General features: G+C 46.9%; 1 protein-coding gene across 2 annotated transcripts; it reads right to left on the bottom strand.

Moving 5' to 3' along the window:
- Positions 1-33,419: 33,419 nt before the first annotated feature.
- SEMA6D (semaphorin 6D) lies at positions 33,420-63,757 on the bottom strand. 2 transcript variants are annotated; one of them, XM_044439019.1, is made up of 18 exons: positions 63,647-63,757; positions 63,161-63,272; positions 62,682-62,742; positions 62,517-62,579; positions 61,414-61,515; positions 60,483-60,573; positions 59,117-59,236; positions 55,492-55,580; positions 53,216-53,433; positions 52,977-53,108; positions 50,163-50,318; positions 47,485-47,658; positions 45,780-45,920; positions 45,607-45,684; positions 43,451-43,542; positions 43,025-43,081; positions 38,873-39,040; positions 33,420-35,317 (listed from the first exon to the last, which is right to left on the bottom strand). In XM_044439019.1, exons 1-18 carry the CDS (start codon positions 63,753-63,755, stop codon positions 34,011-34,013), a joined length of 3,270 nt encoding a protein of 1,089 aa, XP_044294954.1. In that variant the 5' UTR covers positions 63,756-63,757; the 3' UTR covers positions 33,420-34,010. The 2 variants fall into 2 exon arrangements, with proteins under 2 accessions (XP_044294954.1, XP_044294955.1); XM_044439020.1 differs by having other exon boundaries at positions 43,451-43,512.
- Positions 63,758-71,591: the final 7,834 nt, after the last annotated feature.

Here is a 71,591-nt window from a genome sequence, read left to right as displayed (position 1 = left end):
AATGATGGTGGTGGTTGTGCAGAGAAGACACATGTCCCTTGTGCATGTCGAAGGAATTGCTCAACAGATTTGCTGGGGAAGGGCACGGGTTTCTCGTGGAGCGGCACTTCTCCGAGCTTAGAATGCTCCTGTCCTGACAGCAAATATGTGGCTCCTTTGGAAGCACATGGCAGTAGGAGGGCTTGTCACGTGTTCTTCCCGCTGACGTCTTTCACGGGATCTGGACTGTGTTCTTCTCCAAGTGAAGAAGGCGGCTACTTTAGGATCACAGTAGAGTCACATCCTTTAAAAAAAACGTTCAGTGTCTTATGAAGATGCTGGAGAAGCTGGGCAACACACCAGGGCTTACTCCCAAGTAAATATTCCCATGGCAGCAGACGCAAACTCCAATTTATTGTACAATTTATTCCCATCGTAAGGATGCTTTTATTTAAGTGAGTTTAAAATGCACAGTGCTACTTGCTCAGAATATTCGATTTGGCAAACAGTTTTCTTTTGTTTCATTTCCTCTAATGAGTAGAATGGGGAACCTGTTCTGAAGCATGGGGTGAAAGGGAGGGCAGAAAAGAAATGTGGCATTTGGGAAGAAAGACACATGGGCCTCTGAAGCCCCCTCCTCATAAGATCCAGGGATTCGAGCTAAGCTTTAAAGTGATTTTGCTGCATCAGTGAAACAAATAATTCGCCCTAGACATGCCACAGATTTTTCCGCCAGTCCAGCATCACACAAGTTTACTTCAGCTAATTTGCTTTCCGGCCCTGCCAGAAGCCGTCATCAGAGTCAGTAGAGCAGTTGGTGGTGAACCTGTGGCGCGTGTGCCACATTGGGCACGCAGAGCCCTCTCTGTTGGCACATGGGCCAAGTCGCCCCAGCATCCCCCCAGCAGCCGAGCATCAGATAGCAGTGCACACAGGGGCCATGCCCATGCTCGGAAAGGAGTAGTGGCGCCAGGCGATGACATCAGAAGCCGCGACTCGTCTGAGCTTTAGCATGGCCAGTCAGTGTGCTGCCAAGGATATACATTTTTTGCTTGGACTGGCTGTGAGTTGTTTTTTCTAAACTAAACCCTCAGTTTTCAGGCTTTATTGCAGTGCTGGCAATTTGCGATAAATAAGTGGGTTTTGGGTTGCAGTTTGGGCACTCGGTCTCAAAGGTTTGCCATCACTGCAATAGAGAAATTCAGGTGCTGGGAGTCTCAAAGGGTGGCTTGCTCCACTAAGCCACCCAAGGAATCGGCCTCCTTGAGGTGTTTCTTCGCTCACTAACCCAACAGATGGGTGCTCTGTGGCTTGGCATGGCTTGTTTCCCTCCTCAGGCCCCTCTCCAGCTCTGGCATGTGTCCCAGGGACTTTTGGAAAAGGGCCTCTCATGGCATAATTCCCTACGTCAGCACCCTTTCTCCAGCTGGACTCCTGGGGTTGTCGACTCCCAGGGAAATGCCTTCTTTACATGAGATTTCCAAATGCGTGCACATTCCGGAGCCCTTACGAACATGAGAATGCGCATGCAATTGGCGGGGAGTTGAGGTGTGCCATACCACAAGACCGAGAGACTGCCAGTCCACCGCTGAGCTCAGTACAGATTCCCATCTTCTTAATCTTCTCAGTCTCACGTGCAAGTTCAGCACCTTGTGAGTGAAACTCACATATCAACTCACAATTTGCTGAGCCCTTATGAACACCTTTACCTCTTTTCAGCTGTCCATTATTTAGCCAAGCGTACTGATACCCCACTCTTGATAAAGGGCATGTAACTGTTATCCCCCATTTCAATGTGTCCTTACTAGTGGTTTTTTTTAAAAGGCGTTTCTCAGTCAGAACATGGAGTCCCTCAAGCTCCTTCTCATCTGCAGCCACCAGCTCTGATTTATTATATTTCTATCCAGCCATTTTCCTTACCAGGAACTCAGAGTGGCTTACATTATTCTCCTTCTGCAGCTCTGTATCCCATCCCCAGAACAACAGCCCTGTGAGCTTGGTTGGGCTGCAAGTCTGTGCGTGGTCCAAAGTCGGCCAGTTGGCTGGGCAGGGACTAGAACCCAGGTTGCCTGAGTCTGACTCCCACGCTCTCAGCCACGCCGCCACACTGGCTCTCTCCTTTGGCTTCTCCCACTCTGTGTTCACTGCTTCTTTCCACTGGTTGCTGCCGCTCGTGGCCACATGGACGTATGGGTTACAGAGCCGTGGGAGGGCTCTCTAGTATCAGCTCAAATGGAAGGGGAAACTGTGCACATTTCAAGCCAAGGCAGTAAAGTGGAGGGGAAAATCACTCAAATTTCCTAGCAGCAGACTTGCAAAAGACGGAAACATTTAAGAATATTTTTAGAATGGTGAACACGTTCATATTTAGGTGTGCGAGGCAAAAGGGCACTGAGAAGGGACGAGGAAGGGCGGCTGAGCCGCTGGAGGGAACGTGAGGAACTGCAGAATTTGTCAGTGCTCTTGCCAGGTTGGCAACCCGGAATGACGTCACCCTGCGGGGTTGAGATTACATGCAGAGCCTCCATGAGCACGAACAGCCTGACAACAAGCCATGGTCCTCAGGGTGGCTTGTTCATGCAAGTGAGCCAGGATCACATAACACGGCAGCCCATCATGGCAGAGTCATGTGAAAAGGATCAAATAAATACTATAGCTATAATGAGATCTACTGTGGTTATTAATTGGCTGCAGCTGATGGGTGTGTTGAAGCCTTGCTGTTTTACTTGCATGTGCTTGTAACAAGCATTTACTGGAGAGCGCCTGGGACAATCCACATGTTGTCGGAATACTGCAGTCGTGATACCTGCAAAGCAGTGTCCTCAAAGGTGCCCATCACTTCATGCCCAGTTTATGTATGTATGTATGTATGTATGTATGTATGTATGTATGTATTGCATTTATATACTGTCCCAATAGCTTACAGGGCATTCTCTGTGGTTCAGGAACATTAAAACCTCATACACAAACAATAAAATGCCCAAATAAAATGCAATACTCTAAAAACATTAGCCGCTTAGGAAGGCCTTGGCTGTTATAGGTGGCCTATAAATACCTGTATAAATAAATACATAAAAATCCTAAGTGGCAATAATGCCATATGAAAATTAACCCCACAGTACAGCAGCAACAATAGCAATACTGAAATATAAATACATATAATTTCCCCATCTAATAGTTCTTAAAATGGGGACAGCTGTGTTTTATTCTATGTTGTCTTATAGTTAAACCATCCCGAGACCACAGTAAGGGGCGGTCTAAAAAGTTTTAAATAAATAAATAAATAAAATGTCTGGTGAATATAACGCTGTTTGCCTGGTGCCGAAAGGAGAGTAAAGACGGTGCGAGGCATACTGCTCTGGGGAGCATATTCCAGAGCTGGGAGGCCACTGCTGAAGAGATCCCTTAGGATTTGATCTGGCTCAAGTACTTCATGGCTCACATCATTCCTTGCAGTATTTCGGTGTGAATAAATGCAGGGGGCAAAGTTCAGGCAGGGGCCACGCTGTGCCCAAAATGCCTGTGTATTTTGCCTCGGCCTGGGCAGGGAACTTCAGATGCAAAATACCAAATGCTTCTCTGACCTTCTCTTGAGAGAAGAGCGCTTGTGCGTCAGGCAGCTTGTTTGATGATAATATTAGCGTTTATTCTGTCACAATGAACCTTTGAGTTCAACATCCCATTAAGATGAATGGGCAATGTTCCTACCTTGGGGCTGCTGATTCGAGCAAGGCAGCCGTCTGTTGATTTTTACATAGCGAAAACTATATTTTGGGCAAGCCAGGAGTCCTGCGGATTTCAGGGTTTGCTGGGCGGCAGCAGGGAGAAGTTCCCCTGAAGGGAAAGCTTTATGATGCTAGAGAACACAGCAAAGTTTGCACAAAGATGCCAGATCAGCTGTGCGGGTGGATTTGGAAAGCCGCCAGCTATCACTTTAAACAGCAAGAGATCAAATGAAGCTTTCCCCACCTGGGTTCAAATCCTATCTTTGGTCAGATCTGCAGGTGTTCCTTTTCTCCAGCTCTTCAAGCCCTGTCTCCCCCACCCTCCTTGGAAGTCATTTATCCATCCACATCTTTTAAAGGGAGGGCATAAGAAGGAAATTACAACCTGTTCTAACCTTTAGAACGTGTATTAAATCTTGGACTTTCCCCTGCCCCTCACTTTGCTTTTTAAAAAGGAAAAGTTGAATTCAGTTTTCCCACCCCTTTCCATCTTGCTCTGTTCCACATCATTCTTTTTTAACTTCTGGCTTCCCTTGAGATTTGACGCATCTAAGGACAGGTAGGGGTTAGGACCAATCCATGAGCTAAAAGCAATTCAAATTTTATTTAAGGAAACATGTACACACACACACACACACACACACACACACACAACATGTTTCTCTCCGTGTTCTTGCAAGCCTCAGGGACATTGCTACTACTTAGTTGACCTTGGCGCTCTTGTTGCATGAGACTATTTGCAGTTCATCCACAGCTAGGCCGCCCTCCAGTCTCATCCTCAAGTAACTGAAAGTGGTTTGAGATTTCCACTAGTGCAGAGTGACTTTTCGTTCTAGTTCCTCTGCACCTCATTGTCACCCTTTTCCAGGGAGTTTCCTCCTCATTTCCCCTTCCCTCAGGTTTATCCTCTCCTCTTCTGCCTCACCTTGCTGTTCTGCTTCTAGCTCTTGTATTACTTTTAGCTGGTGCAGTTCCACCACTCTGTCTAAAAACTCCTCATCTGCTTTTATTCCCGTGAGAATGGATACTTGCTGCTCTAGAACTCATCTTTTCTCCCAACAGGGCTACTAGCTTGCGCTTGCTGCACATGTCGGCCATGTTGCCCTCGGGCAGAAAAACAAACCTTGCACAGACATTGCAGGTCAGCACCAGGACAGAGTCTTCTCGGCCCATTCTTTCTGCTGCCTTTTTGGGTCTAACTCGTTGGGCCTGTTGGAACCACCAGCGCTTTCTCCTGTTTTCCCTGAGGGTTAACAGCACAGCCCTACTATAAATGAGGGAGTCTTACAAGGAAGAAAACAGAACATCCCATCTGAGTGGGATAGTATGACCTGCGACAGCAGGGGGCTGGACCTGATGGCCTTCATGGCCCCTTCCAACTCTACCATACTATTCCATGAAGTAACCTGTTTAATATGTGGTTTTAAAGTTTGCATTCTAAACCTTTAATAATGTTTTAATGTGTTTTTTAAATGATGTATCTTTTATTGTCCTTTTTAAAGTGCTTTGTGAACTGCCCACAAGGAGAGCATTGATTCCTGTGTGGTATAGAATGAATACATATGTAAATACGGTGGTATTAAATAAGTAAATACATAAATATGAGCAAGTTCTTCTGTCAACCCCTCCGTAGTCATTTGCTCTTTCAGTCTCTTAAATGCCGTGGCTGAGCTCATGGTTCTTCCTCAACCTTCAGCCCTAGTCTCATGACGATCACGCAGTAAATTTGTTGGGAGTAGAAAGGTTTTTAAGGCATGGCACGACTCCTGTCAACTGTGGAAGCAGGGTGGTCTTCCTACGTCCCCTAGCATGGACTTTTGATTCCTGCCTCACTCACATCTGTCCATCTTCCTTTAGCTTTTTCTCTCACCCTTGGCTAAGCTCATATCAAAGAGGCTGATCCTAATTTCACGTGGTAATCATTTTGCTGACCACTCTTCAAACCTGCCTCAACGTCGCACCCCCTCCTCTCTCGTTTCCCCCCTAGGTTTCACATGAGTCTGAAAACCGTGCAGCTCCCTCTGAATTTCCTCAGGGGCAACATCTTGTTGCTCCGGTCTCCTTCAGACCTGTATTGCACCCTCATGGCTATCGGTTTGCTCACTCACCAAGCCGTGCTGGCAAAAGGGGCAGAAACGTAACATAGAGACATAGAAACAGCGCGAGTCAGAAGGGGTCTCCCGGACCATCTAGTCTGACCTCCAGCACCAGCCAGCTCCACTCACGACATGCCCACCATGTGCACGTCCAGCCTATCCTTGAGCACCCGCACCGATGGGAAGACAGGCTGTGAAAGTTTTTTTTTCCAGATGTATCTGCAGTTGTTGAGCTTTAGCAGTGCTCTATGTACGTTGATATACGTGCCTTGAAAATTCAACACACACAGGTTCCAGGGTGTCCAGAGTGCGGAAACGATCCTGGGGCATGGAGCTGCCCCCACAAAACTGTCAGCAGTACTGTTTATTTATGGTTTGGATGCTGTCAGAATGGCCTGAGGGGGTTTTGTGTGAAAAGGCAGGTGCCATGATATCATATTATTCTGCTTTTTGAGAGATCAGAAGCTGGGTATCGGATTAAAGCAGCCATTTTACTGTTCTGGTGCACAGACAGGCAGGTATCGTGCTGCCAATACCCTTATCAGTCCATACCCCAGACCATCAGTTATCTGGCCAAGTGTTAGGCCTCAGTGGAACTATACAGAATGGTTCGGAATGGCTTGAGGAAATGCTACAAAAACCCTTAGCTTTTAAACCTGAAATTTTCTTGTTAGGCATCATACCGGAAGATATTAGCAAACAAGAAATGTATTTGATGTTACATCTAATCACAGCGGCGAGGATTGCGCATGCTCAGTACTGGAAGAGTGAGGAATTACCCACTGATGAACTGATTTTAAAAAAGATTCTGGACGGTGCAGAAATGGACAGATTGACTCTATCACTGAAGGAGAAAGAAGATGCTGAGTTCTATCAAACTTGGGACCTTTTTTATGATTGGCTGGAGAAACGGGACTTGGCTTAGATTTAAAGATGTTTTTAAATTTTTATAAACCGATTTGAATATGACTATAGAATGTTAAAAATACATGTAGTAGGGGGCTGACCCAGTACATCCGATGTATTTGATGATTGATGCTTTTAGTTTTAGTTTAAAATCTTAATAAAATCTTTATTAAAAAAAAAAAGAATGGTTAGGGCAAAATGACACAAGTCACAAGACTGAAATGGCCAAAGGCATTGCCACTGGACCCAATGAAAATCCAAGCACAACCTTGCGGTACGTGTAAATTTCCTCCTTTTTGAATTAGGGTTAGGAAAGTGAATACAGGTTTGCTCCGGCAGAACTCCAAGGGGCTTGAGAGAAATAAAAATGCATCGTTAAATGGCTTAATCAAAACTTTGTCTAGGTCTGCTCTTAAGGAGAAAAAGGTGTGGGTTGATGTGCAGAGGAAACCTGTCATCCAGATCAGGTGGGTGACTGGGTGGGTGTGAAAGTCCACAGGTGAAAGGACAGCTAGTGTCCAGGTGGGAAGGCTACATGAAGGAGAGGCCTTTCTGGATCTGTGCATCCAAGGTAGACCCAAAAGATAAAGCTGAGTGGATGGCCAGACCCACTGGAAACCTGAATTTTGCATCAACTAAGGAAGCAAGTGAGTGCGCCTGAACAGCAGAAAAGGCAAGTCATCAAGGAAGAATGCTAGTTTGAGTGACTGGGATCTACTAGAGATGCATGTTGAACTTAAATGTGTTCATTTGTTTGATGATTTGTACTGTCAAAGCAGCTATTAGAATTATACTTGAACACCAATCGAAGTTAGAAAGTTTGCATCAAATAAAAATAGCAAATAGACTGATCTTAGGCTACCCATCAGCCTGAAAGGGGGTACTTTTTGCCGGGAGGGGAATTAAAATTGTAAATTACAGTTCTGATTGTTTTATTTTATTTTATTTTTATTTATTAAAACTTTTTTTGCCGCCCCATTCACTGAATACATTTATTTATGATTGTAAAGTAGCTTTCCAAGATCTGAATAAAAGTATAGAAGACAAAATGGAAAAATTATCTCAGATGGTGAAGTATAATGTTGCAGGTATAGATATTTCTGGTTTGGTAGATATATTTGGTGGTTACCAGGGACTGGATGGATTCAAAGTACGATGGAAGGACTAATCTATGTTAAAAGTGGAATTGTTGGTGTGGGGATGTGTTTTTGCTGTGTTGTGTTGTTGTTGTTATTTTGCTTTCTGCGTATGTGGCTAAGATTCCTCCAGGAGAAACTTTGCCTTTGGTGATGGTGTAGAGGTAGGATGGAGAAGGTGAGCATTTTTTGGTACAGGAAGAATGGATGGAGTTAAATAAAATGGCAATAGATGCATGGTGTGGATTGCCGCTGCATTACACCTGCAGCAGAAGGCAGGGCCTGTCAGGGATCAGTGCAAGGAAAGGGTTAGGTCAGAGTGACATTTTCATGTGTTGTAAGCCGCCCCGAGGTTTCGGCAAGGGGCGGCATAGAAATGTTATAATAATAATAAAAAAAATAATAATGCCACGTCATTCCGTTCCACATGAACTTTGTCACAGAGTAGAAGAAGCAGAGAACGGAGAAAGTTGGCCGTTGCCTCTATGCTTTAACCTCAACTCGCGAGATAAGTAAAATGTTTCTTTTATTGTAAGAAGTTTTTTCATGACAAGGTTTGTGTATAAAAACAATTCAAACGGAGTAGCTTGGAAAATCACTGCATGCTGAGTTACGCTTTTCTGCTATGCTTTGTGTCATGTATAAATTTCTGGCAGGCTGCCAAATGTGTGCAGGGTCTTGAGACACGCTCTCTTGCACACCACCCCAGGCGTGTGTTTCTGTAGTGCCCTTCTAATAAAACCATTGCTTTTTCAACTTTCAGCATCTAGACATCCTCCCATGGGGCAGGGCCCCTGAGCAAGCAAAATGCTGAGAGTCAGCGAGAGGCTGAAGTGGCGCCCTGGGACACGGGAGGCCCGTGACACCTGCCATGGGTCAGGGCTTCCCAGCCCGTGAGATATCGGGCTTCATGGGATGATCACCTGGCGTTTCACTGCAGGGGTGTGGCAATGCCAAGTGCCCCAGACAAAGCACAGATTTGCATATGCTAATGAATATGACAGTTCAGAAATCATTGTTATGTTCTGTGGCGTCATCTCTGACCCTATGAATAAAAGCCTTCCAGAAAGTCTGTGATAGTTCCCTTCAGCTCTTCCGCGTTCATGGCTGTGGCTTCCTTTATGGATCCAGTCCCTCTCTTGTTTGCTCTTCATTTTCTCTTGCCTTCTTCTTTCCTTAGCATGACTGTTTCCTCCAGTGAGTATTTTCTTCCCATGATGTGTCCAAAGTACAGCTTCAGTTGTGCCTTTTTTGCTCTTAGAGAAAGCTCCGGCTTGACCCTCTTGGATCTAGGAGCTCCTTGTTCATCTCTCTTTCAGTCCAGGCTATTTGCAAAGCTCTCCTCTGGCTCCATGTTTCAAATGCAGTAATTAGAGCTCGGAAATAATTTAACATAGAAATGCGGTGCTTCTCCTCATGGTAGGGAAGATTGTGGCCTGGTGACCTGCGTGGCTGCATCATTTGTAGTCCACTGTTTGCAAAATCCTTCAAAGTTCATCCTTCCCTTCTTACTGCTCTTTATCTTTAAACCAGGCTTGAACTAGAGAGACCTTCAGATAGGAGAACCTTCAGAGAAGGAAGTTCTGGCAGTCCTTCAAAGAGAATAGCATCTTCCAAGGAGGACGTGACCCACCCTGTTCCGTCCTGCAGGGATGCACATCAAGGAGGTGTTCAGGTGTTTTAGATTTCCATCCCCAGCATTCCTGACCACTGGCCATGCTGTCAAGGGCTTCCAAGACCCAGTTCAGCCCATGGAGGGTTGAACCATTAGAACTGCTGTCCAGCAGGAGGGGCTGAAAAAAAAGGCGCACAGCTTGCCCAAGCAGCCTAGACTCCATGAATCTACAAATCTTCCATGCCACGCTGAGATGGAATGCATCCCTATTTCAGTTAAAGCAATTACTTCTAAATTGGCAAGTGTTTGCACACTGTAATCCACTGCTCTCTCATGTCCTCTTTTGGGGCAGGGTATTCTCTTTTCTTGGGTGATTCAGAAGCACCTGCCCCATTGATAAGTATAAACTGTGTGTCAGGCATGGCACTGTACATGCTCGATGACTCTTTTCCTAGACTAGCTGCTCCTCACAATTTCATTCCCAATAAGTCAACAGGAATGGTACATTTGAAAAGTACTCCACATTTTTATAAGGTGCCTGACTCATCTAAGCATTTCAATTAGGTTCATTAAGAAAGTTATTATTTGTTAAATGAAGAGCAACAGACTGCTAACGATCACTTATTGAGACCTAATAGGTATGTGAGAGAGAAATCTACTCCTTGTGTAATTCCATCAGCAGTAAACTAGTGTAATTAGATTCTTACTAACAAACCCAAATTGCCAGGAATGTTGAGGCAGATAATTGGCATTTAGGATGACACCTGGAGATATTCCTTGCAATATCAATTAACATACTAAATGACAGCTTAAGCCCTTAACAAGTGATTTACATGTTTAAACGGGACTATGGAAGGGTGGGGCTGAGAAAGGCAAAGGACAACTAGTTTAGTTGTCCCAAAGGTGGAATAGTCTGCGTTGACATACAAGCATGGCCTTCCTTGATGGTCATGCGCAAGTGATACAACTGGTTAATGTCCAGTTTTCCATTTGTAACATAGGAACTGTGTGTTCTTGTTGAGTGAAAACAGCCAAAAGGAGCCACAAACCTGCCACCGCTGCAAAAGGTACCATCGGAAACGTCACAAAGCCTGTCCCAGAATTTAGAAATCCCTTTCCTCATGGAAGGTTTTTTAGGTAGCACAATGCATGTTCATTCAGAAAATCATCCCCACTGCTTTTAATTGCTTAAATAGGCAAATAGGAGTACAGTCACAGCCGTCAACTTGCAGGCTACGCAGAAGGTGGGAACAGGGTGATCTGTCACAGCACCATTGAAGACCATGATAGGAGAACGAACTTTCTGCAGATCTCCCCTGCATGTATCTGGATTTTCTACAGATTAAAAAAATTTGTAAATTGGAAATAAGTACAGGTATAAATCAACCTCAAGGGCCTGCCACTTCGCTCTATTGCAGAAAGTATTCCTGCTCTGCTAACCTCTTAGACTACTGCAGAACGTTGCCCATGAGCCTGCCCTTGAAGACCATTTGGAAACTGCCACCAATACTGGATGCATTTGCGACAATTTTAGTTAGAGCTGCACTGCCTGCCAGTTCCTTTCCAAGCCCAATTCCAGAGGCTGACATTTCAGTCCTTAAAGGCCTGGACATTCCCTGGGCTGCTGGGGTTCCACCCTCCTACGAAGGACCGGAGAGGGAACTCTGACCTCAGGAAGGGAAGTGAAAGATCCATCCCCACCACAAGAAGGAAGGTCAAGAAAGCAACCTTGGGAAGAGGGTTTTGCAAGATGCTGGAAGGGGGCTGGAGTGAGCAGAATATGTTGTTCTGAGCTTTCCTCAGCCTCTTTCCTTACCCTCCTGAAGCCTAATGGCAGAGAGGCAAAGAGTGGCTTCAGCCCTAAGCTTCTGGTCCTGCACTGGATGATGGAGCCTTCTGTGCCTTGAGGGCACAAACCATAGGACTGCCCCCTAAAGCATTTTGATCCCAGGGACCTAAGTAAGCCCGCATCAAGTGGCCAGGATTTTAAGATAATCATCGCTAATTGCTAGCTCTGGGAAAAAAGGAAGGCACAAAAGCTGGTGAGAGGAGAAAGGCATTCTGCTGGCTTCTCCCCGAGAAGAAGGGACCAGAGAAGCTCAGAAGAAAGATTCTGTTCTGCCCCCATCTACAGGGAGAGAGACAATCGTTTGCCACGAGTAACGGGTATTTGCATATCAGACCACGGCAACAACAGCCAGCTCTGAACAGCCCAGCACAAAAACAAATTACAGCCTGAGCAAAATCAGGCCAGGGAGAGGGAAGAGAGTGTCACGAAAGGCTGAGAGATTCTTCGCATTGTTATGCAAGAGGAGTCGGCAGGAAATATGTTACAAGAGCAGTGGAGCAACAGTGTCTTAGTCGACAGCTTATCGTTTAGGATGAAGACAGAAGATGTCTTTCGGAGGAACAGACCGGAATTTTGATCATTAATATGTAAGGGTTTCAAGAGGGAGATGAGACTTCTGTTGAAATGTCTTTGAAACATGCGCTGCAGCAAGACTCATGTACACCTGGATGGGGTGCGGGGCTTGTTGCGGTTGGCAAGTTGTCTTTTGCTTCCTCCAGGTAGCTCAGGTCCCATTTAGACTGAAAGGGGTGGAGCAGGGACTGTGCTGGGCTGAGCTTTTATTTATTTATCTATTTATTGCATTTAGAGACCGCCCCATAGCCCACGGGCTCTCGGGGTGGTTCACAAATATTAAAATCATAAATACAATTCATAAAATGCTCACATGTGCAGTATACTCATAAAATACTATAAAGACTTAAAATATGACAATGATAACAAGCACGGTAGCTATACAATTTACAAACAATATTTAAAAATGGCTTGGCAAATAAAAACACACAGACTTCACTGTTGAAACATTAAGAGAATAAAAAGGTTTCACCTGGTGCTGGAAAGTTGTCAGGGATGTCAGGCACAGCTCTCTGGGGAGCACATCTCAGGGATGGGGTGCCACTGCTGAAAAGGCCCTTCTCCTGGTTGCCACCCCTGAGAAGGACCTCGACAGCCGATCTTAAGGGCTGGGTAGGAACATATGGAATAAAGCATTCTGCCCCCAAGCTCTTTAGGACTTTTGGATACTCTGAATCGGGCCAGGACTTCATCTGGCCACTGATGCAGCTGGTGGAGGACTGGTGTGATGTGATCCCATGGGCCAGTCCCCATTAGTAGCGGGCTACTAATTTTATGTCCTCCCACCATTCTGGATGCAACCGAGAGGCCATTGGATTGCATCCTTAAGTGACTTTAGTCTATTTATTTATGTATTTAAAGTTTTTATATCCCTCCCTTTACAGTGTTTCAGTGTTTACACACTACTTACAGCTTTGGAGAAAAGGTTATGTTACTGCAAAAAAGGAAAAGGAAAAGAAAAAGAAAAAAGCTTCCATGTGGGCAATTCAAGGAATCCAATTTCTTTCAGCCTTACAAAATTTAAACCCCAGCCTCAGGACCACGAGGCAGTTTTTGCCCTCATGGGGACTCTCCTAGGTTTGGCTTTCTGACTTCCCACTGTATATAAAAAGCCAGTGTGTCCGTAACACGAAACTGTCTATGTAGACACATGTACACGCACACACAAAGAGATACACAGAAAACACAAATGTGGTTAGTTCAGTTAAGCTGTGAACTGTAGACTAGGAGAGGAAATATCCACATCATCTTTTCCTTTCACAAAGGTATAATCTCCGACAAGAAGAGAAATTAGTATAATGCCACTTTGGGATGTTTACAGGGACCCAGTAAATGGTGTTGGGGAAAGAATCCGAATATGTCACAGATTCTATTTCTGGCAGGAGTAAAATTGGCAGCTCCTGCCTTGGTGGTCAAGTGGCTAGGCACAGGCTCTCCCTAAACGTGAAACGAAAACCATGCTCGTAAACATGCGCTTTTGCAGCTGAACTGCCAGGCTCCAATCGTCCAAGGGGAAGGGGAGATACTTCCAGGGCATGGGGAACATCTCTAGATTACACCAAAGCTTCCTTCGACTAACATGCATGGTAGATCAGAGCGTGTATTTGTGCTCAGAGAAGTTAGTGGCAGGTTGCAAGGACGGCACACTTGGTCCTTTCTGCCTGCAATCCTTGCATTTATAAAAGCACAAGAAATCTGCAGAGTTCTCTTTACTGCTGTTCTCCACAGCTGGCCTGGTGATGAAGGCAAAATTTATTTACTTTTCCTTTTAATATGAACTGACCTAATTCACAGTTTCCAAACTACTAGGAGAATCAAAACATGGTTACTGTTTAGTTTTCATACTTTTGCTGAAGTTTCTTGGTCAAAAAAATTGCATACACAAATAAAGACATGAGAGAAAGTCGCTTGTAGTTTGCTTTACCATCAGAATACTCTGAAGAAACACATTACTTGGTGAAGAATTTGTTGAAAGGAGTTGGAGGACAAGATAGAAAGTCTCAGGCCATTTTAACTCAGTCTTAGCATGAGTTTCTTTAGCCCAGTCTTAAAACTTCTGTTTTGTTGTACGATTCCAGTCAATGCTGAACCTGAGACAAACCCGCTGCTTACTTTGTCTAAAGAAACATGTGCCTCTCCGAGTTTATGGACAACAGTATCCTCAGCTTGAGAATCAAGTTTCACAACAATTTCTTGTCTACAGTGATGGTATTTGCCCACACACATCGGTGCAAACGTGCCCCAACTCATATTGTGTGCATGCAAACTCTGAGTGACACATCCTTCAAACAAACAACACTTGGGCATTTGGTGGAATCAGATTCTATGTGCAGGAAAGAACCCTTGGAGAAGGCGCTTTGCTCCTCTTGTCGTACAGGTTTGATACATTAGGCATACACACTGCTGCATGGCAGCTTGGTGCCAGAGATCAAGCGCTACGGCTTCCTCTTCCCCACGACACAAAGGACCTTGGCAAAACCGGGTCATCCTCACTCTGCCAATTCTGATTCTGGCACAAAACACACCCTCTGGTTTCCAGGGCTTTTTCTGAATTTTGGCCTGGTTGGGCCATTATTTATTTATTTAGAAAATTCCTACAAATACCATTACCTGTCCAGCAGAGCAGAACCTCAACAGAAGTCCCTTGTGTGGGCATGAAAGTTCAAGGCCCATTTTCAGAGGTAGCCTAGATTTGCTTCCAGAGCTTGCCCCCTAACCCCGAACCTCACTTTTAGTCATTGAATTGGTCTCAGCTAATGGCTTAGTACAGTCTGTCTTCCCACTGGATTTTGCATTTTCCCTTTGAATGCCAGCCTGCCATTGCTCAAGCCGTCTAGCACATGTAAATATATTTTATCTCCAAATACTGAGCAAAAAGGAGAAGGAAAAAAAGGACCCTTCTTAATCTTTCTATGCACCCATCCAGATTTTACCTTCAGTTTTTTAGCACTAATCTTTCCAGGGCTTTGCCAGCCAATTTCCCAAATGTTGCAATCCTGCCCTCTGCCTCTTACTTTGCCTTTTGAGCTATTTCATGGGAGTCCCTTGGATTCCAAGCATAAGAATCCTTTTTTGGCTTTTATTCCAGCAAAGACAAGCATCTCTCCGCTTCTCTTCCATAATTGCAAATGCAATGCTTTGTCCCGATGGAAGACTCACGGGGTACGGCCGCCGAGTTCTCTGCCCAATCAAGCACGACAAGAGTGAGAGGAGCAAAACTGTGCTTCATTCTCAAGAATAAGTTCGATTGCGAGCAAAAGGGCAATCGACCCAAAGCACATGGCAGAGTCCCCTTTTGTACCTTTGCGGGCCAGGTAGCAATGATAGATGTCCATCGGTTTGGAATTCCTGCCACGAGTGTGCATTGGCATCTTTGAATCCAGGTGGTTCCATGCTTACCTGGGAGGGTGGGCTACCTGGGGGCTGGGCTGCGAGGTCTGGCAGGGGATTTCCTGGCCACGTGGATGGCTCCGGTTTCATCGAAAATGCTTGGGTACGTGACTAGCCTGCCTGGGCTTAATGCCAGTCAGCCAGATATGCCCTACGCCATCAAATAAAAGCTTCTTGCCTAGGGAAGCATCAGTTAGTTAGACTGGGGACTGGCATTTGAACCACTGTTAATAAACATATAAAACCCCAGTGATCGCACTTGTGAAAAGGGAACGGGCTTCACCCATGAACTCCACTCTCTCACAGAGCTTTCATTCAGGGTAACCTTATTGTCCAGACTAGGTGGAACCTGGACTGCAAACCCTACAAGGGCAGAAACATCTCATTAGATCCCAGTTCTGGATCTTTCTATCACAGCGGGTGGAGTGAGGAAGGGAAGATCCCATGCAAATTCTGATCTCCAGCCGGACTTGGCCTTGCTTGGACTTGGACAATGACCGTGTGGATTTTCCTCAGTGCTACCAGGGTTTCACACACTCTGTTCTCAGGGGCCAGAGATCCTTCTGGCTTGGCCACAAGCCAATCAGCCTAGCAAGGAGGTGGTATGGCTCACAGGCCGTCTACTTCCCGAGGTACCTCCACCCACTTATTCTGAGCTTCTCAAACCACCCCAAAGGGGAACACTATTTCACAAAGACTTACACAAACACAACACAGGCAAGACCTAAACAAGCACAACATTACTTAGACAAAAACAGTGCAAACACCACCTTCAGACAAATCCCACGTGTTGCTCTTGTGGTTCCTGGTGCACCAATACCAAATCTTGCCTGCAGACATCTTCATGTTCCAAGGTGAACGTCATTTCAAGCCCTTCCCCACCCTGGCCCCAAAGAGTCCACCGACTGTCCGTTTGTCGGGGGTGTACAGCAGCCAGAAATCCCTTCCAATGGAACAGGTTTTTTTGTGATCAAAACAAGCCCTCCAGTGACCATTTCAGATCGACTTGCCTGTGGGTTAACAGTGTGTCCGTCTGCCACACTGACAAAGACAAAATAAATCCTTTTACAGACTCACTATGGTGATGCTTTGGAGGTTTCCCTCTCTCCCCTTTCACTTCCTCTCTCTCTATGGTGATGACAATGTTCTGCAGTAGACCTTTAATTTGATTTTTTAAATTAATAGGCTTTATGGCAGTTCGTTTGTAAGTTTGGGTTGCTTGTAACTCACACATTTGTAACCTGGCGACTGCTTGTATTCATTTTTACCCAGGAAAGAGCACCACAGGCATCCCAATCAAAGCTAGCTGAGTTAGTTCACAATCATTCTTCAACTGCACAGAACATCTTATGGATACTGAAACTCAATGGGACAAAAAATGGCAATCACAACTGGGCAGCTGCTGGAGGAGCAGTGCCAAAATCAAGGCCCAGCCTTGGATACGCTAATGGGCATCCTTTCAGTCCGAAGTTGGGGACATGAAGAGGTCACATGCAGAAGCTTGGGAGAAAACTGCTGGAAGTCCTGGCAAGCCACTCCATATTGACGTTAGTGAAGGAGATGGACCGGTACTGTGATTGGGCGCAAGAAAGTTTCCTATGTTCCCGACCAAGCCAAAAATTGCCGGTAATTTCCCCACTGCCATATTGAACAGGGTTGGCAGGTTTGAAGGCCTGGGCTGGAAGAATATAACTATGCTGTGTGCTGAAACGTGTTTTTTGCAATTTGGCTGTCAAACACGGACTGGAAGAGCTTCTCTGCTAGAATAACCCTTGGCCACACCAAGCTGCCTTCCATCTGTCCACCACCAGATCTCAATAAATTCTCCTCTCTGAGCAATGCAGAATTTTGTGGTAACAGATTGCACTCGCCAGCAATGGGTGCGAATCGCCAACTAGCGTTCCTGCAGCTCCAAATCCAGGCCACAAGAGAAGGGAAGTTTTCCAGAAGGCCAAAGATAGATGTCAATCAGACAGCCAGGACTAACAAAATCCCACACTGTTCAGAAAACTAGGGATTTGGAAATGCTTTTTTCTGGTGACAGAGTCTGCACAGAATGACATTCTTGGCCTCAATCCTCAGCAGGCATCTCTGAAGGGAAGCCATGGATGAGGCTGGCTTCAGGGAGGGACAACTCTTGCGGGCAGGCTGAGGACAGACAGAAAGCAAAGCATGCTGGGGACCAGCCCTTTAGCAACCTTGGAAATGACATTGCTTGTTTCGCTCTTAGCAAATGCTAGCTATCCCCCCTCCCCATCAATAACTCCCGAGTCTTTTGAGCCAGATGAGTTAATTAAAACAGATCCAAGATGCTTTTGGAAAAAGAACCATTGGATTTCCAATAAGATAGCCCCCCGCAGCCCTCCCAGCCAAATTAAACTATTGCTTCTTGAAAAGAATCAGTGCTATTTCTACACTCATAATCAGCAAAAACAGACAACAGCCACTTGATACACCCAGCCTGTAAAAGATCAGCGTGAAAGACGGAGAGGAGAAAGTCCAAGGATGAGCAGCTAATCGTTCTGCAGTACTACATCCTAGTGCCAGCCGGGTCACATTCAGCCTTTGAAAGCATCACATGTGCCTATTCTTCACGCTTGCCCAGCCGCAGAAAGTTCCGTTTGAATCAAGCAATCCTATCTTCCCATTTTCTGTAAAAAAATTTACATGCACTTCCATGGTACACAGAGATCTTTCAGCTGAGCAAAAAGGAAATTAAAGGAAAATACTCTCCTTGCTTTTAGATTATATAACAAAAGAACATCACTCTATCCCTCTTCACACACCCTTACTTAATGCGTACTTTTGCAATCAGCTTCTAATGGAAAGGGATGCAACAGGCTAACTAAGTGTTCTGCTAAGGGACTCTGCTGGGAGGGTACAAGGGGAATTCGGGCAAATTTCTTCCAATTCTATTGTGAAATATCTTCCGACCAAGTTTCATTGACGGTAAACAAGGCAGTATCCCTGAGAAGTGATTCGCTCAGAAAAGTGGATCGGTATTTTGGAACCATTTAGTCCATCATCTGCAGTATTGTTCCTGTTCCTACAGGGTAGAAGGGATTCATGGTGGAAGGACATTTATAAATGGCATGTTTACCAGTTCACTTATGGCTACCCCAGTGATGTCCCATGCTCTGGTAACCTCCCGTTTGAACTGTTGCAATTTGCTCTAGGTGGGGCTGCCCTTGAAGATGGCCTAGATACTTTAATTGGTCCAGAAGAGAGCTGCCAGGTTATTAATGGGGACCGGCAGATATTCCCATATCATGCCGGTCCTATATCACTTACACTGGCTGCCCATTGAAGTCCGGGCCCAATTTAAGGCGTTGGTAATAACCTATAAGGCCCTAGAATGGCTCTGGTCCTGGATACCTGAGGGAGCACCTTCTTCCCTGTGTGCCGGCCTGCCCTTGAGAACGGAGGCAGAGGCCCTTCTCCGGGAACCCTCTTTGAAGGAAATCAGGAGGATAGTTAGTTGGAGAAGGGCTTTTTCAGCAGTGGCACCTCGACTGTGGAATACGCTCCCCAGGGAGTTTCACCTGGCACAGGCGCTTTAATCTTTTCGGCATCAGGCAAAGACCTTTTTATTCTTCTGGTATTTTAACAATTAATTGTTTTTACTTTGTTTTTATCACTATTTTAGATGCAGTTTGCTGTGTGTCATTTTAATGGTTTTGTTCTTGGTTTTCTGTTCCTTGTAAGCTGCCTAGAGACTTTTTTTAGTAATGGACAGCATAGAAAAATTTTAAATAAATAAATAACTTTTCATCTGTGTAACTCAGGGTGGGTGGGTGGGGGGTTGTACTGTTGCTAAGACAGAAAACCTCACCATTCTAGCATAAGACAGCCTTCTTTCCACTTCTGCATAACATCAGTGGAAAAGGAAAGCAAAACAAAAGACTAGTCAAGCTGGAGGACGAAATAGAGAAGAAAGGGAGAAAGCACCAACATTGAGGTATGGGAAAGTGGCACAAAAAGGACAGGGAAATGGAGCAGAAAACAAGACCAACTGGAATGGTTTTCATCTCCATCTCTACAAGCAGCAAAAAGGCAACCCGACCTGTAGTTGGATTGCAAGAGACATTTTGCGATGGGGACGAGAGAATGCAGATAATTGAATCAAATTTGTTGCCTGAGTGTCTGTAAGAAAGAATAAAGCTAGCAGGCTCTGGATGATAGGGGAAGAGAGAGAATTACATTTCCTTACCAGAGGGAAAAATAAATACTAAAGGCCAGAGTTACTTGAGAACAAGACATGAAGCTCTTTCACTGACTGCAGCTCATCATCAGACCATCTAGGAGCCAAGAGGGACTTCCTTGACTGCTTCCTGGAAAGGGTTAAAGAAAGCCAGAACAAAAGAAGATGAATCCTTCTATATGACCTCCCCCAGAGACACCTTGTGGATAGTCAATAAGCAGAGGAAGCCATGCTGTTCCAATAAACGAAAGACAGAAAGCCGAAGTCCATGGGAGGGGCAGTGTGCAAATAAAGGAGAAGAAAAAGGCAGATGTTGTAGCACTGGACAAACGAGGGCCACTTGTCCTTAATAAGCAAGCAGGACTCTCTCCTGGGAAAGACGATCTGCCCATCTGGAGGACATTCCTGAACCAGACCATTCTGGTGCCCCACAAGCCTGGGGAGATGAATCATGTCCACTTCAAAGGCTTCCATCGGAACAATAGGCCCCCGCCATATTCGTACTTTCAGGATGGATTATTTGTGGGGTGGGTCAAAGACCACTACCTTGAGCAACTATGAATATGCTTTGTTCCATATTCTGGTGCAAAGACCTTATCTCACTGGAGTGTGGAGGGAATCTAGATTTATTAAGTCAAAGAATCTGTTTGATTAGTTGCTTGGATAAGGAGCTGGATGGAGCCTCTATTTTGGCACCCCTGCATTAGTGCACAGAGTATTGCAGAATATTTCCTTCCCCTGCTGCCTCTGAGCAGAGAAGACAGGTAGGCCTTGGTTTGTTCTGGGATTTTCTCCCTTGCTAAGCCACTGGACATGCGGACTCATTGTGCTGGCCATCCATCCGCACCATGCTTCAAACGCATCAATTTCCTTCTTTTCTTTGCCATCCAATGTTCGCACCCAAGTCTGGATGATCTTGGCCTCCAGTGGGTTTCTAATGAGTCAGACTTTGCTCTAATTCAGCAGGAACCCACAAACTGACCTCAAGATCCTCTTAAGGTGGAGCACAGAGGGCAGCAATACTGAGAAGGATGATCTCCAAATGAAAATGTGGAGAGCCAGTGTGGTGTCGTGGTTAAGAGTGGGGGACTGGGACTCAGGTGATCCGGGTTCAAGTCCCCACTCGGCCATGGAGCCAACTGGGTGGCTTTGGGCCAGTCACAGACTCTCAGTCCAACCTTTGTTGTTGTGGGGATAAGATGGCAGAGGAGACTGATGTAAGCTGCCTTGAGCCTTTTGTAGGAAAAAGGCAGGATATAAATCGAAAAATAAAATCTGTTTATTTGCAGGCCAGGAGAGGAATGTGAATTGGAGCAACCAACACAGGAACAACTGCCCCAAGGCAAAGATCAGAGAATCCGAGATCAGAACCATCTAAACACAACAATCGTTGGACACAGGCAGTATCTCTGAAGACCTACGTGTGTCTTCACATGTGGGGTGCAGTTCTGGGTTTTAGAGGGCGCTTGGGCTCGGCAGCCTCAATGGGCCCCCTTCCTCAGTGAATCTACCTTTCCGTCACCAGCCACTCCTGCCCCTCAACTCTTTTCTCATAATCATGACCACTCCTGCCCTTATTCACAGAGAGCCAATGAGCAGGAAAGCAGTGGGATCCTCCTCTCCACCTCTCTTGTGTGGGGCAGAAAAGCCAGGGAGCCAAGCAGGCCGGAAGGGAAGCCACTCCAAGGGCCTTGTTTGGGGCAGCAGGAGGAAGCCTCAGCAGGTGCCCAAACCTATCTACCCTTGGTGCCAGACTTGGTGGGAAGAAGATGAGAGAAAGCATCCTTTTCCACTGCTGCTGTGTAGGACCTGAACCATGTGGAAAGGGGGGCAGCATGCCATGTTGGGGAAGACTAGAAAACGTGATCTGGAAGAAGCCAGACTTTGCAAGGAGACAAGCGTCACCAGAAGGGCCTCGCTTGTGAACTTTAGCTGCAAAAGTAAACAAGCAAAGCAAAGCAAAGCAAAGTGACACCACTGAGTAATAATTAGAAGTCAATTAAGAAGGTGGATTAATTAATTAATTTGTACACAAGAAGAGATACTCTGGATGTTCAAGAATGGAGGGAGGGTGATGGTCCTCCTTGAGGCCACCAGCTAATTTTTAAAATGTAATAATTTATTATTACATAGTTCCCACACTTTTCATCTCTTGCAAGAAATCCAAAGCACCTTAGATAGTCCTCTTCTCCCTTTTATCTTCACAATAACCCTGTGAGGTGGGTTAGGCTGACTAAGATTATGTGGGGAATACAGGCTGCGTTTCCCAAGCCCCAGTCCAACTCTGGCCTCTTTGCTACACTAGCTCTTGCAATTGAGAGACAATTTGCTCTTTTAGAAAAAGAACTACAAAATATATCATCAAAGCGAAAAGGGAAAACAGGCAGCTGCTTACCACTCCAAGCTAAACATAAAGGTAACACCAAAGAGAGGGAAAGAGCAATCACAAAGTGCTTCCCATCACCATCAGCATGTGTGAACTCCGGTGGAAATTACAACTGAATTAAAGGGAAGAATAAAATGTAATTCCAAACAACTTGCTGGAAGGTTAATTCCATCAAATAATCCTTAGCACACAGATCAAGGAAAATATTTTAAGGATAGAAACATTAATGCAAATTCATTCATACAAGATGGAGAATACATGGCTCAACAGAGCTGAAAAAGAATAAGACCTCGGAGTAATTGTGGACAACAGGCTAAATATGAGCCAACAATGCGATGCAGCTGCAAAACGTGCAATTGCTATTTTGGGGTGCATTAAGAGAAGCATTACTTCCAAATCATGAGAAGTAATAGTTCTTCTAAACAATTTACTCAGATCTCATCTGGAATACTATGTGCAATTCTGGGCACCACAATTTCAGAAAGATGCAGAAGAATGATAAAAGGTTCAGAGGAGGGCAAGAAAAATGATCCACGGTGTCAAAACACTGTCCCATGAGGAGAGACTGAGAGAACTGGGCATGTTCAGCCTTGAGAGATAAGACTGAGGGGGGCAGGGGCATGATATCCCTGTATAAGTACCTCAAAGGCTGCCAGAAAGAGGAAGGTCAAGATCTCTTCTTGCTGATGCCAGAGTGCAGGACACAGAATAAACCATTCAAGTTGCAACAACTCAGATTCAGGCTGGACATCAGGAGAAGTTTCCTCACTGTCAGAGCAATACGACCATGGAACCAGCTGCCTGGAGAGGAGGTGGGCTCTCCCACACTGGAGACATTCAGAAAGAAACTGGGCAGCCCTCTGAGTGGGATGGTGTAACTTGGTGTCCTGCAACAGCAGGGGGTTGGACTAGATGGCCTTCATGGACCCTTCCGACTCTACTGTTCTATGATCCTGTGATTAATGTGATGGCCCCTTTTTCCCTTTTTCAGTGATCTAACATGGGTGCAAATCTTATACCACACACAAGAAATATAGTTGAAACTCCTGTGCTTCCCAATATTACTTTCCAATAATATTGCATAAAAAATCAATTTGGATGCTATGCTCCATTTTGTTTTATTGTAAGACCATCCCAAGACCTTGGTAGTGGATGGTATATAAACATTTTAAACAAACAAACAAACAAACAGTGTCACACCTGCTTACAAACAAACATCCACAAAGGGTGGAGGAGAGAGGGGGAAAACATGGAACAGAGTTACAGGCCTTGCTGCCTGGCTGTCGACCAGGAATACTCATGGCCTTGTCAAACTGCACGTATTGTGCAGATATTCTAGAATGACTGACCTGCTGCTCTGCATTTCCCAGGAACCAAAATGCTCCTGGCTGTGAAGTTTGGGCAGAATGGGGCAGTACTTCAAAAAGCAACAACACTCTGATTACCGTGCAGTCCCAAATGGTGCCATTTGGTGTACATTTGGAGCAAATAAAGCACAATATATGGGGATAATAAAGGAAATAAATGCTATATTTCTGCATCTTGGGAAAAACAGATGACAAAGAAAATCAGGATGGAGATGTTTACCTTGGGCTGTCTTCTGTGAAATCCCTCTCGACTGGTGTCCACACACAGGGTGATCTTTCCGTGCATAATCATGGCACACGTGGATAACAAATGCTAAACACTTCTGCTTTTCTGTGTGATGGATGCTGCTGTTAGAAATAACCCTTCCAGAATACTCCTTAGTGCAAGTTAGGGCATTGCAGGTTAGAAATATGAGTGCAAAGAGGAAAAAGAAGAAAGGAGGGGTTTCTGTTTCTGTGCCACACACACACACACACACACACACACACACACACACACACACACGTGTGCACAAACAGAGAGGCAGGCAGGCAGGCAGGCAGGCTCTGGTACAGTTCTCATTGTAAGAACACAAGGAAATGAGAAGAGCTGTCCCCATTAGACCAACCCACTTGCTCAGTCAATTTCAACGAAGACCATGTGGATGCTCCGATGTGCACAGGCAGCACATGAACACAGGCGCACTCCTCTGTGGCTACCAGAGATGACTTTCAGCCATGTTGCCTAGTAGTCCTTGGTACCAATAACCTCCATGGATTGGGCTCGTCTCGTTTCAGGCAGAGACCCACTCTATGACTGGCCAGGTTGGAAAGGTCTTCACCCGCTTGCTAAACAAGACAATCAGACTCTGTCCGTCCATGATGTGACTGAGTGAGCAGGTGGTCCTGCTTTACAGAGGACACACCACAAAACACTTTACATAAGATGCTCAAACTCTTCCCTAGTAATTATTTCTAAATTTCCATCTATCAATTGCCCTATTGGCTAATGTGATAAATAAGCACATTTATTACCATGTACATGCACATGATAACACGACTGAGCAGTTAACAAGATGTATTAATTTAATTTTGCATGAATGCATTTGTCAGATTATATATATTTACCCCCCTTTAAAAAAATCTCTAATATATGACACTTATCCCCTCCATGGTAGTGGAATGTGGCACTGTGGTTTTGAAATTCCCATCTAAAGATGCTCACCTGACTACTGTGTTTCAGGAGCTTCAGTCTTTTTAGCACCAAGTGAAGCCCTTTTCTCAGGCAGGCTAGTCCTTCACTTTTCAGATTAAAAACAGCAGATTTAAATCAGTTATATTTTTAAATCTTTGAACTGCTTCCTTTTTTTGAAGCTTGGTTTTATGCAAGAATTTTAAACCTTTAAAGAGTCTATAATTTCTTATTATGCTGTATTTTATAGTTTTTAACTGTTGTTAATTGCCCAGGGAGTTTTAGCAATTAGGCAGTATAGAAATCATACTTGGAAATGCATAGATGTCAACCCTTAATAAGTGCTTGTAATTAAATAAATTGACAAGCAAAGTGAAGGAATGTTAGTCCTTGCTGGTGGGAAGTGGGTCTGCGGAGGGCTTCTGGCTCAACCCACCTCTTCCCCAGTAGAACTGGGAGCAGTGGCCTCAAGGGCTGGTCTGTGAGCAGCTCCATGTGGACCACTTCCAGAAAATGACCCGCCAAGAAGTTACTTCAGAGTGGGGAAAAAGTGTTGTGTGGATCAGCCTTTAAAGCCAAGTTACACAATCAGGGCTGTTTCATACTGCAGGCTGGGGAAAAGAAGACCCTCACCCCACCCTTAGAGGTTCATTTCTCTCTGTAGAAAGTTTGCTTTTTTTTCTCCAAGAGGCTAAACCAGGCACATTCCTGAAACAGATATTATTATTATTATTACTATTACTATTATTATTATTTGTGCGAATCTGCTCTTTGGCTCTGTAAGCACCCGTCTTATGGGCACTATTTGACCAGGGATGGTTTTCTGCACAATTCTGAATAAGATCTGCTTCCTTGCAAGGATGTGAAAACACTTGTGCTTTGCAAGATGGGCTGCTGCAGCCCTCTGTGATTCTTCTGCTCTTCTATATAGATTCTCCTTTTTCCCGTTTTTGTAGTTCCAGATATATGACACAAGTGACTGATAGCAATAAGATCCCTGGAGATAAATCATCTGAAAAAATACTACTACTAGAGGTGACATGGAATATATAGTGTATCTATATAGCAGTAATCTTTGTAAATATCTCAAATTGTTTGTTTCTATCTCTGTACTGCCCAATAGTGAAAGCTTTCTGAGTGGTTCACAGCAATCTGTCTCATCCTTGCATGCATATAATCCTGGGCTTTTCTCCTCCTCCTCCTCTTCAGACTGGTGTCTCTTATATGAGTCAGTGTCTTTTGGCAGTCAAAGGTGAAATGGAGATTTGCATGTCTGAAAACATGGTGGCAAATTGAATGGACACAGACTACAGAAAAGTGGTTGGCTATGACCCTCTCAGAGACATTCCAGATGTTCTGTTTAGTTTCAAGGTGCATTTTCTTCCTGAGTTCTCCTTTCCTTCTCTCAGGTGGCCACTTACCCATTCCTGGAAAAGGGGGGAAAAAAGGTTTAGGGGCAAATAGTTATTAATTAATTTATTTAGAGAATTTGTATGCCGTCCCATCACATAGCCTCGGGATGGCTTACGTAAAATAAAACACAATATAGATAAAATCCAGATTCACCCTGTCTGCAGATTAAAACCTATAAGCTGATATTAAAAGTTATTAAAATATTGTTGAAATAAAAAGGTCTTAGCCTGGTGCCGAAAAACAAATAATGACGGCGCCAGGCGGACCTCTCTGGGGAGTGCATTCCATAGATGGGGCGCCACTGCAGAGAAGGCCCTTCTCCGGGTACTTTGCCTCCTGATGTCTTTCACAGAGGGTTCCTGGAGGAGGGCCTCTGCTGTTGATCTCAATGGGCGGAAGGGCAAATACGGAAAGAATTACTAGAATTCAAACAGAAATACTACCCATCTCTGTATAGCAGGGAAGACTGGATGGGGTAACTTGTTTGCCTACTGTTCTCTTTGTTATCCTTTTGCTAGCTGTGGAAGGCAGCTTCCAGGACCTGGCTTCTTCTGACCAGAGTGAGACTGGATGGCTCTTCCATTTGGGGATAATTATGCTGACTAGACTAAAGCGTGCCTTGTCCCCCTCACCTACTGTATGTCCAGGAGTCTGCTGCCGAAATCACACACCCTTCTTTTGCTCCAGACTACATGACCCTTTCTTGGATGCCTGGAGTATCATGCTTGTGTGTGAATCAGTTCTCCAAAGGGGTTGTCTTTTTAATGAAATGGGACCAATTATGGCAAATGGCTCAGAAGGGGACAGAGAGTAGAGCTGCTCGGATAGGAAAGAAGGACAGTTTTGTTTTTAACCTGGAGTGCATGGAATGTGCATGAAATGACCCAGTTATTCCATTTGTGCAAGTTACTGTGTCAGCTGCAACCTTTTCTTAAACGTTCCTGTTACCTGGATTTAATGTCACGATAACACAACGAGAGTGAGAAGGTTCGTTGTCTAACATGCATTTGCCTGCATATTAACGAGTCCCTTAGAGCTCATTTGAGTTGAGAGGAGTTCCGCTCTCACTGCAGCCAGCCAGCGGAAGCGTGTGCTTGGGCATGCGTGTGCATGCGTGTGCATGCACGCATACATGCTTGAAACAGACCGAGCGATTGTGCATTAAAATATATTTCGCACTTTGCAAATGTCTATGCAACTTTCGAACAAAGTGACATGAAATGGCCTTGCATGTGACTAATGGCCTAGCACAAATGCACGAAGAAGTGAAATGTCAGAGTTCAGGTTGTCAGCCATCGTTCCAGTTCTGGAAATGATGCCACGGTGAGAAGATGCAGCGATGTAAGTGCATGTTTCTGTAAGAAAGGAATACCCTTCTTTCGCTCAAAAAAGCCAGACTAGCTAAAAATGCTTCCTCGGAAGTGACCTCCACTGAATTGAATGGGGGTTACTCCTTAATTAACCTGGTAGCACAATCCTAGGCATGTCCACTCAGAAGCAACTCCTATTGAGTTCAATGGAACTTACTCGCAGCTAAGTGTACCTTGGATGGTAGTCTGTGGGTGGTAGTTCAGTCCTCGGTGTGCTTAGCTGGGAGAAAATGGCCTACAACTCCCAGGGCACCCCAGCCAGCTAAACCAGGAGCTGTACTCCTTTCTCCTGCTTAAACTTGCATCAGATTATCCATCCCAATTACAGGGGCCGGGATGAGCATTGTTTTCTGTACTGGTGACTTGATTTGTGCGTACTTTTCTCTTTCATTGCATCTTCACTAGTGCAAAATGATAAAACAGCAACAAATCAGCTAAAAAAAAATCAATAAAAACTAACGAACAAGGAGCAGCAGAAAAAAATGTCGGTGCCCAAGAAAATAAAGTAGTCCGTGCTTGCCACTGGAAAGGTAACAAATACACTTCTGTGGGGACAAAAGTACACAGAAGAGGCCCCATCCCAGCAGCTCCCATAGACCAGCCTCTCCCAGTCTATCCCTGGCCAGACATGTTTCCCTGCTCCAAGCTGCATGGCCAGTCAGGAAGCCTGGAAGTCCGAAATGTCTGAAGGGCTTCAAGTAGCTGAAGCTTGACTTAGGCATTTGTATGTTCATATTCTCTGAATCCGGGACCTTAGTGAATAACTAGGAGAATATTGAGGCATTAACCAAGTGTTTTATTAATTGTATCATATTTTAATATTCATGTTTTCAATGAACAAATCCATGTTTATTGATTCCTCATATCTGGATCCCATCTTCATTCAGAGCATTCAGGGTGCAGTCAATACCAGAGAAAGCTTCGCAGGAGCATGTGCGCAAATTTCCCCCCCACTGACTTCCCAGCCATTACATTTGTGCCCATTTTTACCATCAGATTTTTAAAATCTTTGCAGCTGACAAATGGGGCAGCAGAGCCAGCAGCACCTATGACCCCCAGGGGCCCCATGCACTCCATCCCATCCAGCTGCTATGCCAGGGTTTAGAGCTGCCAGGGAACTGCAATAGCAGTTTCAGCAAGGAGCCCTGAGAGGTCATGGTGGGCTGCCAGGGTCTCCCTTTTTGGAGCAGCTGGAAAACTGGGAAGTGTTGGAAAGGTGGAGGACTATTCAGCAGGAAAACTGAGAGGATTACTTGGCCAGAAGGCTGCATTGCCTTTTCCTGCACCTCTTTTCACAGCTTTCCCCTCTTTACTGGTGCTTTTTACCTGACAGGCAGGTAATTAGTTCCTGGCAGTTCTTCACCAATTTGCAGATGAATCTGCAAGGAAACTGACCAGGAAAAGTCACAGCCTCTCAGCCCAACCCACCTCATAGGGTTGTGGTTGTGGGGATAAGGTTGAGAGCAGGAGGAGGAGAATATGTAAGCCACTTTAGGTTTGTTGTAAGAAAAAAACCAGGATAGCGAGCAAATAAATGAATGAATATGTTTCTATTAAAATTATGGTCATTCATTCTGAATACTTGCACCAAGACATAGATTATCACCTTCCAAATATCATGCAAATGTCAACCATCTTTTGTTCAATTTGGGGTCACCTTTCTGCTTGTTTGGCATTCTGGAAGGAGGTACCTGGGGGTCCAAGCCAGCTTCACCAGATGCTTTTTGTACCAGTGTCTGCGACCTGCTCCTTGCTTCCAGGTCTTTGAGTGGGAGCTGATTCACAGTGACCTCTCCTCTCTCTTCTGTTCCAGTTTTTACCTTGGCTTTCCTGTCTTTGAATATCTGCAGGAAAACTTATGTCCTTCCAAGTCCTCTCGTTTCCATGCGAAGGCAGGGCCAAAGAGGTGGATCACAATAGATCAGGGTGGGAAACTCCCACGGGCCAGGAGGCTGCATTGCCCCCTGGAGCCCACCAGAAGCTGTGCATCTGACCTACCAAAAATGTCCTGCAACCCCAATCAGTCAATCTTAGAGGAGAGCAACCCTGACTGCTCTTTAGAAGGCCAGTTACTGAAGATGAAACTCAAGTACTTTGGCCACCTAATGAGAAGGAAGGACTCCCTGGGGAAGAGCCTGATGCTGGGAACAATTGACGACAAAAGAAGATGGGGACGGCAGAGGTTGAGGTGGCTGGATGGGGTCACTGAGGTGGTGGGCGTGGGCTTGGGTGGACAGCAGGAGACCCTGGAGGAATGTTGTCCATGGGATCGTGATGGGTCGGGACAACTTTGCGACTGAACGGAACAAGGCAAGTGAAGGTGCGTGGCCCTTGGACCTGGGAGTGCAATTCTGGCCCCAAATGAGGCACATTCTCCTTGTACACCGTATTTTCTTCCCAAACTGTGTGTGTGTGTGTGGTGGGGGGGAGTGTCTTGTAAAAATTCAGCAAAAGCAGCTCCCCAACAGAGCGCCTCTGGTGTGGCTGCTTCCCACTCCTTCAGTAGACGCAAGCTGCAATCACACACGCACGGGAGAGCGGCCCACTGGGGTGGACACACACAGACGACAGCTGGCGACAGCTGTACAGTCCCCGGCCTGGCATTCTGCTAGGCTGGCTATGGCGAGTGATCCTCGGCTGCTTGGGAAAGGCGGGATGTGGGCCTTGGACACATTCTGATCTGTCTTCAGATGTTCAATAGAAGGCCAGGCCAGTGCTGTGGGGTTTCTCTGGCCCTCAGGCAAGCATCCTCAATGGGCCCTCTCTATTGGAGAGACGATGTTCCCCACCATTGCTACATGGGGCTGTTGCTCCTCACCCCTTCCCCCACCACGACCACCATTCCTCCACCTTTCTGCCCTGACTGGGCCAGAGTGATAGGAAGGACAACTAGGTTGCTCTGGCGATGGGAGGAGAAGTCAATCAAAGGCCTTCAGCGGCATCTCACAAAGCATGGCCCTTCAACCATGCAGCCTATGGGGCCCTGCCCAGCCCATCTTCAACTGCCAGTGCATGACCTGCACGGGGATGATGTGATGTACACAACGCAATACCAGGAACAGCTGCAGGGAGGGATTCAGAATGAACTGCTGCGTGTCGATTGCCTTCAGCCTTTCCGTTTTATCCAGCTTTGCCTCCAGATGGACAGCCAATTGGAAGAATGCTGGCTAGAATGAAGAGGTGTTGGGACCCATTTCCTCCCTTTCCCAGCCCCTTCTGTGCCTCCCTTGACTCTCCCTCCCACTTCTGCCCTGCTCCCAGAACCGGAGCCCAAAGCAAGCATCTTTCTCACTTGCAGCATCAGCTCACCAAGGTACCTGTAAGCAGGCCCCCTCAGGGCCTTGCAGGTGACCAGGTTTCTAGAGAAAACAGACTTCACAACTGCTCTTTGGGTACCACTGCTCAGGGGAAAACCCAATTGAATTCTGAAGCCCTTCTTTGCCTAATTTAAAGGAAATGCATCCATTTTGTGATGTTAACAGTTATAGGCAGGGCCGCCTTGTGCCCTCCTTTACAGAGGAGTGTTGAGGTCTTCAAAACTGTCCGGTCAGGCTGCACACGATGCTTGGGATGAAGTGACAACCTGTGATCTGAGGGTCGCACATGCAGCATCGTCTAAACAGGCACGAACAGTGATAGGATACAGCGGCAAATGCAGATGACCTGACTCCTACTTCAGAGATAGGATGGACTGCAAGACTCAAATATTTTTTTATCACGGACTCAAATCCAGTGAAAAACAGCAGCAAGCTACACAAAAAGGTAGCCCACCTGTTCGGGAGCTTCTTGGAGATGATTGGTGCTCTCTGATGCACAGTGGACTTCCCTCCAGGGAAGACCATCCTAGTCACGCCAAGGGATGGGCCACCTGCCCGTGCGGGGTGCCAACTTAGCAACGTGCATATATGAACGATCCCTTTTCCCTCAGTGGCTCAGCCCAGCTGTTCTTGGTCAAGGATGCCCACGGTCCCAATATGTACAATCAAGAGAGATGTGAGATGCTTGTTACTTTTGAATAGTTTATTTCGATTTACATGCGGTGTTAAAAACCCAAAGGACGTATTATTTACACATCCACAATACAAGTTTACAAGATATCTATACATGTTAAAGAACTCTATAGAACATATAGAGCAGGTTTCCTTTTTTAGGGTTACTTTTTTAAGCTGTACCATTAAAAAAGATACAATCTGCATTTACCTTTGCACAAATGGATAAAGCATTTTTTTTAAAAACAGAAACAACCCCGCCCCCCGAAACCCAACAAAAATTATAAATTAACAGAATAAAGACTATGTTGGATGTTAGAGATTTCAACATAAATACTGAAAGGACTCACATTACCATCTAACAAGGCAGCACAATGTTACAGAAAGTTATTTGGGTTCACGTAACATTTATGTTTCGATTTCACACAAGTATGTATTGTTCATTAATATTTGTAAAGTGAATTTAATTCAGTTTTGTCATTTGATTCTTTTTTGTTTTAAAATTATTAGTTGCAATGGTGAAATGTTTTACGAAAAAAAGATACTTGGTAGTTGTGTGTATACGGGGCAGAAGGTAGATACTCAATGATCAACATACAAAAGGGAACAGGAGAATGAGTCTAGATATTAAGGAAGGAGGGAGGGAGGGAGGGATGGAGGGAGGGGCTAATCTATTTTGGGGCACAGGTGGGTTGAAGGTCCTTGCCCTACCGGCTCCTGAATTGCCCCTGTGGGGGCCGTGGGGGTGGGAATGTTCAGCACCAGGGATGCAACATCATTCCCAGACTAAGACCACCACCTGTGATCAATGTCAGCTGCAAATTCATAGTGCAGCAATTCACACAGAGCTACGTGTCACTCTGGCAGGTGTTTCATTACCCAGAAACCTCATCTGATTTCACATTATAACTGTTTGATCCTTAAGTGAGTTAGGGGCGGGATGTTTAGCATGGCAAGACGTATTTAATGCTCCTGTCTTCTTGGCTTATAGACAGCACTTTCATTGTTAATTAATTGTTCTTGTGGGGATATCACCCCCCCCCACCCACACACACACCGCTTCTTTCATCTTTTCAGATACTGTTGAGAGAACATTCAGCTGGCACTCGGGGAATTATGATGTACTGTTATTGAAAACACTTGACGGGGGTTAGTAGTGTATTATTTTTAAAAACCATTCTCATGAATAAGGCACAAAATGCACAGATCCGGGTAAACGCACACAGATTATTTACAGAATATTGTCATTACCGGCATGACTTTGGAAAAAACACAAGCTAAGCAAGCTGATGGCCAATTATGTAATGGAAGGACCCTACTATGCCGATTGGTGCTTTTTCCTTTCTGCTGGAAATGGCTGTATTATGGGGTTCCAGTATTACTTATTATTTCTTAGCTTCTCTTTCTTTCTTATAAAGACATCCCTTACATAATTTCTCTATCTAAAATTCTCTAAGGGAAAGAGGGCTTCCCTGTGATGGTGTGAGCAGTTGCTGGAGCCATGGAGAAGCAAGTGTTCCTTCTCTACCCCACCTTGATTTCTGTTTTTGTGCATGTCACTTGATGCCAAGAGATGGACTATGGGATTACACCTTTATTTCCCATGAGGTGAAGACAGGTACATGGTGAGCAACGCTGGCAATGCAAATGTGTCATCTTGGTTCTCTTGGGAGTCTCTTCACACTTGGGAAAGTCCTATTGTCCTTTGGTCGCTCCTCTCAACTCTCTGCTTTTATCTTATTTCATTTTGGGGGAGGGGGAAGGGGACTTCCAAAAAGGGTCCAGTGGGGAGAGGCTCACCTTGAAGCCTCGATCTTGATGGAGAACAGGGAGAATTTCAACAGTTCATGCTCAGACTGGCCAGCAAGCTGGTGAGAAGGACTGGATGGGAACCCATGGGAATCCATGAGTGCTACATTTGAAATCTAGGAAGTTGATTCTACAGCAGCATGCATTTCGAATCCTTCTGCCCTGTTTTGCAAACAGTACCTAATTCTGACAGCACACAGCTTCCCACATGAGATCCCTCACGTACTACATATAGTCCAAAAGAATCTGAATCAAAATCATTGGTTTGTTCAGTCGTGGCCTGTGTAAACATTTCTATAGCTTAAAAGATGCAATGAGTTTGAAGACCTCCGTTTCTTATGGCTCTCTCTCTCTCTCTCTCTCTCTCTCTCTCTCACACACACACACACACACACACACACACACATATGCACTTGTGCTCACGCATACACGCACGCACACACACACTCTTCTATCTTGTCATAAACAAAATGTCATCCTTTGGAGGAACAAAAATTGCTACAGCTGGACTAGAGACCAAAAGTTCAGCAAGTTGCTTATTAACCAACACACTTGTTGAGACATCATAATTTTCTGACATTTGTGCAACAGGCAAGGCAAATGCATACATATTAAAATGTTCACATTTCATGGGAAGACTACACATTATGGCAGTCTAGAAATGAACCCATTTTATTCTTATTATTATTGTTATTAGTTTCAAGTATTTTTGCTCACAGATCTTCTTCCTCCCCCTTTCCTCCCCAAGTACTCTGAACAACCCTGGACAGCAGTCTCTGGTCCCCCCCCATTGTGCTATGCGTCCCCTCCGCTCCCAACAAAAGAAATGTCACGGCCAGCACCTTCCTTCCTTTTGATCTGTTTAGCAAGCTGAGTCTTGCTCAAGGCCAGGCTTGTGGAGAAGCAAGATGCTGCTGGAGTGAGAAACAGCTTCTTTGGCCGCTTGCGGGTTCTCTGCTCTTCACGACAGGAGAGTCTCTGTCCTAAAGTCCGCCTCGCAACGTCACCCCACATGCTTGATAGGATAGGCAAGTCTTAGTAGCTGTATTTGTTCAGTTGTCTGACTGAAGGCGTCTGCGGAACGAACGAGGGCTTGGGTGGCACATCTGGTTTTAGCGAAGGGGTCCTCTTTATGCCTGTCCGAGGAAGCGTCCCGTTGCTTGTGTAGCTGCTTTGCCTAGACAAGGAAGGCTGTAGGTGAGCGCTCAATGGGGCTCCTTGCATATAGTCCATCTTTGTCCCTGCAGCAGAAGGCATGTACCCTGCCCGGTTCATACTGGGCTGCCTCGATAGCAGCACACCGTTGGGCGAGCTTAAGTTTTTAGGAAGGGCTGATATAGAATGTCGCTGTGAGGAATTTTTGTGATAGCCCCTTTGCCTTTCTAAAGAGGTCATTGGTACTGCAGGTGTCGTGGGAACATCTACCCGTTTTGTTGGACTATTTCGTGGGAGGGTGGATGGAGGGGAATACAAAGATGCTTCCCTGTTTGGAACTTTGGGAGGGATCTCTGTCATGTTTCCCATTGGATCCAGCATTAAAGTCTGGTGAGCCACTTGGATGTCTCCCATAATGGCTTTGGGGTTGGTGGGTGTTTCATTTAAATGTTTCAGGAAATCATTCAAGGTGTTCCTGGAATCAACAGACCTCCTGTGGTCCCTTTTGCTGGAGGACTTTGTTCCTGGGTGGTCCATGTTCTGTATCTTTTTGTCTGCTTTGTGTGCATTAGAATTTGAAAAGGATATATTGTAATCATGGGTGGCATTCGGAAGAACAATAGCACTGGGGATGTGTCCGTGGCTTAATGGAGAATGGGGTGGGGGGCTGGATGGGAAAAACTGGGGGCTCTTCAGAGGAGTTTCTTTTCTAGAAGCACTGAGGTTGTTTGGTGCTTTGTCCATCTGGCTTTTCATGGACTGTAAAGTCTTCTGCTGAAGCACCGGTGTTGATTCAGGAGTTGGAAGAGCTGCCAGTTCTGGTGGTTGGCCTCTGTGGTCCACCATCATCATGGACTTTGTGTCGGCAGTTGGTGGCAGCTCTTTTCTGTTTGTCAGCAAATTCGAATACAGCTTGGGTGAATCGATATTCTGTTGATACTCCTTGACGGGGCTGTCAAAGAGACCATTCAGTTTGGCAAAACTTCCACTGGAGTCTGTACAGGACTGAGCTGATTCTGCATCTTTGTGGATTTTCCTGGATTTTCGGACAAATATATCCCGGTAACAGTAAACAGCCACTCCTGCTATAAAGGCTCCCAGTAGAAAAGCTGCAAAGACGCATGTAATCAGGACGTTCATATGCACCATCTGGTTGGACTCTCCTGACTGGACTTCCCACCTCACACCTACAACAAACACACACATTGTTAACAGATTGGAGCATGTTTCCTGTGGCACCAACCTAAAGCAATGCCTGATTATCCTAGACTGAAGTCCTCAGCCTACTTAATAGAAACCTCACTCCTTGAATTCAGGCATGATTAGGGCTGGAATCATGACACGGGTGTCCTCACAGGGAGCCATCATCAGTCACGGGCCCACAGTAGCAGACAGACAAGTTTAAATGTGTCTTTTAAATGCTTGTACATGAGACATTTAGGGATATTCAACACACGTACATCCTATCAATGTAATGGGCACAATCCAGCACAAATCTGAGTGAAATCAAAGGTATCCACAAGGTTGTCACAGTGAAATAGAGAAAGTTTTTGATTTCTTCCAGTGTATGCAGCCGCTTTGGTGGAACTTCCCTGCATTTAGGGGTCAATTAAACCTAAATGCCACTGATCTGTGTTGGCAGACCGGTATTGCTCACATGTGCTGGATTTTCCCAGTGCACCCCAGAGCATTGCGCATAGGCCTTGCAATGCAATATCCTACGGTGTGGAGAGGCACTCTCCCCTCGCACTGTAGTGTGAAGCTGAGCCCACGCATCCTTTGCTCCAGTCCCTGTGGGTATCGGTGCATTGAACAAGCGATCCTGCAACACTGGCAGAGGCCCCCAGTACCTGGGGATCCTGCACTTCCCTAGCAGGGCGACTAGCAGCTGATATACATTGTCAGCTGAGTGATGGCTGGCTATGCATCCTCTTGCATGTAGGCTGAAGTTCTCCTGTGCCAAGATCTTTATGCCTCTCTGGGGGTTGCACTGTGCCGGATCGTCAGGTCAAAAGCAGGGTTTGCGTCAGCAATGACAAGCAGCAGGGCTCTTGCTCTGACTCAGTTTGCCCAAGTTGCCTGTGGAGAGCAAGCCATGCATGGCATGGCTCATCAAAAATACTCTCGGCCAGCTCCTCTTTCGGGTCTTTCAGCCACTGCACTGGAGAGATTCCATGCAGCTCATGCCCGCCCTGGCAGGGATGAGTGATGGCTGACTACAGATCCTTGCAACGAAACCATCCTTTGCTCAAGGGACCAAGGAAGCTGTAACGCCAGCAGCTGTTTCCCCTGGGGGGCTGCCCTCCTCTGCTCTTTGTCATCCCAGCTGCAAGGAGCACCAGCCACAAGGAATGGTGCAGAGGTGTCACGATGTTCCCTTGAAAAGAAAAGCCAAGTCACGACTGAGTGAGGATGGGTGGGCCATGATCCCAAGTTCTCTGCTTGCCAAGAGGGAAGGGTAAGGTGAAAGAAAACCGGATGGAAGGCCCAAAGGAGGACAAGGCGGTGCCTCCCCGTTGAACTGTGCTGCTCCGTTTGGAGAACTGGAGTGTGTGTCCAGGGATACTATATGCCGGCAGTCTACTCTCTTTGTCCCCAAGTATCCTTTTAAGACTCACAAATAGTAGCTTGTATGTTATTAACTTTAATGATTTCTGCTGGAAAATTGAGGTGAGAAGGTGCTAACTATCAGACTGCCATTAATAACTCATGGATGGATTTCTCTCTCAATTCCCTGCTCGACTCATAAATCAGAATCAAAAGTGAGATAGGGTTATGCAAATATGGTATAAAATGGTATAATGTGCACCTTGCATCATTAGAAGCATGCTTGTTCTTTCCCTCCAAACAAAATGCTGTCTAACCTTGCTATTTCAGAAATGGCATTCTCTGTACATTTAAACAAACAGGCAAACAAAAAGACAATATTATCTTCACATTTTAAGGTCTATATTTCAGTGAGTAATGGACACTGGGAACAGAGCATAGTTTAAAAGCCATATAGATGAATGACAAGTATTAGTATTTTTATAATATAGAATACAATTTAGACCTAGGAGAAAAAAGAGCAAACACAGAATTACTTTTGCAATTTGCATGTTAATATAGCAGAACTTGCTGGTTTTTTCTACTTTTTGAAAAGCAGCCACAGACAAATGTGAGAAATGTTAGGAAAATTTTAGTTTGGCAGAATTCATCTAATTGTGTTATTCCTCACAAGGGGGAAGTGAAGATGAAAAAGAGTTTCATGGGTTTTTTCCTGTTAGAAGCAAGGCCTTTGAAGAGAGTTAATGTTCAGGGTTACTGGTTTTAATGGCATTGTGCAGAAGGGGGGGGGGGGGGGGAAGGAGAAAAGGACTGAGAAGGCTTTCTAGAGCAAATGTCACCAAGCATGACTGAGAGCAAATCCTAACAACAGCAAACTGGTTTTAAAGGACAATCGAGCAATAAAACACCTGAAGCAAAATTACAAATGCGCTGCCAAAATGGCCAAAAGGAAACCTGATATGTTTCAGTGAATAGTAAAATGCAAAAGGGTTGTGCATAACTTGTAAGTCTTTAAAAAAAAAGAACGAAAGAAAAGAGAGGCGCTCATGCGAATATGCACCATCTACTGAGAGAAGAGGCAGGGTGGGCGGAAGCAGGGACCCAGCCTGGGCAACCTCCCACAGCCTGACTTATCTCCCAGGAATCATTTTTTGCTTGAGAAAGATGAGCCTGTGCTTACCTTCACAACAATCCTAGGCTTCTTAGGCTGAGAAAGAGAAAGAGAGGCTGGAAGTTACCCTCGTGGGAACAAGACCCCCAAAATGGAGGTGCCCTCATGGGCTCTGTGGTTAAGGAAGACTGGAGCCAAGCTGTGCCAGGACATCACTTTGGCTCTCCCCGCGACGAGTCTTAAACCGGCTCTGCTCCGGTCAGCATGCAAGATGCCCCTGCATGCAGAAGCTGCCGCTCCAAATGTGCGAAGACCGGCAGTGCCGTTTCGCTCAGGTGGACACTTTAAGCCTTCCTGTCTGACAAACGTGCCCACAGTATACGGCCCAAATAGCACACTGCCCCTTCTCCCTACCTGGAGAATAACTCTCTCTGCCCCAGAAAAGATGTATGAAGTTATCCACAGTGCGGGAGATTTAAGATCTTTACATCCCCAGGCAGATCAGGTACCTTTCTGCAGAAATAGCCAAGCATCTCTTGTCCTAAAGGAGGGAGCATTTGGGCACTGACACCATGATCCTTCTGGTGGTCGCCTGAGGACTCTTGTCCATTGTGGTCCAGCAACCTGAGACGGCTCCTCCTCTCTTGCAAAAAGATGCTGCGGTTGTGTGTGTCCCCACCCCCATCCCCGGTTCGCGACTGGATGTTCTGTCCTGGTGGTGAGGGCATCAAGTGCACGAAGGGCGGCACGATGCCAGACGACCCACTTCTGCACTTCTGCACAAGCTTACCCAGAAGTAAGGCCCACTCAGGTCAATGGGGCTGACTTACAGGATTGCCCTCTATAGCCTGCACCATCTTTGCATGAAAAACAGCAACTGACCCGGCCTGATGGATGTCGGCTTGGCAGAGTCCAGAGCATGGGCTGGTAGCCAAGCAAGAAAAGAGAAGCGCACGAATACCTTTGTTCTGTATACAGGTGATGCCGCATGCAGCCCGTAGTGAGCATTTCAATTTAATCTCTGAAGCCGCTGAAGCTATCAGGTTTCCTTTTGACCACAATATATTCCCTGATTAGGCCTTACCCTTTGGGACCCCTGATAATGGATCAGAGTAATCAGAACTGTTTGGTTCATCTTGAGCTACAAATTTCCGAGAGCCAGTCACTTTAGGTTTCCAGGAACCAATCACTTTGGGTGAGAGAACGGGGATGCTTCCAACTGTGGCAAGAGAAGCTGAGGGCAATTCCGTGTCTGTGGTGGCAAACAGATTCGTATTAATGTGTATTGCAAGCAATTTCTTCTTCCTTTTTGTTTCAGTCCCTTGTTAATGGGCAGCTTGGCTCAATGGCCACTAAAGAAGAGCTGAGCACTGCCATGTGGGAGGAGAAAAGCCAACAACAGGATGGTAGGTCCCTGTTCATAGCTCAGTGTGATGAAGTGCCCACCATGCATGCTGGAGGTTGCTGGTTCAATCCCGGATGTCTTCAGGTAGAACTGGAAAAATTCCTGCCTGAAAACCAGGGGAGCCACTGCTAAACGGTGTGCATAAATGTATAAACACTGGATAAATGGTGTGTATAAGTCACCTCTCTTGTACAGATGCATTAACAACATAATCAGATTTCGACATCTGGGACCGGAAGTGTATTACATAGAATTTACTGTGAAGTCCATGATGCGCAAATGGAGATAGGCAGAGAGGATGGGAAAAGTTGGGCTGCACCAGCTGTCTGCACATTGGCACATTAGCAACTTTGACCGGCAGCTGCTGCCCGAGATCGCTGGCAGACGCTTCCAGCATTCTCTGCTATCACGTCCTTTTGGATGGAGGAGTCAGAGACTGAACCGCGAACCAGCTGGATGCCAGGAATGTGCTCCACCACAAAGCTACAGTCCTTTTCCAACTGAGGTTGCGGATGTTGTGCAAAATGGAGTCCCAGACCTGGCAGCACCCAGAAGCTGCAGGCAGCGGAAACTTGTGGGGCTGTCAGACTGGGCACAAGAGCAAGCAGGCCTGGAAAGCCCATGTGTTTAGGGATCCCTTTGTAAAACACACCTCATCCTTAGCTGTGATATCTGGCTAGCCAGAAAGAATAGTATCTGCAGTGTACGTCCCCTCGTATAGCTAGAATGCATTTGTAGGAGCCAGCGCAAGTTTTTTGCCAGAAACTCAAAGAAGGTTTCATGCCTCAAAGGCCATGGCCTGGATCTTTCCTTAAACCCCAAACTTGGAATTTCCATGGTTCTATGCTAAAGCTCCTAGGCCACAATCCATGCTGATGTTAGGGCATTGGGAGTTTCTAAACTTCCTGTGCGTATTTAGCCGTGGATGTCCTAATTATCCATGCAAATGGAGGAAGATTTGAGGTAAATAAATATCTACTAATTGAAAGTGTGCCATTATGGGCCAATGTCATGTTTTAAAGAGAATGAGATGTTTCATTTCTTCATATGCATGTGGGAAGAAAGGGGAAAGTAGTCACACGATGCTGCTCCCCTGCCTCCCTGTCAGAATTAGATCTTGGGCAAAATAAATCTATGGAATGTTTGTTGATCAAACACCTTACTTGTTCCGTTATGGAAGTGCAAATATCATCAGACATTGAACCAAAGCATCATGTGTTGTTGAACTCCCAAAAGCATTGCAAAAAAGCCTATGAAAATTGTTGTTGGCAGAGAGAATTAATGAAATATCAGAGGGAATGTTTCCATCAGGATCAATCTCTGTGCTTGATGGCACTGTCATTGAACTCCAATATGGGTTATTGCCTTTGGAGTTCAAAAGAGCAGCACTCAAGTCATTTAAGAGGGATTCGGATGAAAATTCTGCAAAATTTCAAGGGGAGTCACTGTCCTTGTTACAGAGCTTCAAAGTTCCCTTCCATTTTGAGGCTGGCCTGCTTGATCACTTCCCTTCCGTCCCACTGCCCACTCCGTGCTTTCTGAAGGGTTCACTTCCGTAGGCAAGAAGGTGGAAGGTGCTGACCTACAGAACACTTTTCACTGCACAACATGGATGGGGAACCTGTGCCCCTCCAGACGCTGCTCTACTCTAGCTCCCATCAGCCTTCGCCAGCATGGGCAACAGTCATGGATGATGGCAGTGGTGGTTCTCATCCTCCCTGAGCCAATAGCAGCCACTGGACCCCATCCTCCTGGCTCTTTCAGGGGTGCTCCATGAAGCTAACATGGCCAGTAACCATTCATGATACTGCAAGCTCTAATGTAAGAGGTGAACGCTTGTGATGATGGCCAAGAAAAATGGATAGAGTCACTGTGCAAAAGGACAATATTTATCTACGTATTTATCATATGAACAGGGCGACCCATGACCTTAAGCTCTGCAGGTGGCTTATGGTAACAAGATTAACCCTGGATCAGGTATTGGGAAATTGCTGGCAAGCTGGGGAGGGGGTGCTGGTGAGCAAAATGAAAACTCTGATGAAAGTAGCTGAATGGGGAGAGTATTTTGAAGAATGTTCTGTCTGGGGGGTGGGGAAAGGGCTCCCAATTATCTGGGGGTCTTCTGAATGCCCGGGAGGCCATGGGAGGTGATAGGGGCTTCATGGGCATTCAAAAGCCTCTGCATGAAGAGTCTGTTGATGCTGCTACAGCACGTGGGTGTTTTAGAAGTAGCAAATAGAAAGAAGACCCCCCCCCCCCACCAAAGCCATTTCCTACAGATCCTCAGTGGGAACAATATTCAAAATCCTCCCCTCAGTCTCTGTAAAAGGGCAGGGGAAATGCCCCTTTTCCAGGGAGGAAGGAATTTCATGCAAGCTTTGGCAGGGTTCAGCACAGCGCTACCATACAATGGTGAAGATGCACCCAGGACTCTAAAATGCAGCCTACGAATGCTTCTTCTAATGAGCAAAGTGCTTTCAAAAATAAACCAAAGAGCATTTAAAAGACTTTGGTAGAGGCAAAGATCTTCGTTAGGTGCAAATAAGCTGATAAGGAAGGCACTGGGGTCTCTGGATGCCAGAGTTTGGGGGTGACATCCTCCCTGCTCCCCCCCCCCCCCCGGTCACCATTGCCACCTTCTCTGAGACATCTGGGAATGACCTTTGGGGAAAGCCAAATGCTGGGCTAGGCTACACTTGAGTTCTGATCCAGCAAGAGATTCCTTCTGCTAACCAGTTTTTAGTCCTGGAGTTTGCATGTCTATCCCTTCCAGTTATCCCTCACTCTTGTGAACTGCAGCCCCTCCAGCAGAGATTCTCAGATTCCACTAATGACCTCCAAATTGGAGGTCACTGCTTTTTGGAACTGAACTCGAGGCATATATATTTCAGTACCTAAACCAGATCCATTTTGGAAAGCTGTTGTATAATTTTCTCCAGCTGAATAAGGGCTAAGAGATCAGAGAAGGAATAATGAGCTTAGGAGAGAGAAAAAGGTTGTATATAGGTAATTGAAAAAAGCACCGTGGACATGAAAAGACTTTTGTGTGCTTGCCTGTCATTCGGAAAATGGCTAGAGGTTATCCCGTAAAAGAAGGGGACTGTGATCCCAGTGAAGCCAGGGGTGGAGGCAGGGACAAAACTTACATTTTTACAATGGTTGTAAGAGGCAATTCCTTACTTCCATTTGCTCTCTCTTGCTTGCTCTCTGCTGCTGTGGCTTTTTTCTGGAAGAAGTGCATATACAACCTCCAGAAATATGCCAAATGTGATCTATTAGCACAAACGCATTTCCAAACCTTGAAGAAATCAACACATTTCCAACACTTGAGAAACACACATTTCGGGAAATGTGCATTTGCTTTATAAATAACTGGACGACACAGGACAGGAAGGAAGAAGGAACGGAGGGAGAAAGATGAAAAGAGTCAGACATCCATCTACTAAATAATAATGAAGGGTGGGCAGCATTCCTGATTGTATGGTGGGGTGAAGAGGGGAAAACAAGAGTCGAAACTTAGGTTCATGCAGTGAGAATGTCATCTATGTTAATCAGGTCCTTCCATTAATAAAATATGCATCTCAATTGATAATGAGCTGTTACGCATGCAGGTATACAAGGGAAAAAGTGCTGAGTGATAAAGTCTTGGCTGTATCTTGATCATCAGTAGGAAAATGAGGAAAAGCAGAAAAGCAAAAAATATGAAGACTTGCCAATTGCACCATAGGAAGTGCGGGTGCGGGGGAGAAAAAGAAAGGGGTTCTGAAAATGCTGAACTGAAGGAAAGAAAAGCTTCATTAAGTTGGGAAAAAACGATTGAAAAAAACTAACCAGATGTTGGATCGCCAAATATTTTGTAATCTGGTGTAGTTGTAGTAGGCAAAATTTCTAAAAGAATTAAAGGAACACATAATCAGTGAAAAGTAACTGAAAGAAAAAGCAAAAGATTGTCAAGGCCTAAGCAACGGAAAATCGGAAAATAAAATACAATTGGGTTACCCAAAGGAAAAGGAAAAGGAAGGGAAAAGTATCAGTTTAATAATGTGGCTGTAGACCTTCACGAATGTTCGTGAGGGTTGGGAGAAAAACGGTCCAAGGGCTCCACCACCCAAGATCAAGCAGCTCTGGATTGTGCCCACTGGCTTAACAGGAGGAGGGGGGTGCTCAGTGCCATCAATGTGACAGCCACATCAGCGTGTGGCCCGCAAACAAAACCATGCCACATTCGCAAGTTGGCATCTGGGGGCCAGCGCTTACCGTGACAATCCCCAAGTTGCACAGTGGTGCCGTATTCCACATCTTGCTCATATCCTCCAATGCTATGGTTGTATGAAACAAACAAAGACAACCTGCAATTAACAGCATTAGTTGGGAAAGACAATGGTGGTGAACATCATTGCATCATCATCATCATCATCATCATCATCATCATCCAGAGAAACCTCAAAACTGACAGCTTTGATCTGAACGACCTCTGTGTGCCTTGTTAAGTCGGCTGCTTTGGTGGATGCTGGTCTTCAGATTAACTTGAATGGCTGCTGCCTAAGCTAATGCTTCTTGGTGCCTTCTATGCCATTCATTCTTAACTGCATAGAAGGCACAGCCGAGAGCTAGCAAGTGCTGCTGCATTGTCTCCTGGTGGGAGCTTCCCACAAGACTGTGTCTCATGATCGTGAGAAAGGAACCATCCAACACAATTTGGCCCAGAGTTTAGCCCTATTCAGTCATCTATGTGGAATAAACCTCATGCGCAGAAGAAGCCCTCTACACCTGCATTTCCATCATCCTGTACATGAAGCAGGCAGTGGTCTGTAGACAAGCATCTCATCTCCGTGATTTTCCCGGGTCCCCCATTGCATAAAACCATGGATATAGAAGCTTTCCTCCCCAGATCACTGCTCTCTGGGCACAGAATGACAGAAATGTGCAAGGAGCAGGGCAGGGCTGGATCGTGCTCTCCGTTCACAAGTGCAGTGTTCACACATTCAGAGTCCGTGCAGGTCTACCATTCTCCTGGATGGCAGGACATTCCTCCTGGCACACTTTTTCTGGGGAACACAGGTAAAGGCTCTCCATGGCCCCTCCTTCCCTGTGTATGGGCTTCCCACGGGGGCATCTTGTTGGCTACTGTGAGGAACAGGTTGCTGGACCAGATGGGCCTTTGGTTTTTATCTTGCAGCCTCTTCTACAGTTTTCACAAGCCTGGCACTACCTGTGGCTTTGCCCAAAGCAGCTTACTGAAAACCAAAACCCGACACTAAATTGAACGTGCACACAAAGATCTCAAACCTGCATCACACACTCCCCCATGGACAAACAATAAAACAAGGCCATTGGTCAATACAATACTTTCCAGAATAAGATCTAAGAATGTGATCTCAGAATGGGAATGGAAGTTGTTTCCCAGGGAGAGAATCCAGTATAATGGCGGCCCCACCTGGAAAGCTCTGTCCCTGGGATCCATAAAGTAGCTCGTGCTTAAGGACGTGCAAGAAAATAGGGCTCTGGCAGAACCCAGTTCAAGGCCACTTAAAGCAGAGGTCCATCACAGGTGGCTTTTTGGGCTTCCAGCCCTTGCCAGGATGACCAGTGGTCAAGAAGGTAAGGTTGCTTATCCATAACTGTCCTTCTTAAGTGGGCACCTGTGCCTTCACATGCATGAAGCCTGTTTGGGAAGATCCCATAGCTAAGATTCAGTCAGTGGGAACCCAAATTAAGGTTCCCTGCCTGGTCTTCGTTTGACATGAGACGCCATCATGGCCCCATGGCAGATGGAATGGGGCCCTGGGCCTGTGTGGACCCCAGTGTGGATAACTGAGCCACCAGGGGAAGGAAGGTGGGTTTTGTGTCAATGCACAGATGACCACGCAAAGAACGACAGCTACCAGCAAGCAATCACACTTTCTTCCCCGCGGTCTCTGTGCATCACACAGATGGGCGACTGGTGAGCTTGGCGGGTGGTATCAACATAGCTTTGGAATCTTCCCAAAAAGGTTCCAGACATGCGCAGAGACCACAAAGAAGAATGCAGGGAGCCGAAGTCTACTTTCTGCCTGCCCCCTGGTTTCAGGCTTCAAAGACTGAGAATGAGCCTTGAAATGTGCAGGTAAATTGAATGCTTATATGAGGTTGCTCTGCACACCTGAGCTGACAACCTTCCGTTTCAAGAACGCCTGCTCAGCCTTGCATTTAAGTATACCTACAGCCTGAAGTGACAGATCTTGCCTGATCTCGGAAGCTAAGCAATGTCAGGCCTGGTTGAAATCTGGATGGGTGACTTGAGTCCTGCATTGAGCAGGCAGTTGGCCATGAAGGCCTGCCGGGCCTCTTCCAGCTGTATGATTCTGTGATTCTTTCTCAGGCTGCAACACCAAGAAGTAAGTCGGGAAAACAGCAAGAGCCCTGCCACTTACAACATGCTTGGCTTCACTCTCCCACAGGTCCCGTGGTTCAACCAGCCGCAGTAAGGATCTCGAGAAGCAATACAGGTCCTGCAGCGACAGCAGAGAAGAAGTGAGCTTCCAACTGCCAGCACTGGAGACTGGCCCAGTTCCTCGCACAGACATGCTGGCAAGGGGGAACTTACTTTTTGCACGAGCCGTGTCTCTCACAGCGGCTTAGAGGCATTCTAATTACACAGCTGGAGAAAGCCACAAACAGCGCGTGGTGCTCCTTGTCCAGTTGCAGGGAGATGACCTTCTTGTCCTCTTCGCCGTCTCCATTGCACCTGTTTGGCACAAGGAATTCCAGAATGGTTATTTGCTTTGTTCCCCTTTTGATCCAGGGGGATGCTCAAGACTTCTGGTTTTACATTGAATCTGAGCTGGGTGATGCTTGCTTTGAAATATCCCAATCCCTGGGGATTTGAGAGAACAGAATACTTGCCCACAATAGTGTTGGGGGTGGGCTGGGAGTAAACCAGGCATACAGCAAGGGACCTAATTTCCACACCTCAGAGAACCCTTGGCAATATGCTGTTTGGTGGAATCTTTCCCGTAGTGCCTCGCCTGACCCTGGACCTGTCTGGGAAGCCACCATTTACATTTTCCATCATGCTCCATTTAGATCTAAAGGGCACCCAGTGCAGGGATGTTGTGGGAAAATGAATATGGTGGCTGTAACTTCAGGTCCCCGAGGCTACGATGTGTTGATCTGAGCACTGCTGATTCATAGCGGGTGCAACAGGTGTGTGGTAATCCAGAATGGGATCTAGTGTGTTTCTTCATGTATTTATTTACATTCTAGCTTCCTTCCTTTGTGGAGCTCAAGGTGCCCGGGCGATCATGCGGCTCCCAGATGACCCCTCCGAGCACTTGAGCGAGGTGGCTGCTTGGTGTGTCTCCAGGTGTGCCCTGGATTTGGTTGCCCTACAGGTGCAATGCCAGCCAGCCAACCAAGCGCGGTGCTTCCAGTCTGCAGGTGGGTGGCATGATGAGGCCAAAGCACACGCATTTGCCTTCCGCAACCATTGTGATGTGCGGTGCAGTGTAGCAAGGCCATTGTGGTGTCTCAGCATGTTGCCCCTTGGAGCGCTGAGACTGACGGAGTTCATGGCACAGAGCAGCGCCAGTGCCGGGCTTCCACTGCCACTGCAGGGGTGCAAATGGTCCTATCTGGGGACCAAACATGGCCTCCTGGGGGTCCCAATCCGGCCATCTGGGGTTCTCCAGAAGGCCACACTCCCTCTCCCTTGGTCACACGCCCTCTGCCTGCGCCACTGATCATTTTGTGGGTGTCTGGACTTGCATGCAGTCTTGCCTGCATTCTCACAGGTGGCGATGCCTCCCTTAAGGCTCTGTGAGCCCTAACCTTCGCCATCCATGGAAGCCCGGCAGGACAGCCATGCCTGCTGCCTGCTCGGGTACGTAAGACTGATTGCCCAGAAGGCCCAGCTGAAAGAGGTTCTCCAATAGTTCATTAGCAATTCTTATCTCAACCATTACTGATGACTTTAGCTTCTTTGTGGGTTTGCCATTTATCCCTTCCAGTATAGGAGGAGGAGAAGGAAGAAAAATAGCTGCAGAGTTATGGAGGCATTTCCATGACCTTGGGAGGGTGTGTGTGTGTGTGTGTGGCGGGGGGATCAGACTGTGCTTATCATTATTTTCAAATTGCCAAGCATGCACTCCTATGAAGACCAGAAAACACAAGACACAACAAGAGGAGCTGAAGTGGCAGCAAGGGGAGGGGAAGGAAAGTAGATTTAAATCAGGTGGCAGAGAGCAAAAGTGGCTCAAACCAGACAGATGTTGTAAAATGTCTCTGAGCTGTTCTCGTAAAAGAATACCTACTTTGCATGATTGTAAGCGTCTATCTCTTCCAGTAATACACTATCATTCAAAGAAAAAGGTCTCGTCTTTGCCAAGATTTTAAGCACCATTCCGGCTTCGGAGCCAACAAAGATGACTGTGTAGTTTTGATATGGGCCAGCAGAATGATCCACAGCAATGGCAGTCAACCGATACCTGTCAAGACCAAGAGATCTTACATAATAATTGCTCTGCATACCTGCCAGCATCTCCCCACCTTCTCATCCCGTGCCATCTTCTCAGTCTGGGTAGGATTGCCAGAAAGCAGTGAGCTTAAAAAAACAGCAGTGTATTAAATTTACTCTGTTAAGGGGAGTCTGCAAGTTTTCTCCCAGAAAAGAGTCCCTGAACGCCTCTTTCCTCTGGGCATGGAATAGAAAAACAGCTCTCTTTCTGGCTGCTTTTTGAGGGACTAGGCATGAATGCCTTGATAGCAGCAGTTGCAAGACCCACCAATACCCTCACCTCAGGTCTGTTTGCATTACTAGCTGCCAACACCCCTCATACTAAAGAAAGAATGCCACACTTAGAAAGCAAAGAAAAATTAATCTTGAGCAGCAACCGAAACACCTTCTTGTTTGGGAATGCAACGGAAGGACAGTGAAATACGTGGGGAAGCCAGGAGTGATTTGGAAACTCCAATATGAAATTGTGTTCTTCATGGGTGCCACATCCTGTTTCCATGCACACAGTTTCCTAATGATGCGGTCAATGCCATCCTGTCTCTATATTCCAGGGATTAAGTCCCGTTGAAGTCATTAGGGTTGGCTTCTGAGTAGGTGCCTGCAGAGTGTGAGCGTTCTGTCACTTCTCCACACTGGACAGGACCACCAGGTTGCTGTAGACCCCATCAGTCAACGTATCTGAAGTATTCATGCTGTGTCTTTCCCCATTTCATGTCTAGCTGCCCCAAGCAAAAGCAGGCCAGCTCACACCTCCACTGGGGACAAGTCCACATGGGCTTGCGACCCATCCATGTGCATAATAATGTGCATAATCCATGTGCCAGCCTGCATAATAACCCTCACCCTCACCCTGCATCAGCATTCTTGCAATAGCACAGCTCTGCCTTTGTACCACCAGCAGGAGGCAGCTGCACAGTCTTGGTTGGGTATCGGACAACATGCCCTCCTTTGTTCAGGAATATTAGATACACCCCATTTTTCAAACTAATTTTCCATAGTAGATTTCAATAAAACCAATAAAAATATAACAGCAATGGAACACAAATGAAAAAGACGGCACTAAAACCTACAGAGTGGTAGTAAAGAAAGAGCAGGATCAACCAGACAAAAGGCCTTTTGGAATGCATTTTTTGTTTAGTCGCAAAGTTGTGCCTGACCCATGACGACCCCTTGAACAACATTCCTCCAGGCCCTCCTGTCCTCCACCATCCCTTGGAGTCCACCCAAGCTCACACCCACTGCCCCAGTGACTCCATCCAGCCACCTCAACTTCTGCCATCTCCTTCTCCTTTTGCTGTCAAACATTTCCAGCAGCAGGGTCTTCTCCAGTGAGAAGCCTTCTCCATAGCCATGAGCTATGCTGTGTAGGGGCACCCAAGACGGACAGGTCATAGCAGAGAGCTCTGACAAAAGGTGATCCACTGGAGAAGGAAATGGCAAGCCACTCCAGTATCCTTGCCATGAAAACCCCATGGAGTGCGATCGTTTTCATATAAAATCTAAACATGGGAGGCTTGTGCATTCTCCCTACTCCTGGGAGTGATTTCCAAAGCTGGAGAAAAAAGGCCTTGTCTCTGGTACCCACCGGTCAGATCTTTGCTGTGGCTGAGCCAGGAAACAGGGCCTCTGACATTGATTTTATGGTTGGAGCAGGTGCATCAGGTGAAAGCCATGCTTCATTGCATTAGATAACCCGATCGTAGGGTGTTTATTGATTCCAAAGACATGCCACAAACCTAACCATGACTGCTCAGAAGTCACGCTGAGTTCAATGAGTTATTCCTTCATATAAGGGATTATAAACTCATACATCTGAAAGTGGCCGATATCTCCATTTGAAAATCGTACACTACCTAAAACCAACCACCCAACCAGTGGCACAAAGAAGACCATCCGGCAGCCGGCAAGATGCAGCATCTTTTGGTGGCCTCCGTATTGGATGGGGCGTCGAGTGAGGCAGCGATGCATCTAGTGGCTTTGGATTCAGAAGGGCCATATGGTCTCAGAGGGCCTCCCCTGGTGACATGGTGACATGCAGGTGAGGCTGCCGACTCCTACAGCAAAGGGTTCCTGACACATGGCAGCTTTTCTTTTCAGCTTCATAGCAGCCATCCATGGAGCTGCATGGTCAGCATCATGGATGGCTTCTCTAAAGCTCCCAGAAAGCTGAACAGAAAACTGCAGTGGATGAGAATGATGCCTTGAAGGTGCCACAGGGATGCGTCTCAAGTTGTAGTGTGTGTGTAAGGGCAAGCGTCATAGATCTAGCCAAGTTTTTAAAAAACCTTGGAACAGCATTTGTAGCGTCTCCAGGCTGCCGTCTCCTCCTATTACGCCACTGTACTAATTGGACCCTTGCAGGAGGATCCGCAATCGTGCAGAAAGGCCCCCGTGTGCTGCCACTGTGACGGGAATCCAATTTATTTCCAAGCTGCAGCACCTGGGCTCGGGCTCACCAGGCTGCCTCTCCCTTACCTGACCCTCGTCTTTGTGAACCAAGGCTCCTCAATGACGGACGGGACGGCAGAATCCATCAAAGGGTGGGATTTGATGAAAGCGAGGGTTTCATCTGGGAAATCAACGGAGGTTTTGTAAGCCTCTGCTGGGCCGTGTTTTGCACAGCAGCCAGGTCTGAAAGGAAAGCGACATTTTTTCCCGATTTTTAAAATCATTCACGCACAGGGTAAGAATGCTGAAAAGGCATGGTTGCATGGCCAAAGGAAAACTCAACTGGAGCCCAAAGGAAAACTGCTTCTTTGGCTCCATCCGGACAGTGATTTGGGAAGCGGCTGGTCTGTTGCTTCGCTTGAGCCGGTGTTGTCGCATTTGCACGTTCCGCGACTCACCTGCGTTGTGCCTGCAGGCACACATTCGGACGTGGCACAGCGCCACTAGGCCGACACTGGGAAAGAGGATGGCCATTTGTGAGCTCCTGGAGGAGAGACAGAAGGCTGCAAGAGCTCACTAGCAGAGCAGGCGTCTTGTGTACCTGCTGGGCCTCAGATTCACCCATGATGCCTCAAGGGCTTCCAGGTAGTGAGGCTGGGAAGGATGCCCAGGAGACATCCCAGGAGGTCTGGAGCCAGGCAGAGCCCATGGGCCTGATGGACCAGTGGTTTAGCTGAATTTATGACAGCCTAAGGTGGCTTCCATGATGAGTATCTTTTGTTCCAGTACTTCTGGGGAGCATTTCAGCTGTCAAGACAGAGTTACCCTGAAACTGGTGCATGAAACTTTGAGGCTTTGGCTTCCATCACTGGCTCCCCCAGGCAGGGCTGGGAAAAAGTCTGGTCGGCAACTTTGGACACCCACTGTGAGTCTCTTCCCAACCCGGTGTCCTCCAGATGTTCTGGACTACAAGTACTATCATGACCATGTCATGCTGCTGGGAGCTGGAGTCCAGAAACAGCCACAGGGAACCAGGGAAGGGAAAGTGGAGGGCATTGAGGCAGATGGCCTAGTGCAGTGATGGCGAACCTTTTAGAGACCGAGTGCCCAAACTATAACCCAAAACCCATCTTATTTATCACAAAGTGCCAACACTACAATAAAACCTGAAAACAGAGGTTTTAGTTTAGAAAAAAAACTCACAGCCAGTCCAAGCAAATATGGATATATATCCTTAGCAGCACACTGACTGGCCATGTGAAAGCTCGGACGAGTTGTGGCTAATGAGTCATGGATCATGATGTCATCGCCTGGCGCTGCTACTCCTTTCTGAGCATGCGCATGGCCCCTATGTGCGCTGTTATACGATGCTCGGCTTCTGGGGAGATGCTGGGGCGACTTGGCTCGCATGCTGACAGAGAGGGATCTGTGCGCCTGCTGTGGATATGTGCCATAGGTTCAACACCACTGGCCTAACCCTACCCTGGTGCACACCCCTAACTCTAATATAGGGCTGAAGTTCCATTGAAAAGAGGACGATTTTGAAAAAGCCTTCTTTGAGTAGCTTTTTCTGCACAGCTCATCTTTTCTGCCCATTCCAAACACATTCCAACCATCAAAACCATGCCAAGGCACCTTGTTTTTCTAACCCTAACCCTACCCTGGTGCACAACCCTAACCCTAATACAGGGCTAAAGTTCCATTGAAAAGAGGGCGATTTTGTAAAAGCCTTCCTTGAGCAGCTTTTTCTGCACAGCTCATCTTTTCTGCCCATTCTAAGCACATTCCACCCATCAAAAACACGCCAGGACACCTTGGACAAGTCACGGCTAACGAGTTGTGACCCGTGACATCATTTCCTGGTGCCGCCACTCCTTTCCTCGCACGTGCATGGCTCCTATGTGTGTGTTCTCCAATTCTTGGCTGCTGGGGCGATGCTGGGGCGACTTGGCCCGCGTGCCGACAGAGAGGGCTCTGTGCGTACGCTGTGCCACGTGTGCCACAGGTTCGCCACCACTGGTCTAGGGTATGAAAAAAGGACCTTCCTGAACATTAAAGCCATTCATTCGAGGGTCCTAATTCACTCCTTGGCTGACTTTTGTGTAAGTTTCTTTTCTAAGTGGTTGTGCATGCTAATATTGAATATTGCGATCTCTGCCATGTATTTGGTACCCAAGGTTAATTCACAGATGTCCAGAGAACTTCAGGGGACTGAATTGCTTAGCCGGGCTGATGGAACTCACAATCAAGTTGCTTTTTGATGATGCATCAACATGAAGGTCCTGAATGAAGTAGAGAATAAGAGCTCTTAAGAGCTCTTCAGTTCTTCTGAACTGAAGAAGTAAATGCAGCACGTGAAGGGGACCAGGGCACACCAAGCAGCCGCACTCATGTCATGCCCACCTCTGTGTCCAGCAAATCCCAGGAGGGAGGAGGGTTTTGACCTGCACAGCTGTGAAGACCTCCATTGCGTTGGGAACTTTGACAGTGCAGGGTCCAAATCATGTGGAAGCCCCCATTTTTGCAGCTGTATGCACAAAGGCCTCCCTTTGCAGATAGCTAGGGGTGGGGCTACACAGTGCATGCAATGGTGAGCAGGACTAGTTGACATGCAGTGGCAGTGAGGAACTATTCGTTCACATTTTGGATAAACTCCAAAAGCCCTTAGTCAAACCCAGGTCTTTCCGATGGAAGATCCAAGAGCTTGTATAGGTATGCAACAAATTGTTTGGCTGACCCCTTGCCGTGTCCAAAGGGCAGTGAAAAAACACAAGCAAGCACAAGATATTTCTAGTCAGTGATGCACTGAATAGCCAAAATGTGATTCTAGTTATTCCAAAGCAGCAGTAGAGATGAGACAAAGCAACTGATGCTAGTTAATTGCTTGTAATTTTTTTTTACCTTGGCCTCGGTACTTTTTCTTCAGGTACAGCTGTCCAAACAGAATCTGCTGTTTTCTGTTCTTTAAATCTCCCTTTGAAGACTTTCTCAATGTCATCCATGCTAAAGGCACACACCGCCGATCCAGGGATGCTGAAAGGACACAGAAGAGGAGAGGTGGCAAGATGGCAAAGTAGCCGCCGACGGACCATCAGTAAACAACCAGGGAACAGGCTGACGACGGGTCGCTCGTCTCTCACCTGTTGAGCTGAGTAGTGAAAACCCCAATGATGGTAGGGATCCCGTTGATTTCTATAATGTCCGTGATGGACTGCAGAACATCGAAGTAGAAAAAGGAATCCCCGGGAACCGAGCAGTTGAGGCGTGCCTTCAGGAAGGATGTCCAGTGCTTCTCCAGCACCCTCTGCGAGCCACCCATGTCGTTTTTGCAAATGCGAGCCACGCGGGAGTACACGGCCTGTCCCAGGAGGAAGGAAGCAGTGAGGCCAAGGCTGCTCTGCCGGGAGAGCACCAGCATTCAGCCACGTGGCCAGCCGGAAAGCGGCTGCCCACAGTGCTCCTTGCCCGAGTCCGTCCAGGAACACTTCGAGGGGTGGGGATCAGGGCCGGGACCAGCCTTGCCTGCTCAATCCTCAGGATTTCCTTTTAAGCAAACAGTGTTTCTGAGCAGGGTTTATATCTAGCTGTCTTCGGATTCCACGTGGCCTTGTTTACTCTCTGGGAGACCAGTGCGGATCCCCAAGCCATTTGCCAAAGGGAGAGGCCTGTACTCCGGTTCTGTACTCTTAAGTGCAGTGAGATGAATGGCTCAACTGCATGTTGTTTGCAGCTGGTCCTGCACATGAGAGCTAGAGCAACGGGTGCTGTTGGAGCTCTGTCTGTCTGTCTGTCTGTCTGTCTGTCTGATCCCTCCAGGGGAAGGAGCATTTAGTAGGGGGAGAGGCCGGTGGAAGGGGTTAACCACCCCACCTGCAATGCAATGGACCACTTACACAAAAGTAACCAGAGTTCAGCTCAGCTGTGCTTTATGAAAACACCACCAGCAGGGACAGGCAGTATTTCTTGCGGGCCTATTTGGAAATTTGAGAGCTTTTCCTGGGCACTGTTGCAAAAGGGACATGCGGCCACCGCAGGCATTGGCCTGCAGCAGCTTCACTTCCTGGAGGTGTCCCTGAACGGCATGTGTGGCCCGGAGGCATTCCTGGGAACAGAAGAAAGGCAGCTGCCTGTTGCTTTGAAGCGGGCCCAGCTGCCATTATGAAATATGCTCATTTAAAGTGAAAATAAACATCAGTGCTCGGAAAGGGCAGGCACTTTGGGGGTGCCGAGAAAGGTGTCCAAGTTGCCCGGATGCCGGGGGGTGTCACTGTGCCTACTCATTCTTTAGCCCTGAGATGCCCATGATTACCTGTGGGTCACAGGGATGCTCCAGAATGTGGACTGGCGGGGGAGATGGTATGTGTGAGGGAGGGAGGGAGGGAGGACTGGTGGACACCTGGGTTACCAGTTTCCTTTTGGGATGAAGCCCTCTCACTGGGGGTCTTGAATCTTTCTCCATTTGTGGGCCAAATTCCAGTTTGGAGAAGCCCTTGAGGGTGGCGCTGGGGTGCAGTCCAGCAGCCGGTAGGCCCAAAAAAGCTCTTAGCACAAGCCATCACACCTGAGGACCACTCAGAATAGGGCAGGGGGTACTGCACTAAAGACACCAAACATGGTCAGATGGAAGGTGTGTGCTCACCTGGAGCGAGCAGGATGCGGCCCCCAGGCCCAGGTTTTGCATCCTCACTGTGTAATTCAAGGACAACTGTATTTTGTATTAAAACAGGCAAACATATTGGCATCATCGCGGAGTATCCAGGAAGTCGTCACTGATTTGAAGAAGTGCCTTGGTGAATTGACTGGAGGGCCACGAGTTCCCTCTGGAAGGCTTTAGCCACTGAATGGCCATGTGTTCTAGCAGGTCTGATGTTCCCCAGGGAGGAAATGCGAGCTATGAAGGCCGTGTGTGGTCCTCCCATGAGGCAGGAGCAGGCGGCCACCTCCAGAGAGATGCTGGGTACCATTCAGCACTGCGAGCCACGAGTCAGAGCTATCTGACTCATAAGACACCATCCCTTCAGTCCTCCCAAGTGAGTCCCACTAAAGCAAACAGCAGGTTCACTTAAAAGGGGATTTCAAAGGTGAAATATCAAAGCAATTGTGCTCCATGTTAATCCAGGTGTCCCTTGGGAGTTTCAGCTGTAAGTATTGTAGTGTTTGAGTTCTGCTCTCAACAACATAATGTCAGGTTCTGCTCCTGAAAACAGGGCAGCAAACTGGGAAAAGCAACCATCGCCAACAACCACAACATCCTCCTGCAATTGGAAGTATGAACATAGGATCTCTCCCTGTTTTTAACAGCCCTTGTAGAAAGGAAATGGGGTCAGCCACTCCACAGCAAGCATATTTTTAGTCCTCTACAAATTATCCAGAGACTTTGTCGCTTATCATAACAAACAGCTGTATTTACTCTTACCTTGCCTAAATTATTATGTTCCACAGCAATCTCTCGAAAGAAGAAATAAACAAAGTTCCCGTACTCAATGGCATGGAGGAAGTGGGGCTCTGAAAGATGCAAGGAAGAGGAAGTGAGTCATTTTTCTCCTAGGGCAGAAGAAAAAGGTGTCACATGGCTTGGCTGGAAGCAGCAGCCCACAGCGTGTGGGATTCAAAGCGCCTGAGGATGCGGCGCTGCTGAAGGGAGGCAGGCACGAACCAGGCCGTACTCCTGGCCTGGAGACTCCTTGGAGCCCGTGCAGGAACGGGGCGCAAATCAGCCCATACTTTAAAACAACAACAACATGACTGCAACAAGGGTAGCAGAGCCAAGTACTGCTACTTGGCTCTTCTGGTTTCTGCTGGTGTTGCCTGCCCCGGGCGTATCACAGAGCTTCAGACTTGCTCTGCCGGAAACGAGCACAACACAGCACCAAAACAGGCCACGAAGAACCCAAGCTGCTTTGTGCAGTTCAAGGGGAAGGATCCTGGCTCTCTTGCAGGGCACTTGCATGGACACGTTCCTGGTTCAATCGCTGCCATCTTTAGGTATTGCTGGAAAAGGTCCCCTATCTTCAAACTAGCCAGTGTAGACAGTCCCTGATTAAAGCAACTGGAGGCTCTCAGCTAGCAAACCTTGGGAGACCCAAACTTAAGAGCATGTGCTGATGAGAAACACAAACTTGTTCTCTCCTTTCTCTACTCAATGAAAGCAGAACATTGCTGATAATTTAGCACTGATAAAAAGATTGTTTATAAATTTATAACCTTTAATACATTTACAAAAGTATGGAATTAATGAAGACGTTCACACAGGGGAACCATAGCTATGTGATAACATTACACTGTATATAAAGTCAGAGCAGTTTCTTTCAAGCTTCGTTGGATGCAAACTTATCAATTCTATCATTAAAATAAGTATGCTGCAGATTATCATTTTTTGTGCAGAGAATGTTTAGATCAGATGCATGATCTTGGGACACTGTTGACCGTAGATCATTCCTTTCTCCCAGGCCCCAGCTCAACACTCATGTCTTGTATTATTGTTTTTAGTGAGTGGTCCTGTGACTGCTAGACAGGAACTGAGGGGCCATAGGATAATTTGGATTCCTAGATCTTAAGTTAGAGGCAGAACTCTGCCCTTAGGGCAGGCTGTCCATGTTCTGCTCCCTCACAGCTGGCAGGGAAATAACTGTGCCTGCTGCCTCTCTGAAGTCACCTCTCCAACCTCGGAGAGGCAGTAAAGGCAAGGAGTGGGATGGGGCAGGGGAGGCTACGTATATGGTGCACCAGCATCCTTCCCTGCCCTTTCGAGCGTCTCAGTTCAATGCCTGAAAATGGTCATCTAATTGAAGTGCAGAGCAGGAAGTGCTGGGAGCAAGAGTTTGCCTCTGCCATTTCCTGCACTCTGTCTTGGATGTGTTTAAACCTCCCATTTCAGGGCATATGACTACTGAGGGTGCAAACCACAGGGCTGCACCAGTAATCAAGTATTATCCATGCCTGTAAGCTGGAGTACCATCCTTCTTGGCCGAAATGCTGGGTACAACCCCAATCAAGCCAAGACATCACAACGACATAGCCCACTAGATCCAAACAAATGTGTAAGATTTACACGAAGGGCTCAGAACAGCGGGTGGCCAGCTCGTTGCGCTTCTCACAAGTTGTGCAGCAAGTTACGGGCCTGCCGCTACGAGTGTCTTTGGGTTACAGCTGGCACAATCTTTACCGACGTGTAAGACAGGAAACTGTTGCTGCTTCTAGGTGGATTGGCAGGAGCGAGACGCCAAAAGCTCTGCTGCAGCTACACGGAGATTCAAAGCGAACTTGCTGCATTTCAGGCACTGTAGGACATCCAACTACAGAGGAAGTTGAGCTGCAGTGAATGTGTAGATGTCTAATATCCGCTAATGGACTGTAAAAAGGCCTCAGAGGAATTGTATTAAAGCCCGGGTCTTTGTTGCTACAGCTTCATTCATTAACCTATTTGATTGGGTGGAGATGGAGAAAAGTTTCATTCTGGGGCCAAATCTTTTGTGGAATGAAGACAAAGGCTGGAGTTCTGCGCTTGGGTTGTGTGCCGCTGAATTACTGATAGCTGAAAGAAGAATGCAAGTCCACAGCTACAAAGCTGGCCCTTAAACATTCCCGCTGAAGCACTGGATCCTCAAAGCCAGGGAAGCAGGATGTCAGAAGGAGGGGAAGCGAGGTGGAGAACCTCCTCTATTATCCAAAGAGCCATTTTTAGGAATTGCCACATATCAGCTTCCCTTGGATGTCTGGCAGCCTTCCCTTTGATTTTAGACTAATTATAGTTGAACATTATGTCTGAAGCTGAGGCTGAATCTAAGGTTCAAACCGAGGTTCATCTTATCTACAGTTAGTTGAAATGTTGAAATGTCAAACCATAGTTTATGAAACTGACTTGCTTCTTAAAAATAGTTAAGATTAACCACAGTTTGGAGCTTTGATGCCATATTAAAAGGCAGTTAATATAGTCTTTTGAACTCCTGTTGCCTTGTCAGAAGAGGAAGGAGGATGAGAGAGCACATGTGAGCATGAAACTTGAACATGGAACAGTAAAAATTGCTTATTGTTATGTATAAAACAGGCCACTGTAAAAACAATAACAGAAAAAAAGCTCAAAACTTTTTCAGGTGTAAATGAAGTGTGCCTCCAATTGTATTTTGATACAGAAAATATGCTATGTTCATATAACACACACACACATTTTATATACATATAAAATGATATTTCACACACACACAACTATACAATCAAGTAAAGAAAATATGTATTTTTGTGATTTTCGCTGTTCCAGAATATTTGCTATTATTCAACAAAAATAGGAAATCCCCAAAAGCAATGGGGTAGCCACAGGATTTTCTTCCAAAAGCTATTTTGTTTGAACTCATACAACACATGGGCATGTTTAAATCTTAAAGCATAAGTTGCATTTATATTGTTCTGTGTATTTCCCTGAAGAAGGACCTCTATGAGGTCCACAACACATTGGAACAGTAATAGTCTTTGCAATAAAATACTCCTTTCTATAGCATATTGTATTTTGCTTTGGTGATCTGTTCCAGAACATTGCAAATAGAGCCCATTTTTAAAATAAATGTAGGTGCTTATCCCTTGATTTTATGTAATAAGTTAATTTGTGATAAAATTGATATATTCTATCTTCTACCATTCCATTCGAGTAATGTTGGAGTGGACCTTTCTTCCAGGTCGCGGCTCTAAACATTTCAGCTGCTGTGAGCAGCTACATATCAAGACCATGACCTTTAACCAAATAGTTAAGATAACACAACAGTACTAATTTGGGATTTTATGGTATTGTGTGTACCTTTAATTTTAATTACTTTTAAAAGGTGTGCCTCTAGCCTCAAATACTTGGAAACAATGAGTCAATTGTTGAGGAAATCGGCACATCGACAAAGAGGATTGTGACCAGGAAACTGAACCAATAGGGAATGATGGGCTCGTGGGAACAGGACAATTCCCCTCCAGCCTAAGACATACCTAGATTCACAGAGGATCCTGTTAGCAGCTCCCAGTGGCATTGCATGTATTTGTTGTAAGTATCTTACTAAAAGTACCTTTTATCCACTTGGAATCGTACTTTATGGTTCTCAGAGCTGATCCATCTCCCATGCTTCGGTAAATAACCGCATCGCTGGCCAGGAAATCCGCCACCGTTGCGGAATACAATTTGCCATCTAGAACAGCAGCACATACAGGGAGATTAAGAGACAGTATCACCCTGCCGACAAAAGCGCGTATAGTCAAGGCTATGGTTTTCCCAGTTGCAATGTATGGCAGTGAAAGCAGGACCATAAGGAAGGCTGAGCGCCAAAGAACTGAGGCCTTTGAATTGTGGTGCTGGGGGAGACGCCTGCGAGTCCCTTGGACCGCAAGGCGATCAAACCAGTCTTTCCTAGCGGAGATCAACCCTGACTGCTCTTTAGAAGGCCAGATACTGAAGATGAAGCTCAAATACTTTGGCCACCTAATGAGAAGGAAGGACTCCCTGGAGAAGAGCCTAATGCTGGGAACAATAGATGGCAAAAGAAAAAGGGGGCGGCAGAGGATGAGGTGGCTGGATGGAGTCACTGAAGCAGTCGGTGGACTCCGGGGGATGGTGAAGGACAGGAAGGCCTGGAGGAATGTTGTTCATGGGGTCACGATGGGTCAGACACGACTTCGTGACTAACAACAACAATTAGGCAGAAATCTGATACTCTGTCACAATTGTCTTTTTCTCATATCCTTTCTCCCAAACATTCCTCCTACACAAGGATGGTCAACTCAGCATTCCTGGGGCCACGAGGTGATGCAGATGTTTGGTCCGGGGACCAAAATGTGGGCTCCTTTACAGACGCTCCGGCTCTCTATAAAACTTGGTGCTGCCCAGGCTTCACAGGTAGGAAGCACATGAGCTTGGATAGCTTGAGGTCATTGGCTTGGTGTGCGCATGGACCAAAATGCGCTTCCTAGAAGATCCCACCTAAATAGGGATCTGCAGAGGCCCTTTGGCTTTCCAAAACAGGCAACATGAAAAGCAATGTGGGAAGGTCTGTATGGATCATGTATGGAAACTCAGTGCTTCTTGTTTTTGCAACGTTCAGTCAATTAATTGGTTAGACTGATCTGATGGAAGTCGTAGTAATAGTGGTAACAATGCTTTAGCTAGTAGCAATAATGAAACCAGAAACAGAGCATAATCAAAGCAGGGCTCTGGGAAAAAATATTTTGGGGCACAACTCAGTGGAGGAGGGATGTTGCCAGCTAGATCTTCCTGCTTTAATGTAACATGGTTTCTAATTCCAAAACAGATGCATTAGGCACTTTCACATTGATATGATGCAGTTCCTTTGATGTGATGCATCTTTCTGGAAAATTTCCCTTCCTCCTGCACTGTCTATATAATGTAGCATCAGGATTCATTAGACACAATGTTCTTACCAGCAAAGAGGGCAACGTTGGTTTGTTTGGCATCGAAAGGGCACCTTGCCAAGCCACTGATTTCTTCACCGTCATACTCCAAGGTACTCAACTGGAGAAGGAAGATAAACGGTTTGGGGGCGTCCCTTCAAGCTCTGCAGGATGGTGTGATGGAGGCGCGGGGCTGTTTTGCATACTCCATCATTCAGGCTGTCAGACTTGGTCTAATCGCCCGTGTCATGCTCTGAGAACTGCTCCTAAAGGAGCTTTGCAAAGGAGGACAACTTTTTATGTCCAATTGATGGTTATGCGCTCTGAATTATCAACATGGGGAGGAACCACGGTGGAGAGGACGCTTTTCCCAGGATGTACTTGTGGGATTCCCATGGACTCCTGGCTAGCTACTCTGGGAAACAAGCTGCTGGCTGAGACAGGCTTTGCATCTGGTCCAGTAGGGTTGCTCTTTTGGAGCCTCCATCATGGGAAGGCCATGGGGGGCCACCTGATCAGCCCTAATCTGGCTGCCATCATGGACAGCCAGGGGCAGGAAGCAAGTTAGCACTGGCCCCACATGCTGATGCCCTGTCCGGTTCACATCAAGTCCAGACAGCTCAATAGGATGTGGCAAACAATTGCTCATGGAAGAGAAGCAGTGCAGTGTAGCGGTTAGTGTTCTGGACTAGGACAAAGGGGCTATAGGTTCAAATCCCTGTTCAGACATGAAAGTGACTGCATGGATTTGGGCTGTCCATCTCTCTGAGCCTAACCTACCTCACAAGATTGTTGCGAGGGTAAAGGGGAAGGGAAGACAAACACGTACACCCTCCTGATTCCTTGTGAGGAATTGTGGGATAAACATGGTAGTCATTGGTACGTGAGGTAAACCCACACGGGCAGAGAAGACCGTTTCTGCTCAAGGATTGCTCATATTCTATCAGGCATTGCTCCTTACCCGATAATAGCGGCACATGGGGTTAAATGCGTTAGTTCCACAGACAAAGACCATCTCATCATTCCTGGGGACAAAGACTTTAATAAAATTATGGCATTCATCCTAAAAATGGAAGACAAATAGAGAGAAACTATGAGCATTCACTCAGAGGTGTAGAAAATTGAGATGACAAAATATCAACAGTATGAAAGAAAAACTAAATGGAAGAACACAAAAAGAGGGATGAACTAACTTATACAGGAGCCAGTGGTTAGAGCATCAGACTGGGGGACTGGAACCCCCGAGTTCTGCTCCCCACTAGAGCATGGAGTTCCCCGGGCAACTGGGCAGCCTCATCTCCAGTGTGGTGTAGTGGTTAAGAGCATGGGACTGGGACTCAGAGGATCTGGGTTCGAGTCCCCGCTCGGCCATGGAGCCAACTGGGTGACTTTGGGCCAGTCACAGTCTCTCAGCCCAACCTACCCCACAGGGTTGTTGTTCTGGGGATAAGATGGAGGAGGAGAGATAATGTAAGCTGCCTTGAGCCCTTTGTAGGAAAAAGGCAGGATATAAATCAAAAAAATCAAAAAAATAAAAATAATCTCCCCTGCAGGATGGTATGAGAATAAAGTAGAAAGGAAGATTTTGTTGGCCACCTGGGTCCTTGCGGAAGCCAAGGACGGATATCAATAAAATAAATAAATGGAAATAAAGTCTTGACACTCTTCAGCAGATGACAAATAGCTCCAGCTTTCTGTGCACCAGCCTCCTCCAACCTGCTTTGGACCGCAAGCTGCAGCCTTCTTGACCATTTGCCCTGTTGACTGATGGGAGTTGTAGTCAGTTGGAGGGCATCAGGTTGGGGAAGGCTGCTATAAACCTAACAAATGTAATTCATTAGGATTTCTTGTAAATTTGGAGTCCTTTGGATGGTCCACCATCTATAAAAAAAAATCTGAAATGGAAACTGAAGCATCCCCCACCCCGTGACCTGAAAAACTTACTCTTGCATGAATAAAGTAACTCATGATCAGTTCCAAACTGGTCACAAGCATAGCATTTGTAAGCTAACAATGATTTAAATATTGTATGCTTGTCATCCTTTTAACAAAGGACAAACCTACTTTGTGCTTTCCCTTCATGGCACAGTTCTCTCTATCCTGTTGCTTTGAACGCCACGTTAATTTCTGTTGCGACAGAACAAAGAAAAATGAATATTGAGTCTTTCTTCAAGAATGATTTCAATATTAAAATCATTTTTAAAAACGTGTGTGTGTGTACCTGCTTACCTTGCTTGGAACAACTTCTCCCTTTGGAACGTCATTCAAATTTACAGTATAAACTTGATCCCTATATATTAAAAAAAGTGAATAAGACACATCAAAAAGCCTCACTCACTTACCAAGTCTGGATGATCATACGAAAGTGTTACAAAACTATGCGGAGAGCTTTGGCTATTGGGTGGTACCGAAGTTAAAACAAATAAATAAGAAACAGCCCTAGCAATTTATCTCTGCGCTTCATACAGGCACCTTTGCGCCTTCTTCCTGTGCTGAGCAAGACGGAGCTTTGTCCTGATCCAGCAGAGCTCAATTTACGGAAGATACTTAGTTCCTCCCTTCCAATGCTTCCCAGCCCCATGCTATGGATTATATTTAAGCAAGGTGCACAGATAAAATGCAAACGCGAGGGACAGCATGTGTGCTGGTGTGAGGGAATGAAGGAAGGAGGGAATTTTAATTTAATCAACTGACTGCAGGAAAATTACCTGCCAGCAATATAAAGTGTGTCTCGAATTTTCAGCATCAGTTGAAAGTCCAGCCTGTGTTGGGATTCATTGCATGAAGGGCGTCCTCTAAATACCGGATATTGCCTTGAATCTGCAAGTGAAAATGGGTTGCCATCACTCAGGATTACAGAGCTAAGGAATCAATAGGCAGCATTGATTAGCTGTATATATTGGGAGCAGAGGGGCTTAAACTAAACTCCTTGCATTATGCCTTGAATGCAAATGAATAAAAGATGGCCAGCATCAGCAAGCACATTGAGAAAAGACAGACCCCCAAAGAAATGGAAGTATTGTACCCTTTTTGATTCGAATTTGATTGTAATTTAAAAAGTAACAATTAAGTGTTCTGTTTAAAGCCAAAAGACAAGTAAATGAACCTGGTGAATTCCAAAAGGAATGCTTACTTTGGCCTGACAATAAAATAAGGCACAATTAAGCAGCATGCTTGGTTTGCTGATGACTTACAGTGATAGTCGACAACATTAATCGGGTCATCATCTTCGGGAAAGCTGACGGCTTGGCAGTGGCAGGCAGCCAACAGCACCACACGGGCCAAAAGCAGCAAAACTCTCATGGCTGTCATGGGTGGAGGAGGCGTGGGTGGGCGGTTGGGTGGGTGGGGGACGAGTCACCTCCCGGAGACACAATCTACCTGCAAGACAGTAAAAAGCGACAACACGCAGGTTGATCCTATTGCTACGCCTCAGGTCACTCAGCGACTTGGTAAGGCGCATTTCATGCCAGCCAAGATTGAGTAAATTACGTTGCGAGAAAGGTCCCTTTGTGTTTGTCGACAGAAAAACTGCTAGCTGACAGCCCCGATTAAAACTTTTCTATGACATATTGATGCTCGCTAATTTTTGTGCTAAATTTACAAGTGGGTTTCTTTTCTGGAGGTAGCTGATGAGTGTCACCCTGGATGAATCGCAAGGATTGCAAACAGAACAAGCAGCCTTGCTGACTTGGCAGGAAGATTGTTAACGTTGGGATTAGAATATTAATTAAATTGCGATCTCTTTTCCTTTTCTAACTAATTGCCATATGGTCCTCAACAAGGTCTTTCCTATGAATTAACTAAAGCTCCTGTTCAAAATTAAAGACACATTCAAGCCATACAAACTCCAAGCCCAACCTTTTGCTTTTCTCCTGATGGATGATTCTTGGTAAGCGTGAGTGAGGCGCATTTTGAATATCATCTGAATGCTTAATGCACTGGCCATGTCAGGCAACCTGGTGTCTACCAGGTAATTTAAACAACTTGTAGCCGATATGGCCAATGGGCAGAGAAGACTGATCCAGTCTATGGTCCTCAACTGGAGGAGTCAAGATACCTAACAGGGCAGCACCTCAACTTGACGTTGATCCCATCAATAGCGTCCTCATAATGTTTTCTAAGAAAGGAGAAAACCAAGATAGACCAACTGAATCAAGGGAACAGAGGAGGGCAGCAAGAGGAGAGAGAGAGGGAGAAAGATACACAGGCTAATCACATGACACAACAGCCCATCCACAACAGGTGAGGCTACGGTGTGTGTGGCTGCCATTTTGAATCTGCAAGCCCCACCTGAGATTGTGCAAACCTGGTAGGTGTGGGTGGTAGAAGGGTTAAACAACCCATGGTATATTTTAGGGTCATTGGTAGGAACAGCTTCAGGTATGCTGGGTTGGTATATGACAGTTCCTGAGCGGGGTTCATCTATGCAACCTGACATTTGCAGGTACCACAACTCATCCCTGGTTCAATAACCCCACAATAAGCTGCAGTGAAGCATTCAGACCTGGTGATACAGTCAGCAGTTAAATGTGGGTGACACATGACAGGTTGAATCCTGGTTCTGATAAGGCTGAAGGGTAGTCACAGTGATCAATCAATTTTATTATGGACGTAGACCAGCATAAGCCAATGTGCATCAACATAGCAAGTTAAAAATGAAAACACGTCAAAATGACTTGTTAAAACAAGTTAGTTTCCTGACCCCATAGTTAAAATGAAAATCAAAATGAATTAAAAACAAGGAGACAAGTGACAAACAGGAAAATTGAATTCTCTCTCTGTCTCTCTCTCTCTCTCTCTCTCTCTCTCAATCTCTCTCTCTCTCTCAATCTCTCCCGATAAATCAAGGTCACATATGTAAAACACAGAATAGTATAAACATGGTAAAACAAAGTAGCAATATAACCTTTGCTAAAGTCTGCTGTCCTAAATGTATCACCATCTTCCTACCCTTGATAGCAGAGGAACTCATAGCAACTTATAAACTGCAAGTTCAACTAAAGTTTGTTACTTGGAATACTTAAGGGATTGCTGATTCTTTCCTATATTTCCATTTGAGGGGGAAAAAACCTTTCAACGTTGAAGAGGTGATAATTTCCAGCCTATTAAGTTCTTGATCACCGTACCTAAATGCTTAGGAAAACACTTTTTACACATATTTTGGGTGGGTTGAAATTGTATATCAAAGGACTCTGACTCCTTAAAGAGCGGATGAGATTCAGGGTGATATTCCTCACTGGCTTATGCATATGCAACCTTTCAAAGAGCTGATCTTAAGTACATGTAGAACAAAATGACTTAATAAAGTGCAGGCTAGCACTTTTTGTCATGGCAGGTATGGCGACTTAATCACTTCCGTGTCAGTAATATAGCAGTCCTGAGTAGGAGAGGGCTAGCTCGTGTTTCTTTCTTAAAAACAGGCACATAATGAAGCCGTAACAGAATTTAGAACAAGCTTCAATGCCCAGCAGTCTCAGCTGGCAATGCTAATGCGGAGCAGTTACAGGAGTCCAAACCAGCCAGAGGAACCTGGGTAGCTCAGCCCTGCTTCAGAAAGTAACAGCACATCTGGATTTAATGGTACTTTTCAAGCTGTGATTGTTGATTAGGAATCGATGCATGTACCAGCCTCGTTAAGCCATCATGTCGGAAAAGGGTGTACAAATGGACAGGACCACACAGGTTGATCCCAACCTCATGTCTCTAGTCCATATTGTGTTGGGTTGAAGAGCAGGTTCTGGAGAGAGATTCTACTTGCATTCCATGGGCATGTGTACCAGTTTGGGCAGCCTGTGATCACACAGGTTTGAGTGCTCCTGAGTCCAAGTAAACTGGAGTAGAAGTTCCTTTTGGACCTTCCTGCTCAGTATGGATAGACTTAGGACTGAAGAGACAAGGCAGTGCATGCAAGCACTGCGGAAGGGCCACACTGCACAGCTGGACTCCCCTCACGCTTGTTTGCATGCCCTTGTTCTCCTCCCTTCTGCTGCCTTCCCTTAGTGGATGCTCTTGCATTCTGCAACACGCGTTTCCAGAAATCCCCCACGCAGCCTCTTCAAAGTTCAACCCGACTCATACAGGCTATCCATATAACACCATGGGTGGAGGAGTCAACGAAACTCTCAATTTTGGAATAGGTGTCCTTTGGTCTTACACAACAAATGGACTAACATATGGATATTTCGGTTGCCTTTGCTGGAGTTTCTGCACCATCCTTTTAATAGCATCCAGACTGCCGTCTCATCCACCTTTACAGGATGAGTGTCGACCGGTGCAGCCTGAGGATGTGAACAAGGTGCGTGGATTGCTCCGACCTGCCGCTGGTTTGCTCAGTCCTTGTCCTTCATGGCTGCTCATCAAAGCCAAAGACGGGATATGTACCTGGGTCCTGGAGGTCGTCAATGCCTCTCTGAGGGAGGGCCACGTCCCTGCTCCTTTGAAGGAGGTGGTGATCGGGCCTGTCCTGAAGATGGCGACTCTGGACCCAGAGTTAGCTGCCAACTATAGGCCAGTGGCTATTATCCCGTTTTTGGGCAAGGTGGTCGAGCGGGTGGTGGCGGGACAACTCCAGGAGCTCTTGGAGGAAGCTGACCATCTAGACCCATTTCAATCTGGTTTCAGGCCTGGCTATGGAACTGAAACTGCCTTGGTCGCCCTGTATGACGACCTGTGCATGGAGAGGGACAGTGGGAGTGCATCCCTGCTGGTTCTCCTGGACCTCTCAGTGGCTTTCGATACCATCGACCATGGTATCCTTCTGGATAGGCGGTCCAGGTTGGGAGTTGGAGGTACTGCTTTGTGGTGGTACCACTTCTACCGGTCTGGCCAATTCCAGAAGGTGGTGCTGGGGGATTATGGTTCTGTGCCAAGGCAGCTTTGCCATGGAGTTCTGCAGGGCTCAATTTTATCCCCCCTGCTCTTTAACATCTACATGAAACCGCTGGGAGAGATCATCAGGAGGTGTGGGCTGCAGAGTCACAGTACGCTGATGACACTCAGCTCTACCTCTTTTGCATCTAGTCCAGGTGAGGCAGCGACTGTCCTTAACCAGTGCCTGACTGGCGTTATGGGCCAATAAACTGAGGCTTAAACCAGACAAGATGGAGGTCCTATTTGTGAGTGATTCAGCCTTCTGGGTAAGTGATTTTAACCCTGTCCTGGACAGGGCTGCACTCCCCCAAAGGACAGGGTGAACAGTTTGGGAGTGCTCCTCGATCCAGAGCTGTCCCTGGAGTCTCAGATGGCAGCAGTGGCGAGGAGCGCTTTCTTTCAGCTTTGGCTGACCCATCAACTGCGCCCTTACTTGGATGAGCACTGCCTAGCAACAGTGACCTATGCTCTGGTAACTTCCTGGTTGGACTACTGTAACACACTCCACATGGGGCTGCCCTTGAAGATTGTCCAGATACTTCAGTTGGTTCAGAATAGAGTTGCCAGGATGTTAATGGGAAGCCACAGGTTTTCACACATAACACCAGTCCTCTATTGGTTGCACTGGCTGCCAACTGAAGTCCGGGACCAATTAAAGGTGCTATTTGGGTTGGGTCCGGGATACCTGAAGGAGGAGCTTCTCCCCATGTAACCATCCGCCCCTTGAGATCTGAGGCAGAGGTCCTGCTCCGGGAGCCCTCCTTGAAGGCGATCGGGAGGGTGGCTATGTGGAGGAGGGTCTTCTCTGCAGTGGCACTCTAACTATGGAATATGCTCCCCAGAGAGGTTTGCCTGGTGCTGACGTTATAATCTTTTCAGCATCAGGCAAAAACCTTTTCATTTCCCCCCTATTTTAATGTTTCATTGGTTTCAACTGGGATTTAATCTTGGCTTGCTGGACTCTGTGTTTATTTTGATTAGTGTATTTATTTTATTTTATTTTATTTGTTCTTTATTGTAAGCTGCTCCAAGACGTCAGTGGTGGACAGGGTAGAAAAGTTTTAAATAAATAAATAAAAGATAAATGATGGCAGCATGTTATGTTCCAAATAAACACATAGGGAGGCATGTTATGACCCCCAGCATCACGCCGCTCCCGGGCAAGCGAATGCAGGCAGACGCACGCGGCTGCGACCTCGACGGCAGCCAGCTCCACCGGCCAGCGCGGCCGCACGCGGCGCCAGAGAGCGCCGCCCGCCAGCCCAGGTGATCGGGCGCGCGCGGTGCGCGACGGGGCGGGTCTCGGAGGCGCCCTGCGGAGTCAAAGCCGCGGCAACGGCCAGGAGGGAACGGCCCCCCAGGCAGGAAACACCGACCCCGCGCTGCAAGAGACGCTTCCGCCCACCCCCAGCATCACGCCGCTCCCGGGAAAGCGAATGCAGGCAGACGCACGCGGCTGCGACCTCGACGGCAGCCAGCTCCACCGGCCAGCGTGGCCGCACGCGGCGCCGGAGAGCGCCGCCCGCCAGCCCAGGTGATCGGGCGCGCGCGGTGCGCGACGGGGCGGGTCTCGGAGGCACCCTGCGGAGTCAAAGCCGCGGCAACGGCCGGGGCCGGCGGCCTCGGGCCGGCGGCCGAAGGGCGGCCACCAAAGGGGTCGCCGCCGTTTGGGGTGCCGTTCGGGGGGACGAGAGGGGGGCTGGGCTGGCCATGGACTCTTGTTGAAATAGGCTTGCCTACTGCTGATTCTCAGGGAAGAGGAAGGATCCCCTTTTTCTTTTTTTTCTTTTTATCGTTCTTTTTCTCCTCCTCCGACCTACTTTATAATCTTACCCTGCTTTAATTAGTGCTTTGAGTCATTCCTGGCCATGTCGACGTTTATATATCCTGGGGAACCCACGGGGGCTGCTATTGGCGTGGTCACGGGCAATGGTCGTTACAACAATAGGGGCTTAACGTGTCCACGTAGAAGAAGGATGGACAGATGGCTGACACCTGTCCCTCCTTCTGATCCTGCCCCCAACCAGAGGGCGCCAGGTAGCCTTGTCAACCACCCCTCGGGTCTGACGGTGCTGCTGCTCAATGCCAGGTCGATCAATAATAAATCTTCCCTCATCCATGACTTGATTATGGATGAGGGGGCTGACCTGGCTTGCATAACGGAGACCTGGGCGGGAGAGGGAGGGGATGTTGCCCTCTCCCAGTTGTGCCCGCCCGGGTATCTGGTTCAACACTGTTCACGCCCAGAAGGGAGGGGAGGGGGAGTCGCGTTGGTTTACAGAGCCTCCATCTCTCTCACGGGTCTTCCGGTCCCTTTGAGACCAGGGCTGGAGTGCCTCTACTTGGTGTTGGGCGAACGAGACAGATTGGGGATTCTATTGGTGTACCGTGCACCTTTCTGCCCAGCAGTCTCCCTATCTGAGCTGACAGAGACCGTCTCGGATCTGGTGTTGAGGACCCCCAGGATGTTGGTCCTGGGGGACTTCAATCTCCATGCCGAGTCTGGACTGACCGGGGCGGCTCAGGACTTCATGGCCTCTATGACGGCCATGGGCCTGTCTCAACACGTCACTGGCCCTACCCATGAACGTGGACACACTCTGGACCTGGTATTCACGACGGGGCAGGTAGAGGATGACCTGAGGGTGAAGAACTTATGTTTGACTCCCCTGTCATGGTCAGATCACCTCCTGGTGAGGTTTGTGCTCGAGAGCGGCCTCTCCCTCTATAAGAGTGCGGACCCGATTGTATGGGCCCGCCCCCGGAGCCGGATGGATCCGGATGGATTCCTGGGGGCCCTGGGGGAATTTCCGGCTGACAAGACTGGTGCTCCTGTCGAGGCTCTGGTCGAACTGTGGAACGGAGAGATGACCAGGGCTGTGGACACAATCGCTCCTAAGCGTCCTCTCCCACCGGGCAGAGTCCGCTCTTCCCCTTGGTATACACCTGAATTACGGGCGATGAAGCGAGTTGGGAGACGGCTAGAGCGTAGGTGGAGGAAATCACGGGATGAATCTGACCGAACACACTTGAGAGCCCACTATCGGGCCTATGCTGTGGCGGTGAAGGCGGCGAAAAAGAAGTTTTTTTCTGCTTCCATTGCCTCCTCACAATGCCGTCCAGCGGAGCTTTTTCGAGTGGTACAAGGCCTGGTTCGCCTGGGTCCTAAGGAAGATCCGATGCCACCCTCAAAGGCCCGCTGTGACGACTTTGCCAGGCATTTCAGGGAGAAAATCGCTCAGATTCGTCATGAGCTGGACTCCACTAATGAATCAGAGGTCTCTGAGGAGTCGCCAATGCCACCGTCTGGTCCAAAATTACTGGAGGAATTTCAATTATTGCGGCCCAATGATGTGGACAAGGTGCTTGGAAGAGTACGTCCCACCACGTGCCTATTGGATCCTTGCCCGTCTTGGTTAATAAATAACTCCAAGCACGGGATTGGGACCTGGATTTTGGAAGTGGTTAACGCTTCTCTGAGGGAGGGTCGAGTGCCTGCCCCTTTAAAGGAGGCGGTAATACGACCGGTCCTGAAGAAAGCGTCACTGGATCCAGAGATGGCCACTAACTATAGACCTGTGGCCAACATCCCGTTTCTGGGCAAGGTGCTGGAGCGAGTGGTGGCGGGACAACTCCAAGCACTCTTGGAGGAAACTGATTATCTGGATCCTTTTCAGTCCGGCTTCAGACCCGGGTACAGTACTGAATCTGCCTTGGTCGCCCTGTACGACGACCTGTGCAGGGAGAAGGACAGGGGGAGTACATCCCTGTTGGTTCTTCTGGACCTCTCGGCGGCTTTCGATACCATCGACCATGGTATCCTTCTGGATAGACTTGCGGGATTGGGGGTTGGAGGCACTGCTTTGCAGTGGTTCCGCTCCTATCTCGACGGTCGATTCCAGAAGGTAGTGCTGGGGGACCATGTCTCTACGTCATGGCAGCTATGCCATGGGGTACCACAGGGCTCCATTCTATCCCCTCTGCTATTTAACATCTATATGAAACCGCTGGGAGAGGTCATCAGGAGGTGTGGGCTGCGGAATCATCAATACGCTGATGATACCCAGCTTTACCTCTCATTCTCCACTAATCCAGATGAGGCAGTGGCTGTGCTGAACCGGTGCTTGGCCGAGGTAAGGGAATGGATGAGGGCCAATAAACTGAAACTCAACCCAGACAAGACGGAGGTCCTGTTGGTTGGCGGATCGGGTTTCGGAGAGGGTGGATTTGACCTGGTCCTGAATGGTGCAACACTCCCTCTTAGGG

This window comes from Varanus komodoensis, unplaced genomic scaffold (assembly GCF_004798865.1).
Source record: "Varanus komodoensis strain SLA01 unplaced genomic scaffold, ASM479886v1 scaffold33, whole genome shotgun sequence".
NCBI lineage: Eukaryota > Metazoa > Chordata > Lepidosauria > Squamata > Varanidae > Varanus > Varanus komodoensis.
This window is presented reverse-complemented; position numbering and strand designations above follow the sequence as displayed.

Excerpts from the sequence above, each read along its gene's own strand:
- SEMA6D (XM_044439019.1), bottom strand. The coding sequence starts at position 63,755 with ATGAGAGTTTTGCTGCTTTTGGCCCGTGTGGTGCTGTTGGCTGCCTGC. Across the intron at positions 62,580-62,681 it reads GAGAAGTTGTTCCAAGCAAG|AAATTAACGTGGCGTTCAAA; the intron begins GTAAGCAGGTAC and ends CTGTCGCAACAG. Across the intron at positions 61,516-62,516 it reads CCATGAAGGGAAAGCACAAA|GATGAATGCCATAATTTTAT; the intron begins GTAGGTTTGTCC and ends TTCCATTTTTAG.